The following is a 55,653-nucleotide window of genomic DNA, read 5'->3' on the forward strand; positions in this document are numbered from 1 at the left end:
GGGGCCACAGAGTCAGACACGACTGAGCGATTGAACAACTCACACCTGCAGGCAAAACCACTCCTGGGTGTCAGTGTGTTGCTGTTCAGTCCACAGGTCGTGTCTGACTCCCTTTGACTCTTACTAAATAACACCCAGCATGATAAACGTCCTTGTAAAATCATGTTTGAAAAACTACGAAGCTCTAGGACCTCCCTGGCAGTCCAGGGGGTAAGAATCCACCTTCCTTCCAATGCAGGGGACGTGGGTTCAATCCCTGGTTGGGGAACAAAGCTCCCACGTGCCTCGGGGCAACTAAACCAGTGTATCAGATAAAGATGGTGTCGGCCACAGTGAAAGACCCAACATATTGAAACAGACCAGGCATAGCCAAAGAAATGAATTTAAGACAAGTTAAAACACACACACACACACACACACACACACACACAAAACTATCAACCGCTTTCACAGATATTCACTGATGGAATCTGTGAGCCATGGACAAAGTGAGCATAAATTGCTCCATTTTAGTGTTAGAACCTGAGTTTTCCCAGAAGCTGACGGTGGTTGCATGCGTGCTAAATCACTCCAGTCGTGTCCGACTCTTTTGCGACCCCATAGACTGTAGCCCACCAGGCTCCTCTGTCCATGGGATTCTCCAGGCGAGAAGACTGGAGTGGGTTGCCATGCCCTCCTCTAGGGGGTCTTCCCGACCCAGGGATCGATCCCTGGCTGATGGACCTCAAATTGTTCATTGTGGTACAGGGTGAGAGTCAGGTCTTCCTGGCCCCAGACCAGGGGTGCTTTGGCCATGACCATCCTTCTGGAGGTCTGAGGCTCAACGCTGTGGTCTCTGGGCTAAACTCCAGGTGTAGAGTATGTAGATAGATAGATAAATAGAATAAGTAGATAGAATAAGTATTTGGATAAATAGAATAAGTAAGTAGAACAAGTAGATAGACTAAGTAGACTGAGTAAGTAGTTAGATAGATAGAATAAGTAGCTAGATAGAGTAAGTTCAGTTCAGTTAAGTTGCTCAGTCGTATCTGACTCTTTGTGACCCCGTGGACTGCAACACGCCAGACCTCCCTGTCCATCACCAACTTCTGGAGTTTACTCAAACTCATGTCCATTGAGTCAGTGATGCCATCCAGCTATCTCATCCTCTGTCATCCCCTTCTCCTCCTGCCCTCAATCTTTCCCAGCATCAGGGTCTTATCCAATGAATCAGCTCTTCGTATCAGGTGGCCAAAGCATTGGAGTTTCAGCTTCAACATCAGTCCTTCCAGTGAACATTCAGGACTGATCTCCTTTAGGATGGACTGGTTGGATCTCCTCACAGTCCAGGGGACTCTCAAGAATAAGTAGATAGAGTAAGTGGATACGTAGAATAACTAGACGAACAGACTAAGTAGACAGATGGAATAAGTAGGTAGATAAATAGAATAAGAAAAGAGCTGGAATAAGTAGATAGAGAGATGGAATAAGTAGAGAGAATAAGTAGCTAGACAGAATAAGTAGATAGAATAAATAGAATAAGTAGATGGAATAAATAGAATAAGTAGATGGAATAAATAGAATAAGTAGCTAGGTAGAATAAGTAACTAGATAGAAAAGGAGGCAGATAGAATGAGTAGATACAAAGAATAAGTAGACAAATAGACTAAGTATACAGAATACCTAAACAGATTAATAGAATAAGAAGACAGGTATTATAAGAAGATAGCTACAATAAGGAGATAGAGAGATAGCATAAGTAGATGGGTAACTACAGCGTCCTCACGTGGGTCAGGATTTCCCAGCCTCACTCTCACGGACGCCTGGATGGATGGATGGATGGATGGATGGGCAGAGAGGATAAATGTGTGATTAGACAGTGACGCCGGTTCAGGGTTTCTCAGCCTCGGCACTGCAGACGCCTGGGTCTGGACGGGTCTCTGAGGCGGGTCGTCCCCGCTCCCGGGCCCTGCGGGGTGTGGAGCAGCGTCCCTGGGGTGCCCCCCACCACACACTGGGAGCAAGCCCTCCGCCACCAGCCGTGACGCTGAAACGTGCGGGATGTCTCTGCCCATCGCCCCACGCCCCACCTCCCTCCTCCCTGCCTCATGCCTCCTGCAGAGAAGCTGGAGCTTTGAGCCCTTGTTTGTCCTTTGAGGGAACGCAAGAGGCATCAAACGAACCTCAGAGTTCACCACGTCCTCCAGCGTCTCTTGGGAAACCATGAGAGACAGCACCCTGGACATGTTAACAGCTCCGAGAAGGAGCTGGGGGACTACGCACGAACCTCTTACGTTACCCAGTCTTGCCCTTCAAGGGGACAGACACCTGGAGGAGACGGGGCCAGAAAAAAATCAAGCAAACCTCCCTACTCCCAGCCCCAAAGTTCCCCAGCTCCCTTCCAGATTCCAGCATGGAAACACTGACTCCACGTGAATTCTGAGGACCAGTGACGTCACCTCTCATGTGGATGCCATACCGCTCCTCCCGGGAACCTCCCTCCCCACGCCCCCAGGGTGCACGCAAAACCACAGACTGATTCCCCAGCGCGTGTTTCTTCCACCCCGTCAGGCGCAGGCACTGAGTCAGCAAGCCAAGAAAGGCAATGGGGCAGAGGTGGGAAGACGTGCTTGTCCCAGCGGAGCTAGAAACGTCAGCTGTTCCCTTTCGTGGGCACGGCTGCCCTCACGCACGCGTGCGAATGACTTGGGTGGGCTACGGCTGCGTCTTGTGATGCCACGACGCTTGGAGGCATCCGTGACCAGCGGCGGGTCATGTATCCTGATTGACGGCGTGGGTGCGCCTGGGAAGCTCTGCTCAGGCTCGGGTGGGGCCACTCTCAACAGGAGGCTTGAGTGCGGGGAAAGTTTGAGCACCTTTACACACACACACACGCACACACAGGGCCGCTGGGCTTGGAAAGTAACCGGACAGCTTGAGCGGTCTCTTCCCTGTCCGGGAGACTTGATTTGACGGTCAGCCTTCCCGAGGGTCTGGTCACTTCGGCTACTGTCCGCTGGCCAGAGCCAGTCATGAGCCAGCCCAGACTTGAGACACACCGAGCGTCCTTGGGAGGAGCTCTGAAGAATTCATAGCTGGGCTTCCCTTGGTGGTCCAGTGGTTAAGAATCTGCCTTCTTGGAGGAGGCAATGGCAACCCACTCCGGTATTCTTGCCTGCAGAATCCCGTGGACAGAGGAGCCTGGTGGGTCCCAAAGAGTCGGATGTGACTGAGCAACTTTCACTTTCTTTCCCCAGTGGCCCAGTGGTTAAAAAAATCTGCCTGCTGATGCAGGGGACACGGGTTCGATCCGTTCTCTGGGGGAGACTCCACCCACAGCTACTGAGCCCATGTTCCACAGTGACTGAAGCCCACACGCCCTACAGCGTGTGGAAACAAGAGAAGCTTGTGTTTGGAAACAAGAGAAGCTACCGCCATGAGAAGCCCTCTCTTGCCACAACTACAGAGTAGCCCCCCCACCCCATTCACTGCACCTAGAGAAACCCCACAAGCAGCAATAAAGGCTCAGGACAGTCAAAAAAAAAAAAAAAAAAAAAGAAGAAGAAGAGGAAGCACATTAAAAAAAAAAAGAATCCACACCCGTACGGATGTCTGTTTGATAAGACTCAGCATGCCTTCCAAAAAAAGACACTCGAGTCTTGCATAAATTCAAGATAAGACGGGCTCACGGGGACGACGCTGACGGCAAGGACAGGTCCACCGCCTTACATGTCTCAGCCTGCAGCCCGCACGTAGCTCTGTCAGAACGTGCCGCGTGACACGACCTCTTATCTCTCCTCCGGCCGGCCAGGTTGCCACGGCCAACTGTCACAGAACAGCCCCAGGCCCGCGAGCCCCCGCGCGGTTTTGCTATCAGATCCATCTGTCGGGTTTGACACCCCGTTGAGAGCTGTTACATAAGAGAAGGGTTTCCCCTCCCCAGCAGCGAGCGGAGGACCGTCTGCGGGGCAGAGACTGTGGGAAGCTCTCTGCTGTTTCACCTGTTTGGAGAGAGATTTGAAGACGGGCAGAGGTGATGATCAAGGACCTTGGAAAAGGAGGGATTGGCTTCAGGCGGCGCGAGAGAGGGGCCACAGGGGGTCTGTACCATGTAGACCCTGGTTGTTGCTTTTCAGTCACCGAGCTGTGTCTGACTCTGTGCGGCCCCGCTGACCGTAGCATGCCAGGCCTCCCTGTCCATCACCAACTCCCGGAGTTCACTCAAACTCACGTCCATCGAGTCCGTGATGCCATCCAGCCATCTCATCCTCTGTCGTCCCCTTCTCCTCCTGCCCCCAATCCCTCCCAACATCAGGGTCTTTTCAAATGAGTCAGCTCTTTGCATCACGTGGCCAGAGTATTGGAGTTTCAGCTTCAGCATCAGTCCTTCTGATGAGTATTCACAGTTGATTTCTTTTAGGACTGATGGGTAGACCATGGCGTATGTTACTCCCTCATTCGTGTCAAACTCGTTTGCGACCCCCTGGACTGTAGCCCACCAGGCTCCTCTGTTCATGGGATTCTCCAGGCAAGAATACTGGAGTGGGTAGCCTTGCCCTTCTCCAGGGGATCTTCCCAACCCAGGGTTCGAGCCTGAACCGGTGCACAATGCCTATATCTCAAGGCAGAGAAAAGACAACCTCTTGACTGTCTCGGCCAGAGAGTTGTAACGATGAGCACTGGGGCCTCCCTCCTCCGAGTACACAACCTCTTAAGTGCATGGAACCCACCCAGCTGATGCTTTGATTTTGGACTCCTGGCTCCCAGAACTACCAGATGATACATTTCTGCTGTTTTCAGCCACCCCGCCCGTGGTGCTGTGTTACGACCAAGCCCGGAAACTCACATGGGTGTCACCTTAAGTCTTCTAGGGGCAGTAAGCTTGGACTTTCTGTCTGGTGTCCAAACGGCTGCAGTGGAGAAAAAGTCCACCCGTTACCCCCAACCTGGCCTGTCCTCCGACCACACGGAAAAACCCATCTCTGTGGGAGCCCTGTTCAAATGGCTGAGGATGGCAGGTGCTACCTCGATTTCCAGGTGAAACGAGCCTCCTTCTTTGATGAGCTCCAAGACTCTTCAGTAGCCTGATATAGTGTCAGACTGAAGATGCTGAGCGACCTCCCATCGACTTCCTTCAGGCGCCCAAACAGTAATGATGGAAAGGGTTCAAATGCGTTGGTTTCAGAGATGGAAACATCCAAGAAGGGGAAGGAAGGAAAAAAGAGAAACAAACAAAAAAATAATCTTTTCTGTCTATACTCTTAGGTTCTTTCCCTGTGCCCCTGCAAATTAAATTCACAGAAGATTGGTTTGTAGGAAAGAAGAAAGCAGAGTTTACATGTTCAGCATGCATACACGGGGGAGAAACTCAGTGATGAGGAATTGCAAGGAATGCTTAGAGTTTGGGGTTTATACACCTAACTTGGGCTTCCCAGGCGGCTTGGTGGCAAACAATCCGCCTGCCAATACAGGACATGCAGGTTTGATCCGTGTGCTGGGAAGATCCCCTGGAGAAGGAAATGGCAACCCACTTCAGTATTCTTGGCTGAGAAATCCCACGGACAGAGGAGCCTGGTGGGCTGCAGTCCATCGGGGTCGCAAAAGAGTCAGACACCACTGAGCAAATCAACAGCAACATGCCTAACTCAGTAGGTGACGGGGAGGTGGATAAACACACTGAGGGGAAAACAAATGGCTTTGAGACACATACGTGGGTTTTTCAGGAGAACAAACAGGAGATGAGAGAGTGGGACAGTGTTTACACAGAAAAGAGTGACTTTTCCACCCCCTTCAGGGCTGCAAAATTGCCTTGGAGATGGAATTTGCGGGGTGGGGGTGGGGGTTTTTACTGTCTTCTCCCACCTGGGAGAACATACACCCCGGAGGAGTGGTATTTATGGAGCCCTATTTCTCAGAAATTGCTGCTTTTGATCAGATAGGGAAGCTCCAAGAAGACTTTTTTTTCTCCCCCATGCATCTGTTGCAGTTCAAAGGTCTTCAGCTTAAAATAATCTTGACACCAAAAAAATGTCATCTTTTGCTTGTGGTGTATTCAAATCCCACAGCTGAGGAGTAGTCCGTGGAGCCCCTTTTGCCTGGAGGAAGCCGAGTACTTCATGAGGCTTCGAAGAAGCAGGAGTAAGGTGAGCGATGGATACCCAGCAAGGCACAAGGACTCACACCAGCTCCTGGATGCACCAACCCGGTGAGCAGCCCTCAAGAGGGCTTGGCCGGCCAGCACTTTTCGATGAGAACACCCTGAAAGGGGATCTGTTATTTTCCGCCACCCCCCACCCCAAGAAATCTGTATACTGGAATTTCCCTGGTGGTCTGGTGGTTAAGAACCCACTTTGCAATGCAATGGAAGCAGCTCACTTTCCGTGTCCCCGGCTTCCCCTTCGTGGCAGGCGTGTCTCAGGACCGGCTGTGGGGAGCTGGGCGGGGTTGCAGCTGCGGGTGCGAGTGACTGCGTCACCCGCTTTGCAGTCAGAGTGCACGTCTCACTCCTGGCTAACTCCATCCCTGGGTGGGGAACTCGGATCCCACGTACTGGAGCAAGACAGCCTGCACACCATGACGACCGAACTCCACTCGCACGGGAGTGACGAGCGTCAGTGCCGAAACTGAGCTCCAACGCACACAAGTAAATATAAGCCCATATTTTTTTTTTTTAAGACTTATTTTTTTAATTGAAGGTTAACTGCCTTGGGCTTCCCTGGTGGCTCAGCTGGTAAAGAATCCGCCTGCAATGCTGGAGACCTGGGTTCCATCCCTGGGTTGGGAAGATTCCCCTGGAGAAGGAAACGGCCACCCACTCCAGTATTCTAGCCTGGAGAATTCCGTGGACTGTATAGAGTCAGACACGACTGAGTGAATTTCACTTCACTTTTAACTGCTTTACACAATTCTGTTGCTTTGTGTCAAACATCAACAGTAAAAAATACTAAAAAAAAAAAAAAAAAATCAAGCTGTATTAAGCATGATCTTTAGAGTCTGGGCTTCCCTGGTGGCTCAGATGGTAAAGTGTCTGCCTGCCATGTGGGAGACCCAGGTTCGATCCCCTGGAGGAGCAGATGGCAACCCACTCCAGTATTCTTGCCTGGAGAATCCCACGGACGGAGGAGCCTGCTGGGCTACAGTCCATGGGGTCACAAAGAGTGGGACACGAGTGAGCGACTTCACTCACTTTTAGAGTTCTGGGTTAGCCAACAGGAGAACTGGCAAAGAGAAAGAGGGGTTCCAGGTGTGGAGGGGTGGCTGACAAGATGCAGGATCTGTTTTTTTCTGTGATGCTATCTGGATGTGGCATCCTAAGTCACCTCACGCCACCTCGAAGTTGGGCTCCTTCAAGTGGGCTGCAAGGAGATCCAACCAGTCCATCCTAAAGGAGATCAGTCCTGGGTGTTCACTGGAAGGACTGATGCTGAAGCTGCAACTCCAATCCTTTGGCCACCTGATGGGAAGAACTGACTCATTAGAAAAGACCCTGATGCTGGGAAAGATTGAGGGCAGGAGGAGAAGGGGACAGAGGATGAGATGGCTGCATGGCATCACCGACTCGATGGACATGAGTTTGGGCGGACTCGGGAAGTTGGTGATGGACAGGGAGGCCTGGCGTGCTGCAGTCCATGGGGTCGCAGAGAGCGAGATGGGACTTGGGGACTTAACAGCAAAAACAACAAACGTTCTTCCTCTGGAAGGAACCAGGCTCGCGGTTCTGCCGTCTCCCCTCGCCCCCGCCCCGTGCGGTAACGCGGAGGAGGAACCTTTCTGTATTCTCTGGCCACACTGCAGCCGGATCCATGGTCACAAGGGGAAGGGGGTGGAGGGAACCCCCAGAGGTGGCGACTTTCTCTTCAGTGGAGACTTTATTCTTAGAGCACTTTTACGTTTGCTAGCTACCTGAGAGGGAAGTACAGGGTTTTCCCAAATGCGTCCTTTCCCCCACAGGGAGAGTTCCGCTGGTATCAACAGCTACCCTCAGCCGGGTGTGTTTTGCACAAATCATCAGCCGGTGTGGTATGTCTGTTAGATCGGTATCAATACATGGTCATTGACACGCTGACCACTATCTGTGTGTTATGAGAGCGATGCTGTGAGTACACCGGAGCATTTGAGCCTGGCATGATTAATCTTGTTTAGACTCTAAGTCGTGTCCGGCTCTGGGCAACCCCCTGGGCTGTAGCCCGCCAGGCTCCTTTGTCCGTGGGATGCTCCAGGCAAGGACACTGGACTGGGTTGCCTAGAAAAACCTCTTCCAGGGGATCTTCCCCACCCAGGAATGGACCCCACATCTCCCGCATTGGCAGGCGGGCATCTTTACTGCTGAGCCACCTGCTAAGTCCCTGTTTCAGGCAAAGGACTCAAAAGTGGAAGGGAAGGACCAACAGCAGGAAAAGCCAAGAAATCTAACATCTGCATAGTTTACAAAACGGCACAAGGGTGGCCTTACATGGCATGCTGTGGCTAAAGCTGGTGCTTTTTTTTTTTTGGCATCAAGCTTACGTGGGCTTCCCAGGAAGCTTTCATGGTAAAGAACCCACCTGCTGACACAGGAGACACAGGAGATGCGGGTTCGATCCTTGGGTTGGGAAGACCCTCTGGAGGAGGAAATGGCAACCCACTCCAGTGTCCTTGCCTGGAGCATCCCACGGACAGAGGAGCCTGTGGGCTGCAGTCCACAGGGTCACAGAGAGTCGGACACGCCTGAAGTGACTCAGCACACACATGTCCTGCATCAGCCACGGGGTCTTTCCAGCTCAGTGTCTGTGACCCCTGCTTCCCCTTTGCGGCAGATACGCCTCTGAGTACTGGCCGTGGGGCGTCAGGGGGGTGCAGCTGTGCAAATCTGTGGGTGTGTCACCTGCTCTGCAGTCATGGCCACGTGTAACTCCGTGGTCACTGACCATCCCCAGCGGTGTGTTTGGTACAAATATCCCCTGCCACCCACGGTCCTCACTCATGGGCACATGACGGGGGTCTGGGGGCAGGCCATTGCACCAGGAGCCTGAGTGAGGTTGCAGAGACAGGAGCCCAAAGCTGGTCAGTCGGGGGGAAGATACAGCAGAGTGAAACGCAGCAGCCTGTCTGTCGGAGCTTCAGACCGCGTTCCCGGGCGGTGGGATATCTGGGAGCCCGTAGGCTTTTCGAAAGGTGCCCCTGGTTGCTGCTCTGCTTCAAGCTCATGTTCACTTTTCCTGCACAACGTCCACTATTTTCCTGAAAGATATCACCTTCTTGGAAGACAGGAGAGGAAAGTGTTGGCAGTTTGGGGTTGGCAGCTGCAAACGTGGGCTTCCCTGGTGCCTCAGGCAGTAAAGAATCCACCTGCGATGCGGGCGACCTGGGTTCCATCCCTGGGTCGTGAAGATGCCCTGGAGAAGGGAACGGGTCAGAATATTATATACATATATGCCTGACCTGCCTCTTGAGAAACCTGTATGCAGGTCAGGAAGCAACAGTTAGAACTGGACATGGAACAACAGACTGGTTCCAAATAGGGAAAGGAGGACGTCAAGGCTGTACACCGTCACCCTGCTTATTTAACTTCTATGCAGAGTACATCATAAGAAACGCCGGGCTGGAGGAAGCACAAGCTGGGATCAAGATTGCCAGGAGAAATATCAATAACCTCAGATACGCAGATGACACCACCCTTATGGCAGAAAATGAAGAGGAACTAAAAAGCCTGTTGATGAAAGTGAAAGAGGAGAGTGAAAAAGTTGGCTTAAAGCTCAACATTCAGAAAATGAAGATAATGACATCCGGCCCCATCACTTCATGGGAAATAGATGGGGAAACAGTGGAAACAGTGCCAGACTTTATTTTGGGGGCTCCAAAATCACTGCAGATGGTGACTGCAGCCATGAAATTAAAAGACGCTTACTCCTTGGAAGGAAAGTTATGACCAACCTAGATAGCATATTGAAAAGCAGAGACATTACTTTGCCAACAAAGGTCCGTCTAGTCAAGGCTATGGTTTTTCCTGTGCTCATGTATGGATGTGAGAGCTGGACTGTGAAGAAGGCTGAGTGCTGAAGAATTGATGCTTTTGAACTGTGGTGTTGGAGAAGACTCTTGAGAGTCCCTTGGACTGCAAGGAGATCCAACCAGTCCAATCTGAAAGAGATCAACCCCAGGATTTCTTTGGAATGACTGATGCTAAAGCTGAAAGTCCAGTACTTTGGCCACCTCATGTGAAGAGTTGACTCCTTGGAAAAGACTCTGATGCTGGGAGGGATTGGGGGCAGGAGGAAAAGGGGACGCAGAGGATGAGATGGCTGGATGGCATCACTGACTTGATGGACGTGAGTCTGAGTGAACTCTGGGAGTTGGTGATGGACAGGGAGGCCTGGCAAGTGCTGCGATTCATGGGGTCGCAAAGAGTCAGACACAACTGAGCGACCGAACTGAACTGAACTGATATATATATATGATGGATAAAGAACAAGCTCTTACTGTAGAGCTCAGGGACCTATATTTGATATCCTGTGATAAACCACAAAGGAAAAGAATATGAACAGTATATATACGTATATACGAAGCCCTTTGTTATCCAGCAGCCATTAACACAACATTGTAGATCTACTAGGTTCTCGTTCAGCCGCTCAGTCGTGTCCGACTCTCTGCAACCCCGTGGACCGCAGCACGCCAGGCCTCCCTGTCCATCACCCACTCCCAGAGCTTGCTCAAACTCATGTCCATCGAGTCGGTGATGCCATCCAACCGTCTCATCCTCTGTCGTCCCCTTCTCCTCCTGCCCCCAATCCCTCCCAGCATCAGGGTCTTTTCCAGTGAGTCAGTTCTTCCCATCATGTGGCCAGAGGATTGGAGTTTCAGCTTCAGCATCAGTCCTTCCAATGAATATTCAGGGTTGATTTCCTTCAGCACTACATGGTCTGATCTCTTTGCAGTCCAAAGGGACTCTCGACTATAATTTAAAGAAAAAAAAATAAGACACCCGTCACCAAACTGTTGACACGAAGTCGGGCCTGCCGCCACAAGTGAAAAGTTTGATGGTCTAAACTGCCTGAAACTTTCACGCTCCTTTTCCCAGGAAGTCACCCTTTTTTTTCTTTGCTGTTGCTGTGACCGAAATGTATGTCTTTCCTTTCCCTGAGCTGGCGGCTGGACCCCCACAATATTCCTCCAACAGCAGGAAGCACGTTCCTAGCAGCTCCAGAGCCCAGTTACCCTCTGCCTTCCTGCCTGCTTCATTAGCATTATAAGCGTGGACCAAAAAAAAAACAACAACAACAAACAAACATAAGCCCTTCTTCACGAGATTTATACTGTGGAATACATTTCCATTTTCTTGTGTATCAGTGATTGAAATTCCAGCCTGCGATGCGGGAACTATAAAATAAGCACCCGCCTCCTGACCCCGAATTTTTTTTTACCCTGAAAGTGGTATTTTACTCCAGGAAATAGCCCTCCAGGGAATCGCCCCTGACTGAGGCTGACTTTTAGGGAAACCGGCTTTTGTAATCTTTAAAAGCACTCAGAGATAGGGTTTTCAGGAATTCCCTGGGCGACCCTTGGAACTTTTGCACTCCAGGCTTGAAAAAAAAATTGGGTGACTGTGTCCTTCCCTTTGCCCCAAAACTCCATCACCTGCTCCCCACACTGTGGCCCCCACCCCACCCCCAACCTACACACAGCTCTGTCTGGCTTGGCCCTGGGACCCTGCAGGGCTAGTGAGCTGACAGCCCCTTTCAAGCTCCCTGCAGAATTGGTAAGTACAAATGAAGCGCTGAATGCCTTGGTTATTCACCGGAGTGAAGTACCTAAAACAGGGGCTTCCCTGGTAACTCAGACGGTAAAGAATCTGCCTGCGATGCAAGAAACCCGGGCTTCATTCCTGGGTCAGGAAGATGCCCAGGAGGAGGGCGTGTCAACCCACTTCGGTATCCTTGCCTGGAGAATCCCATGGACAGAGGAGCCTGGCAGGGCTACCGTCCACGGGGTCACACAAGAGTTAGACACGTCTTAGCTACTAAACAGAAACAAAGGCCTTCGAAAGGGGTCCAAATTCACCTCCGGATCAAGAGATTCCATCACGCAGGCCCTCTACGACCTGTGTGTGTGTGTGTGTGTGCGCGTGTGTGTGTGGTTACTCACTCAGTCATGTCCGACTCCTTGCGACCCGTGGACGGTAGCCCAGCAGGTTCCTCTACAAACCCTGGGGGTGTTTAATGAAGCCCTGAGGTGGAGGCAGGTTGCTCAAGCAGAAGCTGAGTTGCTGACACAGACCCCCTCCCCGTGAGGAACCCTGTCTATCCTGCCTGGGACTCATCATTGAGGCTCGGGGACTGTGTCTGAAGGGTGCAAAATTTGGGGGTGATTCTGGGGTCTCTGGGTGGTTGATAGAAATCGGAGATGGTCTTTCTTCCATCTTTGGACAGAGTGGGGGAAAATCTGGGGTTATCTTAAGGGTCTTGAGTGATGAGGGATGTAAATTTGGAGTGACTGAGGGAGGGTCTCTGGGGGTGATGGATGGAAATTTAAGGCAAATGGGGAAGGGGTGAGTCTCTGCAATGAATGATGGACATTTGGAGTGAGTACAGGGTGTCGGGGTGAAGGAATGGAGAAGGGCATGGCAATCCACTCCAGTATCCTTGCCTGGAGAATCGCACGGACAGAGGAGCCTGGCGGGCTACAGTCCATGGGGTCACAGAGAGTCGGACACGACTTAGCAACTACACCACCAAAAGGAATTTGGAATGAGTGCGGTGAGTGAGATTGGTATCCATCACATACCAATGCGGGGTGAATGGGGGTTTTTAGGGTGAGTGGTGCAAAATCCCATGGATGGAGGAGCCTGGTAGGCTGCAATCCATGGGGTCGCTAAGAGTCAGACACGACTGAGCGACTTCACTTTCACTTTTCACTTTCATGCATTGGAGGAGGAAATGGCAACCCACTCCAGTGTTCTTGTCTGGAGAACGCCCAGGGACGGTGGGGCCTGGTGGGCAGCTGTCTACGGGGTTGCACAGAGTCGGACACGACTGAAGCGACTTAGCAGCGGCAGCAGGTGGAAAGCTGGGGTGAGTGGTAGGGGTGTGTGTCTGGAGTGAGCCTGGGTGTCGTCAGAAATTCCGTAACCTTAAACCTGCCAGGGCACAACAGATCTGAGCAGAAAGTGCCAGAACACTGAACACGTCTCTCTTCTCCCCATCCTTGAGAGAGAGACACACACACAGTCCAGTTGCTCAGGCGTATCCGACCCCGTGGACTCTGCGACCCCATGGACCGCAGCACGCCGGGCCTCCCTGTCCATCACCAGCTCCCGGAGCTTGCTCAGACTCGTGTCCTAATCCCTGGACAAGATGCACAAACGGGAAACACACACGAGGGGGAAAACAACAGCAAATACACATCAAAGCCTGGAGAGATAAAGCCGGGGCCACGGGGGTCACGCAGACCCCAGGCACAGCCAGGCGCTTCCAGATGCCCTCTCACCTCCTAGCGGCAGAGAGCAGTGCCCCCTCCCCCAGGCCCCCGTCCCAATCTCTCCTGCATCTAACCTCTCCGCACCAATTACCTTTTTAAAAAATTTTTTTCCAGGAACAGAAGCTCCCCTCCTAGTACAGCCCTGGGGGCTGGGAGGGGGTTTCCAAAACTGCAGCAACAATAGAGATAAGCCCGGCAGATAAGCACGCTAATCTCCTGTTTAAATTAAAAAAAAAAAGTGAGCGAGCTGGTTCTGCAACCACCTGGGGAAAAAGAAAAAAAAATGTGCATAGAAGCAGGAAGGGACATAGGTACACCTACGGTTAATTTGTGTTGATGTTTGACAGAAAACAGCAAAATTCTGTAAAGCCATTATCCTTCAATTAAAAAATAAATAAATATATATATTTTTTTAAAAGAAGGGGGCCTCCATGGGGCCAGGCGGGGCGGGGTGGGGGTGGGGGGCGGGTTGCACAGTTGGTATCCCAGGCTGCAGATCTGGGCGGGAGTTCTTTGTGATTCCCTTCGGGCTCAGGGGGAAATCCACCTACACTGCAGGAGACTCGAGTTCCATCCCTGGGTCGGGAAGATCCGCTGGAGGAGGGCATGGCAACCCACTCCAGTGTTCTTGCCTGGAGAATCCCGTGGACAGAGGAGCCTGGGGGTGGCTACAGTCCGTGGGGTCGCAGAAAGTCAGACACAATAGCCGTACTGACGCTCACTATCTGGGCCGTCAGGTGGTCTCACACCGGTCCCTGGGGGCTGGGGGTGGTCTCTGGCTGACGTTGGAAACCCTAGGACCCAACAGCCAACGGTTTGGCTCCTGTGTTTGCATCACAGTACATCCCTGGGAAGAACCATTCACTTCAGTCGCTCAGTCGTGTCCGACTATGTGCAACCCTGGGGACTGCAGCACGCCAGGCCTCCCTGTCCATCACCAACTCCTGGAGCTTTCTCAAAGCTGGGAAGAATAACTTTTGCATTTAAAGGAGAATTTGGAGTGGGCGCTTTTGAGAACCACCCCCCCCTCCATTCCAGCATGACCCCTGTGCCCAGGGATACCTCTCACACAAAGGCGGGAGGTGGTGATATTGTTTATTCATGTCTGACTCTTTGCGACCCCATGGACTGTAGCCCACCAGGCTCCTCTGTCCATGGGATTCTCCAGGCAAGAATACTGGAGTGGGTTGCCACGCCTTCCTCCAGGGGATTTTCCCAACCCAGGGATCGAACCCGCATCTCCTGCATTGACAAGCGGGTTCTTAACCGTCTGATCAGGGTGAGTGGGCTCATAGAAACCCCAGCTCTTTCCGCCCGGCCGTAACAACACTCCTGCTTGGCCAAGGATGAGTTCCTGATAATCAATGCGGATGGGAGGCCCCTTTCAAGGGCAGCGAAACTCCTTGGACGCCTGCTGGTCTGGATCCGGCTTGCAGAGACCGCTACTGACCCCTAGTGACGAAAACTCCCAAACCGCGCCAAGACCACCCCACTTCCAACCACCCCTCATCCCCCCGCTCACCCAGCAGCTTAAAGAGCCTGGGGTGGGGACAGACCCTGCCCAGCTCCACCCGGCGGGACCTGAGGGCACAGGCTTTCGGGGCAGCTCAGGGCTTGCTAAGTCAGAAGGTGGAGGGTGCTTTAGTCAGTGTGGGTAGAAATGTTTCTGTTCAGCCGCTCAGTCGTGTCCCACTCTTTGTGACCCCATGGACTGCAGCACGCCAGGCCTCCTGTCCATCAGCATCTCCCGGAGCTTGCTGAAACTCATGTCCATCGAGTCGGTGATGCCATGCAGCCATCTCACCCTCTGTTGTCCCCTTCTCCTCCTGGCCTCAATCTTGACCAGCATCAGGGTCTCTTCCAATGAGTCAGCTCTTCGCATCAGGTGGGCAGGGTACCGGACCTGCAGCTTCAGCATCACTCCTTGCAATGAAGCCTGTTGCCAGGACGGAATCTGGAAGTTTCGGCCACTAGGGGTCAGCAGCGCTCCTCGCAAACCCCGCGCAGGCGCGCATGCGTGCTCCGTCGCGTCCAGCTCTGGGACGCACGCCTCCCCGGGGGGCTGGACCCCGCCGGGCTCCTCTGGCCGTGGTGGGGGTTCCAGGCGGGCATACTGGGGCTTGGGGCCATTTCTTCCTCCAGGAGAGCTGGACTCCACAAAGAGAAACTGAAAGTGGAGCTGGGCAGCGTGGGTGCGGGGCGCTGGGGAGACAGAGGACGCAGAGATGTGAGCCTGGGCGGCGGGGACCCGGGACCGCGCACCCGGGAGACCCCGGGGTGACGAGATGATGGGCCAGGAATGTCTTCCCGGGGGGGCAGCTCAGAGGTGGCCGTGCCCACGAGGAGGCTCCCGGGCAGTGATCTTCCAGCACGAGACTAAGGCCTGGCCTCTGCGTCTGCAGGAGCTGCAGGTAAGGAGGTCGCATTGTGCATTTAATCCTTTTATTTCTGTGTGTATGTTTGGCTAAGGCTGGGTCTTCCTTGCTGCACGCTGGCTTTTCTCTAGTTGAGGCGAGCAGGGTGGGGTGGTTGGGGGGCGGTGCGGCCTCTTTGTTGAGGTGCGCGGGCTTCGTTGGGGGTCATGGAATGAGGGTTTTTTCCTTTTTGTTTCCTGAATCGGTGTCTCCTGCATCGGCAGGCGGATTCGTTACCACTGAGCCACCAGGGAAGCCCCAAGGAGGTCGCGTTTTCCACTGGCTATCATTGAAGGTGCGGGTCCCAGGGGGCTTTTGTTTGGGGATTGCTTTTTCTCTTCTTTTTTTTTTTTTTTTTTGGCCACTTTGCAGCCTGTGGGATCTTAGTTCCCCGACCACGGGTTGAACCTGTGCCCCCCACTGCGGGGGAAGCACAAGAGTCGTAACCCCTGGACCGCCCGGACCTGCCATTGTTTCGGGGTTTCTGACTATGTGTCCAGAGGGTTCTCAGCACAACCTAGGCACTGGCCGCTGTCCTGTACATCCTTCCCCGTCTTCCTTCTGCCCAGCGTTTTACTCCAGGTGATCTCTGACTCGGTTTTCTCCTGGGGGTGGCTCGCTGCGTTTTCTGTAATGTCTTTACGTCATCTTTAATGTCTGTGCAGGTTCTTCTGTTCTTCCTGCAAACTAGGGCAGAAGGTGAGGAAGCAAGAGTCTTACCTATTTTTTATTTTTGCAGTATTTGTTCATTTGGCCATGCCAAACCTTAGCTGTGGCAGGCAGGCTCTTTTCTCTTTAGTTGCCACATGTGGGGTCTAGTCCCCTGAACCAGGGATGGAACCCAGGCCCCGTTGCACTGGGAGCTCAGCGTTTAAGCCTCTGGACCAGCAGGGAAGTCCCCACTCTTCCCTTTCCAAGAATGGTTCTTACTTATGTCTACTGAGCTTCAACTTTCTATAGACAATGTATTTTTTTTCAAATTGGTTTCCATCATAGGTTATGATAAGATGTGAATGTATTTCCCTGTGTTATAAGGGTAAATCCTTCAGTCAGTAAGGAATCTGCCTGCAATGCAGGAGATCCCGTTCGATCCCTGGGTGGGGAAGATCCCCTGGAAAAGGGAGAGGCCGCCCACTCCAGTATTCTTGCCTGGAGAATCCCACGGACAGAGGAGCCTGGCGGGCTACAGTCCATGGGGTCACAGAGTCAGACACGCCTGAGAGACTAGACCACTGCCGCCACAGGAGATATTGAATAGAAGTCCCCGTGCTGTGCTTGTTGGTTATCTATTTTAGGTATGGTACTGTGCACGTGTCCATCCCAATCTCGTCATTTACCCCGTCCCCCACCCCGCACTTGCATCTGCAAATCTGTACGTCTGTGAGTCTGTTTCAGAGATAATTTTGTGTCATCGTTTAGATTTCACATCCAAGTGATATCACGTGATGGTTGTCTCTGTCTGACTCACTTCCCTTAGCGTGATCTGCTCTAGGTCCACCTCTGTAGCTACAAAGGGCATTATTTCATTCTTTTTCACGGCTGAGTAATATTCCATTGTGTGTATGGACTGCATCTTCTTTAATCCATTCCTCCGTTGATGAATGCTGAGGTTGCTTCTGAGGGTGGGTTTTTGGTTTTCTTTTTTAATTAATTAGTTTAATTTTTTGACCGCACTGGGTCTGTGTTGCTGTGTGCAGCTTCTCTGTGGGTGCAGCTCCCAGGCTCTAGAGAGCACGTTCGGTACTTGGGGCATGTGTGTTTACTTGCTCTGGGGCATGTAGGATCTTCCCTGACCAGGGATTGAACCCATGTCCCCTGCTTTGGCAGGTGGTTTCTTTACCACTGAGCCACCAGGGAAGGCCTGAGTGTTAATTTTTTAAGAGTAGGTCTTACTTATGTCTTCTGACTTTAAACATTATATATATGCACATATATATATATGTATCGGAGAAGGCAATGGCACCCCACTCCTATACTCTTGCCTGGAAAATCCCATGGACGGAGGAGGCTGGTAGGCTGCAGTCCATGGGGTTGCAAAGAGTCGGACACGACTGGGCGACTTCACTTTCACTTTTCACTTTCATGCATTGGACAAGGAAATGGCAACACACTCCAGTGTTCTTGCCTGGAGAATCCCAGGGTTGGGGAAGCCTGATGGGCTGCCGTCTATGGGGTTGCACAGAGTCAGACACGACTGAAGGGACTTAGCAGCAGCAGCAGCATATATATGTATATATAAATATTGCAGATTATTTTCCATTATAGGCTTCCTTGGTGGCTCACACAGTAAAGAGTCTGCCTGCCGGGGTCCAGCCCCGGTGGATCCAGGGAATTCGAAGCGGGGATGGCGTCGGCGACCAGGAAACAATAGATCAATTAAGCGTTAATTAAAGATATAAAGAGTGATTAAATAAGGATAGCTCAGTAGGAAAATTCAGTGAAGAAAAGAGGCTGAATAACTTGGTTTACTTGGAAAGCCAATAAAATTTCAAGACAAGAAATTTGCATCACCTACGTAGGCCGCAGGCGTCCTCCCATTCTCCCCAAGGAAAGGAGACACTAAGGCCTCCCCGGTCAGATCTTAGAAACCCAGGCATAATTAATAGGCTTGACGAGCCTCCAGGCTCCAGATGGGAATTCAGCCAGAAGGTGAGAGAAAGAACGACATGAGGAGACCAGTCTTTCCAGGAACTGATCCCATTCTTTATTTTCCAGGGTCCGCTTTTATACACAGAGATGTAGTACAGAAGTCACGCGGGGTCAGCAGTCCTGACTTTTCTCAAAATCAGGTGCTTCATACAAATGTATACAGAGGTCTCAGGGGTGTTACATAATCTTCTGGCCAGGGGGCCTGCTGACAATTTATGACCCTTGGCTTGTGACAGCGGTCAGTCAACCAGAACACTTGTTTCTCCAGGGGTGATTATTCTTAAAACAGACGCCACCTTCCGAAGACGCCAGATAAAGTTACATTCTTATAGGGTGAGGGTGTAGTGGGTTTTAATTAAGGAAAGAATTTGCTTAGCCTAAGGTCTAACGTGATTAATATCAAAGGTTAATACTTATTTCTCCTATATGTAGTTATATTCATTAACGTGTATAAGGGCAGGGGATGTGGAGACTTAGCAGCAAACATTGGCTCAACAAATGAAAAAACCCTTCACCAGTACAATTTCTAATCAGCCCACTATACTATACTAATAGTTTTCTAACTTCTCTAAAGAACCTGTTTCTAGAAGGTTTAAAGCATCTGGTGCCTCTCACGGTTGGGAGGCTGTAAGCAATCACATGTGGCGGGACAAGCCTGTCAGGCAGGCTAGAGAACCTTCCGAAGAGTTTGTAGGTTGAAACACTCCTGTCACGCCCAGGAATTATTATTAACTGAAGCTGTAAGTTAACTGTTTTTCAGAGAGAGGTGGTGGGGGACAGCCCCCCATAAAGTCAGAGGTGTAGGTGAGAGCACAAAGCAGTAAAGTTGGCAGACTCTGGTTTTGGGGGTAGATGCTCAAGAATTTCCAGGGGGACTCCTGAGCCTCGATCCTGCCTTTACGTATGTCGAGCCTCCTTCCTCATGACCTTTGCCACGGGCGGAGTTCCTGACGCTGGCTCCCGGAATCTGCCTGCAACGTAGGAGACCCAGGTTCGATCCCTGGGTCCAGAAGATCCCCTGGAAAAGGAAATGGCAACCCACTCCAGTACTCTTGCCTAGAGAATCCCATGGATAGAGGAGCCTGGTGAGCTACAGTCCATGGGGTTGCAAAGAGTCAGACACGACTGAGTGACTTCTCTTAAACGTTGTTACAAGATTTTAATATTGTTCCCTGTGCTATATAGTAAATCACTGCTTCTATATATTTTATATAAGGTATTGAGTATGGCGGAGAAGGCAATGGCACCCCACTCCAGTACTCTTGCCTGGAAAATCCCATGGACGGAGGAGCCTGGTGGGCTGCAGTCCATGGGGTCGCTAAGAGTCAGACACAACTGAGCGACTTCCCTTTGACTTTTCACTTTCATGCATTGGAGAAGGAAATGGCAACCCACTCCAGTGTTCTTGCCTGGAGAATCCAAGGGACGGGGAAGCCTGTTGGGCTACCGTCTATGGGGTCGCACAGAGTCGGACACGACTGAAGCGACTCAGCAGCAGCAGCAGCAGCAGCGTTGAGTATGGCTCCCTGTGCTGCACAGTAGGTCCTTCCGTTTTATCTATTTTGCATATAGCAGTGTGTATCTGTTAATTCCAGACTCCCAGTTTATCAACCCCTGGCCGACCGCAAGTCTGTTCCGTATGTCTGTGAGTCTGTTTCTGCTTTGGAGATAAGTCCATTTGTGTGTGTCTCTCTCTTTTTTTATTCCACATATAAGCTATATCGTACGACATTTGTCTTTTTCTGTCTGACTCAGTCCACTAGTATCCTCATCTCTGGTTACATCCATATTGCTGCCAATGCCATCGTTTCGTTCTTTTTCGTGGCTGAGTAATACTCCATTGTATATATGGACCACGTCTTCTGCATCTACCCATCAGTCGATGGACTCCAAGGTTGCTTCCGAGTGGTGGTGGTTCTTGTTTAGTAGCTCGGTCGTGTCTGACTCTGCAACCCCAAGGACTGCAGCCCTCCAGGCTCCTCCATCCATGGGATTCTCCAGGCAAGAATCCTGGAGTGGGTTGCCAGTCCCTTCTCTAGGGGGATCTTCCCAACCCAGGGATCCAACTTGGGTCTCCCGCATTGGCAGGCAGATTCTTTACCGCTGAGCCACCTGAGAATACTCCTCAGCCGTAAAAAAGAATGGAATTGTGCCATTTCCAGCAACAGGGATGGACCTAGAGGTTATCATACCGAGTGAAGTAAGTCAGACAAAGACAGATATCATATGCTATTGCTTATATGTGGCATCTAAAAAAAAATAATACAAATAAATTATTTATGAAATGGAAACAGGCTCACAGACTTAAAAAAAAAAACCTTATGCTTGCCAACTTAGGGCTTCCTTGGTGGCTCAGATGGTAAAGAATCTGCCTGCAATATGGGGGACCAGGGTTCCATCCCTGGGTCGGGAAGATCCCCTGGAGGAGTGCATGGCAACCCACTCCAGGATTCTGGCCGGGAGAATCCAATGGACAGAGGACCCTGGTGAGCTACAGTCCATGGGGTCGCAAAGGGTCAGATAAGACTGAGTGGCTAACATCTTCACTTCCTGTGGTTGTCAAAAGAGAATGAAGGGAAGGGATAGATTCAGTTCCGACTCTTTGCGACCCCATGAATGGCAGCACGCCAGGCCTCCCTGTCCATCACCAACTCCAGGAGTTCACTCAGACTCATGTCCATCGAGTCAGTGATGCCATCCATCCATCTCATCCTCTGTCGTCCCCTTCTCTTCCTGCCCCCAATCCCTCCCAGCATCAGAGTCTTTTCCAATGAGTCAGCTCTTCATATGAGGTGGCCAAAGTACTAGAGTTTCAGCTTCAGCATCATTCCTTCCAAAGAAATCCCAGGGCTGATCTCCTTCAGAATGGACTGGTTGGATCTCCTTGCAGTCCAAGGGACTCTCAAGAGTCTTCTCCAACACCACAGTTCAAAAGCATCAATTCTTTGCCTCTCAGCTTTCTTTATAGTCCAACTCTCACATCCATACATGACCACAGGAAAAACCATAGCCTTGACTAAACGGACCTTTGTTGGCAAAGTAATGTCTCTGCTTTTGAATATGCTATCTAGGTTGGTCATAACTTTCCTTCCAAGGAGTAAGCGTCTTTTAATTTCATGGCTGCAGTCACCATCTGCAGTGATAGATTAGGAGTTGGATATTCACAGATTCACACTGCTGTATATGAAATAAATAAACAATAAGGGCCTACTCTATAGCACAGGGAACTCTATTCACCATCATGTAATAACCTATAGTGGAAATGAATCTGAAAAAAATACATGTGTGTGTGTATATATATATATATATATATATATATATATATATATGTTACTGAATTACTTTACTGTACAGCTAAAAGTAATACAGTATCAGTAGTCAACTATACTTCAGTTGGGCTTCCCTGGTAGCTCAGATGGTAAATAGTCTGCCTCCAATGCGGGAGACCCGGGTTGGATCGCTGAATCGGGAAGATCCCCTGGAGAAGGCAATGGGCACCCACTCCAGTGGACAGAGGAGCCTGGTGGGCTACAGCGCGTGGGGTCGCAAAGGGTCAGACACGACTGAGTGGCTAACACCTTCACTTCCTGTGGTTGCCAAAAGAGAATGAAGGGGAAGGGATAGATTAGGAGCTGGATAGTCACACAGTCACACTGCTGCTACTGCTACTTGGACAGAGGAGCCTGGCGGGGGCTACAGTCCACGGGGTGGCAGAGAGTCGGACTCGACTGAGCGACTGATATTTTCACTGCACTTTGACACTCCAGTTAAAAAACACTAAAATGGGGACTTTCCTGGCAACCCACTGGTTAAGCCTGCAGGCTTCCACTTTAGGGGGTGGGGGGTTACAGCTTCCATTCCTGGTCGGGGGACTAAGATCTCACAGTCCTCCTGTATGGCCAATAATAATAATAGATGAAATGAAACTTAAAGAAAAGAAAAGAAAAAAAATACCAGCGCAGCCTTCCTGCTGCCTGAAGATCTTTGTCCTGGAGTCTGGGAGGAAGTGAAGCTGCTCTCGCCGCACCCCGCCCGCCCCCGCCTTGAGTGTGAGGCCCGGCTCAGCCCATCAGGAAGTTGAGAAACTGTGAGTTTGTTAGGAAATGTGTCTCCTTGTATCTGGTTTCCTTTCTGGGAAAATCGATGTTTTAACCTAGTGGGCTCCACCCTCCCCCCGAATGCTGGCTGACTGACATCCTGCCGCCCACACCTCCCTTTTTCTCTGGAAGACACGCTGATGACCCCTCTTGCCCATGACTCCTTTTCCTCTCTGACCCGGAGGAGAGTCTGGGAAGGGCGGAAACGTGGGATTCTGGCGGCTGAGGGGGTGGGGAGGAGCCGGTGTCGGCAGAAGGGGCACAGAGATGCTCTCAGCAAGTGCCTGCACCGAGCTGGTCAGCCTCAGCCGCCGGGCATCCAGGGCTGGACGAGTCTCTGATGGGGGGCGTCCTGGGCCCTGTATGGGGTGTGGAGGAGTGTCCCTGGGCTCCCCCCATCGCACGCCAGTGGGACCCCCTGACTCCATCGCTGTTATGGCCACAGTGTCTCCAGACGTTGTTATATTTCCCCTTGGAGGGTAACGTCCTCCCAGTCTGTGAACCACAGCCAGAGGTTCACGTGGATGGATGGGTGGACGGATAGATAGATGGATGGACGATGTATGGATGGATAGGTGGACGGATAGATAGATGTATCAGTGGATAGATAGATGGATGGGTGGATGGATGATAGATAGATGGATGGATAGATGGATTGATGGATAGATGGATGGATGAGTGGGTTGATGGATGGATGGATGATGGATGGATGAGTGGACAGATGGATGATGGATGGATGGATGGATGCGTGGATGGATGGGTGGATGGATGGATGGATGAATGGATGGATCAATGGATGGATGGATGGGTGGATGGATAGATAGATGTATCAGTGGATAGATAGATGGATGGGTGGATGGATGATAGATAGATGGTTGGATAGATGGATTGATGTATAGATGGATGGATGAGTGGGTTGATGGATGGATGGATGAGATAGATGATGATGGATGGATGGATGATGGATGGATGAGTGGACAGATGGATGATGGATGGATGGATGCGTGGATGAATGGATGGATGATGGGTGGATGGATGGATGGATGAATGGATGGATAGATGGATGAATGGATGGATAGATGGATGGATAGATGAGATAGATGATGGATGGATGGATGAATGGATGGATGGATGGATGGGTAGATGGATCATGGATAGAGATACATGGATGAATCGGTAGATAGATGGGTGAATGAATGGACAGATGTATAGATAGATGGATGGATAGTTGGATAGATGGATGGATGGATGAATGGATGGATAGATACATGGATGGATGGATACATGTATGTATGTATGGATGGATGGATAGATGTATCAGTGGATAGATAGATGGATGGGTGGATGGATGATAGATGGATGGAGGGATGGAGGGCTGGATGGATGGCTGGATGGATGGGTGGTTGGGTGGATGGGTGGATAGATCGGTAGATAGATGGATGAATGAATGGACAGATAGATACATGTAGGTATGTATGTATGTATGGATGGGTACATGGATGAATGGATGAGTGGATGGATGGATGGACGGATCTGTAGGTAGATGGATGGATGGATGAATGGATCAGTAAATGGATGGATGGATGAATGGATATGTACATATCCATGATGCATAATAGGTAGATGATAGCATAATTATGCTAATCTTAGAGAATGGAGACGGATAGAAAAACAGACCAAGAAATCGTTAGACGACAGACTGTCGTGCCTGCTCAGGGATCCGCAGCCTCAGCACTGCTGACGTGCGGGGCTGGATGTGTCTGATGTGGGGAGTCCTGTGCACTACGGGGTGTGGGGCAGAAGCCAAGGCCAGTTAGACAAAAGATGTATTACAATGTAAGCAAATTTAAAAATATAAATGGATTAAAATTTTATCATTTTAAAAAGTATGCAGTAACCAACAAAGATCTACTGCATAATACAGGGTACTGTACTTTCGTTCGGCTTCATATATATATATATTCTTTTTTAGATTCTTTTCCATTATAGGTCATTACAAAGTTTTGCGTGTAGTACCCTGTGCTTCCCAGGTACTTTAGTGGTAAAGAACCCACCTGCTGATACAGGAGACATAAGAGACTGGGGTTCGATCCCTGGGTAGGGAAGACCCCCTGGAGGAGGGCGTGGCAACCCACTCCAGTGTTCTTGCCTGGAGAATCCCAGGGACAGAGGAGCCTGGTGGGCTACAGTCCAGGGGGTCACAAAGAGTCAGACACGACTGAGAAAGTTAGCATGCTTGTACGCACACACACACATATGTGTAAATGAATCACTTTGCCGTACACCTTAAACTAACCCAACTCTGTATATGAATCTACTTCAATGAAAAAAAAAATTTTTTTAACATGCAGATCAGAAAAGAGAAGTAAAACCATATCCCACCTGCACATGGCTGTCATGGAAAGAAAATCTTGACGAGAATCCACTAAAAAAAAAATCTTAGAACTAATACCCAGATTTGGCCTGGCAGCAGAGTATAAGATTCAGACACAAAGACCCAAGTGTGGGGAACCGTCCAAAAAAAGAAATTCAGAAAACAAGTCTATCTGCAGTAGCATCTGAAAGATGGAAATATGTCCATTTTTGTTGTTGCTCTGTTACTAAGTCATTTATTTTTTTTAAATTGGAGGCTAATTGCTTTACAATATTGTATTGGTTTTGCCATATATGAACATGAATCCGCCACAGGTATACATGTGTTCCCCATCCTGAACCCTCTTCCCTCCTCCCTCCCCATACCATCCCTCTGGGTCGTCCCAGTGCACCAGCCCCAAGCATCCAGTATCGTGCATCGAACCTGGACTGGCGACTCGTTTCACATATGATATTATACATGTTTCAATGCCATTCTCCCAAATCATCCCATCCTCTCCCTCTCCCACAGAGCCCAAAAGACTGTTCTATACATCAGTGTCTCTTTTGCTGTCTCGTACACAGGGTTATTGTTGCCATCTTTCTAAATTCCATATATATGCATTAGTATACTGTATTGGTGTTTTTCTTTCTGGCTTACTTCACTCTGTATAATAGGCTCCAGTTTCATCCACCTCATTAGAACTGATTCAAATGTATTGTGTTTAATGTCTGGGTAATGTTCCATTGTGTATATGTTCCACAGCTTTCTTATCCATTCGTCTGCCGATGGATATCTAGGTTGCTTCCATGTCCTGGCTATTATAAACAGTGCTGCGATGAACATTGGGGTACACGTGTCTCTTTCAATTCTGGTTTCCTCGGTGTGTATGCCCAGCAGTGGGATTGCTAGGTCATATGGCAGTTCTATTTCCAGTTTTTTATGTAATCTCACAGTTAACCTTTAATAAAGGGTAAAAGGTATTCTGTGTGGTGGGGAGGGGAAGAAAAAAAAACCCAAGCCTCAAATAGACACAGTGAAAATGGGAACGCGTGTGGGCTGTGTTAAAGGGACCGTCCACTGGCCACCTGTAAGTTGGTGGTCCCTGTGGAGGACTCTGTCCCCCAGGCCCTCTGCCCCGTCTTGCAAGCTCTCTGCACACTGTCCTGAAGGGCTCTTAGTGCCACCCAGGACCAGGCACCATCTCCTTTACTCTTGTTCGCCTTGTCCGCACACCCTGCTGGGAGGTCTGAGCTGGTCTGGGAACACGCCAGGGCGATGAAGACGAGAAAAAGCACAGAAGGTGAAAACCGGACCTAGAGGGCAGGTCTCTGTGACCTTCCGTCACACAGACGAGGGAGTCAGGAAGAGAAAGACAAGCGTTGCATCTTGACAGGTTTACGAGGAATCTAGAAAAATGGCAGAGATGCCCTTACTTGCAGAGCAGAAACAGACAGACGCACGGACTCGGAGCAGGGAAGGAGGGGGTGGGACGAGTTGGGAAATCGAGATTGACACGTATACACAGTTGAGGCGTGCGTGCTAAGTTGCTGCAGCCGTATCTGACTCTTTGTGACCCCACGGACTGTAGCCCGCCAGGCTCCTCTGTCTGTGGGATTCTCCCAGGCAAGAATACTGGACTGGGTTGCCATGCCCTCCTCCAGGGGATGTTCCTGACACAGAGATGTCTCTTAACGTCTCCTGCGTTGGCAGGCACATTTTTTATGACTAGTGCCACCTGGGAAGCCCATATTGATGCTATGTAGGTAATAGATCCTTATATGTATTTACATATACGATAAATCGATAAGTATGCATATTGATACTATGTATATAGTAGATAATGAGTCAGAACCTACTTTATAGCACAGGGGACTCTCCTCAGGGCTCTGTGATGACCTAAATGGGAAGGAAATCCAATAAAGAGGGGATACACACATACGTATGCTGAAGCTCCAGTCCTTTGGCCACCTGATGTGAAGAGCTGACTCATTTGAAAAGACCCTGATGCTGGGAAAGATTGAAGGCGGGAGGAGAAGGGGACGACAGAGGATGAGATTGGCTGGATGGCATCACCAACTTGATGGACGTGCGTTTGATCAAACTCCGGGAGATGGTGATGGACAGGGAGGCCTGGCGTGCTGCAGTCCATGGGGTCGCAAACAGTTGGACACGACTGAGCGACTGAACTGAACTGAGATAAGGGGACCAACCTGGTACTGGATGTGAGTAGACTTGGGGAACCTTCTGGTCCAGTTCCTGGGAAGACCACCCTCTTGTGATGAAAATGGTTGCTGAGGTGGGTTCAGTGGTAAAGAACCCTCCCGCCAGTGCAGCAGACAGGGGTTCGATACCCGATCAGGGAAAAAAAACTCCACGTTCCATGGAGCAGCTGAGCCCATGCATCACAGCTGCTGAACCCCGGGGGCCCTGGAGCCCACGCTGCACAAGAGAAGCCGCCGCAGTGAGAACCCTGTGTCCCACAGCTACAGAAAACCACAGTTTGGTCAAAGCATCCAATTAAAAAAAAAATGGTTAGTGAGACCAGGCCCACCTGGTCCCTGACCTGAGAAGATGTGGTGAAGCGTTTGGTCCAACTCTAAGAAGACGACCTTCTCCACGCGAGTGATGGGCGGGGGGTATGGAGACCCGAGGACTCGCCTGTCCCAGTTCCTCCTCGTGGCAGGCGTGGCAAGGGGAGGGAATCGAGGAGCAGAAAACAGGAACCCAGCTGACGGCGTCTGGTCGTGCTGTCCACCGGCCATCACTCTCGGATGAGGAAGAGAGGCGTCGGGGCGCTCAGACGTGGAAGCCTGGCAGGAGAGCGATGGGGAGCGCAGGTTGGCAGACTCGAGCGTGGGGCGTGTGTGTCGGCGGGGAGGGGTGTAACCCGGTTCCCCTTGACCCCCGGGGTCCTCGAAAGTGCCACTTCCCTGCTTCTGCTGCTGCCGTTGACGGCGGGTGCACCAGGTGGGTCAGAACAAACGTGCTACTCTGTCTGCTAAGTTCCTTGAGTCGTGTCCGACTCTGCGACCGCGTGGACTGTAGCCCCCTCCCAGGCTTCTCCAGGATTCTGCAGGGGAGTCTCTGGAGTGGGTGGCCATGCCCTCCTCCAGGGCATCTTCCTGACCCAGGCGTCAGACCTGGGTCTCCTGCACGGGCAGGCGAAGTCTGTAACGTTTGCACCACCTGGGAAGCCTTTCGGATGCAGGGTGCCCAGGCAGACAGGGTGATGGATGAGGGGTGGCGTGTGGGTGCTGCGTTCTCAGGTCCGAATGTGCCCCCGGGGACTTGGCCAGGTTGGGGTGGGAGATTTCGGAGTTCCCCGGGCCAGCCCGTGCCTGTCGCGATTGGAACGAGACTTGGGTTTGCGAGCTGTGTACTCTGCAGTGATGGGGGCCCGTCGGGGTTACGGGTGCTGCCTGGGACGCTGGCATGGCGTTTTGTGTAGCTCAGTTGGTAAAGAACCCGCCTGCAATGCAGGAGACCCTGGTTCGATTCCTGGGTCGGGACGATCCGCTGGAGAAGGGATAGGCTACCCACTCCAGTATTCTGGCCTGGAGAATCCCATTGGCTGAATATGTATAGCCCACGGGGTCGCAAAGAGTCGGACATGACTGAGCGACTTTCACTCACACACTCCCTGGCGCGCCCAAAAGCACGGTGAGCTCCATGGGCAAGCTCGTGCAAGGGTCCCCCTTGGACCGGCCTCCCGGTTACCCAGCCCCCTCCCCAGGGCGTGTCCTGAATCTGAAAGACGGTGTCGGGCCCTCCTACAAGGTTGTAAAACTGAAATCTTTAAATGGGGAAAGAAAGCGAGGCCTGGTGGTTACCAAAACAAGAAGAGAAAGCGGGCATAAAAAAGCAAGGGACGACTCGATTCCATGTACAGGAAGCAAAGCCGCGCAGGCGAGTCCATGGAGGCAGAAAGTGGGTTCGTGGTCGGAGGGGCTGGGGGACGAGAGGTGGAGGCTGTCGGCTCAGGGGGCAGGTCTCCCCTGGGGAGACGGGAAGGTTGCGGATGTGCTGAGTGTCGCTGAGTCGTACAAGGGGGCTTCCCTGGTGGCTCAGTGGTAAAGAATCCTTCTGACGATGGAGGAGACGCGGGTTTCATCCCCGGTTCGGGAAGATCCCCTGGAGAAGGAAGTGGAAACCCACTCCAGTATTCTTGCCTGGAGAATCCCCATGGACTGAGGAGCCTGTCAGGCTACAGTCCACGGGCTTGCAAAGAGTTGGACACGACTTAGCGACTGAGCGCGCAGGCTTGCATCCCATGTGAATTTAGCCTGAATTTTTTTTTTTTTTTAAAAAAGGGCAAAATTAAGTGAAACAGCAATGAGATTTCTGTGGATTTCAGTCTTCTGACCACTTCTGTGAGGCTCCTGGAAGTGCCTCGAAAGATGGAAGTGACAATTAAATCAGGGATTGGCTGAATAAGATACATCATGTTGTTATTCAGTCGCTCAGTCGTGTCTGACTCTTTCCGACCCCAGGGACTGCAGCATGCCAGGCCTCTCTGTCCATCACCAACTCCCGGAGCTTGCTGAAACTCATGTCCATTGAGTTGGTGATGCCATCCAACCATCTCATCCTCTCTTGCCCGCTTCCCCCCCTGCCTTCAATCTTTCCCAGTATCAGGGTCTTTTCCAATGAGTCAGTTTTTCGCATCAGGTGGCCAAAGGATTGGAGCTCCAGCTTCAGCATCAGTCCATCCAGTGAATAGTCAAGACTGATTTCCTTTAGGATGGACTGGTTGGATCTCCTTGCAGTCCAAGGGACTCTCAAGAGCCTTTTCCAATGCTACGATACATCACGCTCATTGCAGAGTCTCCTTTGGAGATTTTCTCACAGTCCTTGACCAAGAGCCCGGGTCTGCAATGAACTGATGATTTAAAGGGAGCAGCTTTTAGGGGTGGGTTTCTGTGTCCCTTTGTGGTATACGAGAACTCTTTTTCAGTCAAGCTTACAGCAGTTTCTGGTTTTTGCTCCATCACGATGAGCAGGAAGCCGGCGGGAGTTCAGTGCACACAAAGTTAGTGGGGAAGTTGGGGTGAAGGGTGTTGATGAGTCGGGTGGGTTGGGGGGCACGTGGGTACCCCCTCTGCGTCTCAACCCCCCATCACCACCAGGAGGCCAGTACAACGCTATGCCCTGCGGAGGAGAAAGCTGGACTCAGGGAGCTTGGTAAGACAGGTGCTGGGGAGACGGGTCAGGCTGCGGTTCCTCCCCCGCCCCGCCCTGCACCCACGGCCTATCCCCCTCGTCTCCCATTAAGCAAAGCTCAGACCGCAGACATTTCGCAAATTGCAGATGTGAAAATCCAGGCAAGGCACCAAGAGCCGTGGGGGTGTGTGGATTGAGGAAGGTCCTCTCGGAGAGGTTCCGGGGTGCCGCGGGCAGGCAAGCACACCCCCTCCCCGCTGCAGGAAGCAGCCTCCCCCACAGGTGGGGATCAGACAGCAGACCCCCGAGAAAGACAAAGTCTGCGTGGGGCAGGGTCTCGGGGGGACGGTCCCTGGGACAGTGGAACAGGAGATGACAGTCAGATGGGAAAGTTGGAACCGGTCTGGTGGGTGGTTTGGTTTTGGTTCCCCTCTGTGATGGCAAGTGAGGTTCCCTGAGGGGACGAGGTTGAAGGTGGGTGGGCAGGAATCTGAGGCTGGGTGCTTGTCCCCGGGTGTGCTGACGGACAGGCGTCCCTGTCCTTGAGGGAGGATGTTTGTGGTCCTCCATGCTTGGCATCCGGCCGGGAGGACCTGGTGAAAATGAAGATGGTCTGAGTGAGTCTGAGAAGAGAAAGCGGAAGAGGATTAAATGTAGGAGGCCCAGGGGACTCGTTAGCAGAGACGCTGGGGGTGTCACGGGGTGGGGTGGGGAGCTTCTCGGCTAGCTCAGCGGTTTAAAAAAAAAAATCTGCCTGCGAAGCAGAAGGTGCAGGAAACGCCGTAGGTTCGATCCCTGGGTCGGGAAGATGCCCTGGAGGAGGGCATGAAACCCACTCTAGTGTTCTGGCCTGGAGAATCCCACGGACAGAGGAGCCTGGCGGGCTGCAGTCCACGGGTTCACAGAGTCAGATATGACTGAGCGACTAAGTAGGAGGTGCTGGTCTGGAGTGTGTGCAGGGTCAGCAGAGCGCAACCGACATGAATGGGTCTCTGAGACATGACCCAGGGAGAGTGGGTATGCGAGGGTAGCTGGGGTGTGGGGACGTGGGGGGTCTTTGCTGGTGGAGACGCCCACGGGAGCCAGGAGCTTCTCCCCTGTGTAGACACCTGTGTCGCCAGAGGGGAGATGTGGGCCAAGAATGGGATGCCGTGGAGAACGCAGGCCGGCAGTCTGCGGGTTGGTGGGTCCCACAAGGGGGTCCGAGAGCCTCAGGGGAGGGTGGACGAAGCCCCCTGGGTGGGGACTGGAGCCTGAAGGCACTGAACTAGATGTGCATCTGAGATGCAAGGTCCTCGGAGCAGAGCTGCTGCTGAGTGGAGGGACGGTGTGTGAGGACCAGAGGGAGGAAGGGAAGATGGAAGGAGACAGGAACGATGCAGGGATGCAGGAAGGGGAGAAAGAAGGGAGGGATGGAGGGAAACAGGCAAGGAGGAAAAACAAAAAACCTTGTCATTTGTCACGGCAACTGCCAGGAAAGAAGCTCCCCAAGAGACAGAAGCCAGCTTGAGACCGGTAGACTCCATAAACCCAAGGACGTGATGGAAAATACGACCGTGCCCGGTAAAATGGAGACTGAGAGGGGGAGCCCTTGGGGAAAAGATACAGAGATCAAAGGATGGGATTCCTGGGAGCACAAAAAGGTGAGGAGGAGGTCTGTAAGAACTCAGCTCGAGACAAATGGAGATTTGCAAAGGATGGGATTCCTGGGAGTACAGAAGTGAGGAGAGGGTCTGCAAGAACTCGGCTCGAGACAAATGGACATTTGCGCTGTAGACGAATGGAAAGGCACATCGCAAGTGATAGCAATACCGGAAAGGAATCACCACGACCCAAAGCAGCCGGGTCTGATTCCTGGTGGCCCCGTGGACGGGAGCCCCGCCGGGCTCCTCTGTCTGTGGGTGGGATTCTCCAGGCGGGAACGCTGGGGCGGGTTGCCGCGCCCTCCTCCAGGGGGATCTTCGCGGCCCAGGAATCGAAACCGAGTCTTCTGTGTTGGCAGGCGGGCTCTTCACTGCCTGAGCCACCAGCAAAGCACAACCTAAAAACCACTGTGGGCACGTCCACACCTGCCACCCCAAACCCAGCTGGGCGATGAGGTGTTTTCCATAGAGTGTGGCTTTGTGGGGGATAGAGGACAGTACCTTGGTAGGTTTTTTTTTTTTAAGTTTAATTTTTTAATTTTTATATTTTTACCCGAGATGTGTGACATGTGAGATCTTAGTTCCCCAACCAGCGACGGAACCCAAGCCCCCTGCGTGGGAAGCTCGCTGTCTTAACCCCTGGACTACCAGGGAAGTCCCTAAATTTTTTTGTTTAATGTTAGTCAAGTTTATTTGCTTAGGGCGAGTGTAGGTTTGCAGAAACATGAGGTTCGGAAAGTGTTGGGAATTCCTGCATACCCACTTCCTCCTACAGTTAGTTCCCCAATGATGGACACCAAGCATCAGTCTGGACCGTCTCTTACAATTGATGGAGCAACTTTGATGCAATATTCTTGACTCAAAGTCATAATTTGCATTAGGGGTCAGTCTTGCTGTTGTCCAATAGTTTGGCCACCAGATGCGAAGACCTGACTCATTGGAAAAGACCCTGATGCTGGGAAAGATTGAGGGCAGGAGGAGAAGGGGACGACAGAGGGTGAGATGGTTGGATGGCATCACCGACTCGATGGACATGGGTTTTTGTGGACTCTGGGAGTTGGTGATGGACAGGGAGGCCTGGCGTGCTGCAGTCCATGGGGTCGCAAAGAGTCGGACATGACTGATCGACTGAACTGAATTGGACTTGCTGTTGGATCGTCTATGGGTTTGGACAAATGTGTGATGGCAGGTATCAATCATTAGAGCAGAATGTTTCCAGTGCCCTAAAATCTCCTGTCCTCCACCCACCTGTTCATCCCTGTTGTTCTCATAACCCCTGACAACCACTGATGCTTTCTCTCTCTCCATTGCTGTTGTTCAGTCGCTCAGTCGTGTCCGACTCTTTGAGACCCCATGGGCTGCAGCACCCCAGGCCTGCCTGTCCAGCACCAACTCCCGGAGTTCACCCAAACCCATGTCCATGGAGTCGGTGATGCCATCCAACCATCTCATCCTCTGTCGTCCCCTTCTCCTCCCGCCTTCAATCTTTTCCAGCATCAGGGTATTTCCCAATGAGTCAGTTCTTCAGATCTTCCAATAAATATTCAGGATTGATTTCCTTCAGGATGGACTGGTTGGGTCTCCTTGCAGCGCATCGGACTCTCAAGAGTCTCGTCTAGCACCACAGTCTGAAAGCATCATCAGTCCTTTTGCACTCCACTATAGTTTTACCTTTTCCAGAAAGTCATAGGACTGGAATCATGCACTCTGTGCGTGCTAAGTCGCTCAGTCGTGTCCGACTCTTTGGGACCCCGAGGGCTGTAGCCCGCCAGACTCCTCCGTCCATGGGATTCTCCGGGCAAGAATACTGGAGCGGGTGGCCATTCCCTCCTCCAGGGGATCTTCCCAACCCAGGGATCAAACCAGAATCTCTTGCGTCTCCTGTGTTGGCAGCAGGTTCTTTACCACTAGCACCACCTGGGAAGCCCATGCACTTTGAACTCTTTTTCAAATTGTCTTTTTAGTTAATTTATTTTTTAGCTGCACCGTGTACCATGGGGGATCTTAGTACGCCGACCAGGGATGGAAACCGTGGCCCCCTGCGTCGGGAGGACAGAGGCTGAACCAGTATAAGCAAGTGACCCAAGCTGCTGGCCGGGCCAGCATGCCCATGCTGACCGTCACCTTGGAGAGAGTCCTGTGTTGTTGGTCTTTTTTCCCCATCTCCCTGGGGAAACAGTACTGGCGTCCACATCAAGACTCCCATGCAGGCTGGTTTTCCTCTCCCCGCAGCGCTTCTGCGTCGTCTGGGCAGCCCCGGAAGTCTCCTGGCGACGGTGGTCCTCCTCTCTATGGTGCTTGACTCCGCATGGCTCCTCACCCAGGAGCAGCAGGGTGAGTATCTGAATGTGCCTGACCTCTTTCTGCTTCCCCCCATTCCCCTGACCCCAGCTTCTGGGATGCATGCCTATCACTTCACTTCAGTCGCTCAGTCACGTCCGATTCTTTGTGACCCCATGGACTGCAGGACGCCAGGCCTCCCTGTCCATCACCAACTCCCGGAGCTTGCTCAGACTCATGTCCGTCGAGTCGGTGATGCCTTCCAACCATCTCATCCTCCGTCGTCCCCTTCTCCTCACGCCTTCAATCTTTCCCACATCAGGGTCCTTTCCAATGAGTCTATTCTGTGCATCAGGTGGCCAAAGGATTGGAGCTTTGGCTTCAACATCAGTCCTTCCAATGAATGTTCAGGACTGATTTCCTTTAGGATGGACTGGTTGGCTCTCCTTGCAGTCCAAGGGACTCTCAACAGTCTTCTGCAACACCTCAGTTCAAAAGCGTCAGTTCCTCGGTGCTCAGCTTTCTTTATACTCCAGCTCTCACATCCATACATGACTCCTGGAAAAACCATAGCTTTAACTAGACAGACCTTTGTTGGCAAGCCTATAGGCATAGCCACGCCTGTTGGTGCCTGACTCTCTGCCCGTCACGAGATGGGATTAACTAGCCTCTGCTCCTCGCTCGGTTGATCTTCATTTATTTTCACAGTAGACGTCTCTACTTGGCCTGCCCTGGTGGCTCAGTGGTAAAGAATCCACCTGCAGTGCAGGAGACATGGGTTCCATCCTTGGGTCAGGAAGGAGGGCATGGCAACCCACTCCAGTCTTCTTGCCTGGAGAATCCCACAGACAGAGGAGCCTGGCGGGCTACAGTCCAGAGGGTCACAAAGACTCAGACGTGGCTTAGTGACTATACAGGAGAGGCGTCTCCACTTGGAGAAAGGGGCAGGAGGGAGAGACGGGACAGAGGGTAGGGGACACAGAGGATTTGACAGGGGTGGTTGGCAGTGATCCCCAACGCCGATCTTTGCTTGCAAGACCTGAGGCGAATTGCTTGAGTGGGCATGGAGTTGGGAAAAGGGGCGTTTCTTGATTCCTGAGGTCACGTCTTGCAGATCTTCCAACCGTGAAGCCAAACGCCAGTCTAAATGTGAAGTTTGACCCACAGACGACGAAGCTGACCTGGGACTGCAAGGAAAACTCTAGCTCTGGGGAATGTGTGCTGATTCACAAGGAGAAGGGGGTGATTAAGAAAAAGGTAAGGTGGTTTGGGCACGAGTTTGAGCAAACTCCGGGAGATGGTGCAGGACAAGGGAAGCCCGGCGTAGCTGCAGTCCACGGGGTCACAGTCGGGCACGACTGAGCCACTGAGCAGCAACAACGAGGTAGATTGGACAGGCCCCGTTGCGATCCTTTGTCGAGCTCTCATCAAGCATGAGACACAAAAGCACGAGAGTGACCTGGGGATACATCTAGGAAGTCATGGTTCCTGGTGCACCAGGGACATGACCCTCGTGTCCAGGATGTATTCAGTACGCTGACTCCCTGGGGGGCCACGTTCTTTTCGCTCAGTTGGCCCACGAGCTAGACTTGATCCTGAGAAAGAAAGAAACATTCGCTCCGCCTGTTACATGGAGACAGACTAAACCTACTGACTTGGATACAGTCTAACCATGAGACTCCTGAGAGAATGATGCCTGTGATATAAGAAAAGTCAATCCCATAAAAGAGGGTGTGGGGACTTCCCTGCTGGTTAAGACTTTGAGCTTCTGGCAGACGGGGGTTGTGGGTTCAGTCCCTGGTCAGGGAACTAAGATTCCCACGGGCTGCATGGCGTGGCCAAAAACACAAGGTTGGGGGGAGTGTGAGGTTCCAAAAAATGTAAAGCGATGAGGGTGTAAAGAACAGTCCAAGCTGCATCCCTCGGGAGTTTGTGAGAACTAGAGGCTCCCAGACTTCAACTGGGAATCGTGTAACCAGACTGTACATTTTCACAAGATCCCCGGTGAGCTCTAGGCGGGTTCGGAGGGAGGTTCAAGAGGCAGGGGACATATGTATACTTCCAGCCGATTCACATTGTTGCAGCAGAAACTAACAGACCATTGTAAAGCAATTATGTGCACACCCCTTCAGTCATGTCTGACTCTCTGCAATCCTATGGACTGCAGCCCACCAGGCTCCTCTGTCCATGGGATTCTCCAGGCAAGAATACTGAAGTGGGTTCCATGCCCTCCTGCAGAGGAGCTGTCTGACCCAGGGATGGAACCCATGTCTCTGGTATCACCTGCATTGCAGGTAAATTCTTTACCCACTGAGCCACCTGGGAAGCCCAAAGCGATTATACTCCAATTAAAAAAATATATATATATACTTTTTTTTAAAAAGGTGAGCTCTGAACACTGACTTTCTGAACCTTGCTAGCGGGCCTCTTCTCCAAGAAGGTACCTGGGTGAGATTTCACATAGGGAGGTGGATGTCGTGACCCGTGTAGGAGCAAACGGCATGAGGATGAGAGGAAAGAAGACAGGGTCTTAACCCACGGGCCGGTTGCGTCTCTTCAGGTCGAAGACAATGAATGTCAGTGCACGTTTCAGGACTGTTCTCTCCACGGGGGAGTCACGCTGACCGTTGAAGTTCATATCAACCAGAGACGGCTTTCAGAAACGCTGGTCTACACTAACCCAGGTAGGGAAGACACGGCGGGTGACCCTTCTGCTCCCCACGAGCGTTCAGAGTCCCTCGTCCCACCTTGTTCAGGAGATATACTCGACACACAGGAATTGTGTAGATTTGAGGATTTGTTGGCTCTGTTTTGTCACTTGGGTGCTTTTGTCTTTGGCTGTTCCTTTGCGGTTTGTGGAATCGGACTTCCCTGACCGGGGAGGGAACGCGGGCCCACACCAGTGAAAGCATGGAGCCCTAACCGGTGGCCCGCCAGGGACTTCCCACATTTGCTGTTTCAATGCACGCCTTCCGAAACGATGACCACAGTTGAGCTGTTCACGTCTCTATTCTGCTGTGTCTGTTTTTTTTGTGGTGAGAACCCTTCGGGGATCTTCTCTCTTCAGTTCAGTTCATTCACTTAGTCGTGTCCGACTCTTTGTGACCCCATGGACTGCAGCACGCCAAGCTTCCCTGTCCTTTACCAACTCCCGGAGCTTGCTCAAACTCATGTCCATCGACTCAGTGATGCCATCCACCCATCTCATCCTCTGCTGTCCCCTTCTCTGCCCGCCTTCAATCTTTCCCAGCATCAGAGTCTTTTGCAGTGAGTCAGCTCTTTGCATCAGGTGGCCAAAGGGTTGGAGTTTCAGCTTCCGCATCAGTCCTTCCATTGAATATTTAGGACGGATTTCCTTTAGGATGGACTGGTTGGATCTCCTTGCAGTCCAAGGGACTCTCAAGAGTCTTCTCCAACACCACAGTTCATAAAGCATCAATTCTTTGGCACTCAGCTTTCTTTATAGTCCAGCTCTCACATCCATACATGAGTACTGGGAAAACCATAGCTTTGACTAGACGGACCTTTGTTGCAAAACTAAAGTCTCTGCCTTTTAATATGCTTTCTAGGTTGGTCATAGCTTTTCTTCCAGGGACCAAGTGTCTTTTCATTTCATTTCTTTTCTCTTAGGGAATTTCAAGTGGACAATACAGTATTGTCAACTGTATCCACCACGGTGTGTGTTAAGTCCCTGGAACGTATTCTTCTGTTTTTTGGGAAGAGTCTGAGAAGGACTGATATTGATTCTTCTTGGAACCACGAAGCCATCGGGTCCATCCCTCTTTAAACATCATTGTTTTTTCCCATCCCTTCCCAGGTGGGGAGGGCACAGCTGCCCAAAACTTCTCCTGTGTTATCTACGATGCGGATTTCATGAACTGCAGCTGGGCCAAGGGCCGAGCGGCTCCCGACGACGTCCAGTACTTTTTGTACATCCGATCGCAGTAAGTGTTGACCTCACGTAGACAGCCCTGAGGAATGCTGCGAAGAAGCGAAAACTGCCCTGACGGTTCTCTGAACGTTTGGGGATCCGACAGGAAACGAATCGAGAGGGAATGTCCTTGTTACCTGAAGGACTCGGGGACCCACGTGGGATGTCACCTCCGAGACCTCTCGGGATTAACATCGTACAATTACTTCCTGGTTAACGGTACCAGCCAAGAAACCGGAATCCAGTTCTTCGACTCGGTTTTGCTGTTAAAGGAAATAGGTGAGAACGACCACCCGGACTTTAAAACCACTGCTTAGTCAGATGGGGCAGAATTTGTGTAGGCGTCTGCATTGAGATCCCCGGAGATGCCGTAACACATGACCGCAGACTGGGAGGCTTAAAACAGTGGAAATGTATTGTCTCAGCGTTCTGGAGGCCACAAATCTTGGTCCCTTTTGGAGCGTCTGAAAGAACCCCGGCTCCCACATCTGTCTGTCAGCTCCTGGGGACAGCCAGCAGCCCTTGGCTTATAGATGAATGATTCCAATCTCTGAACCTGCTCCCTCCTTGGTGAAGTCGGGAGCTCCTGTTTCTGTCGGGATGGCAGAAAGGGGTCTCCCCTCCGTGGACCAGCGGAGGCATTCCGCATCACAGGTGTCTCCGGGGGTCTCGTTACAGAGCAGTACAACCCACCCGACAACATCACCGTCCACTGCAACGAGTCCCACTGCCTCATCAAGTGGGAAAAGCCCAGGACCCGAAAGCCACTGCCCAACAGGGAGTTCCAGTACCAGCTGGATATCCAGAGACGGGTAAGTGGGCTTGGCTCCAAGCAGGGCAGTGAGGCTCAGGGAGCCTGGCAGCCAGCCCCGCATGGAGACTGGACGACCTGGGGCACGAGAGCCGGGCGCAGAATGGGCAGGCATCAGGGGAAATCCAGGGTGCGCCAAGGCCCCTGGACACGGCGTAGACAGGGTGAGCCATCCAAAACCTGTCTGCCTAGACCCAGTGTAGACAAGACTCCTCGGCTTCAGCCCAACATGGGGACCCGTTTTAGACGACAGCCTGCTACTCAGAGTCCAGCTGGACCCAGTGTAGGCAAGAAGGCTCATGTTCTCCAACCCCACAGGGGCCCTGTGGAGACAGCCAGGACCCTCTCCCCAAGTCCTCCTGGACCCAGTGTAGACAAGAAGGCTCCTCGGCTCCAACCCTACATGGGGACCCGTTTTAGACGAGAGCCCTCTACTCAGAGTCCAGCTGGACCCCGTGTAGACTGGGGGAGCCGTCTGAAACCCGTCTGCCTAGACCCAGTGCAGACAAGGCTCCTCGGCTCCAACCCCACATGGGGACCTGTTTTAGATGACAGCCCACTACTCCAAGGCCACCAGGACCCACTGCAGATGGGGTGAGCCGTGGAAACCCGTCTGCCTAGACCCAGTGTAGACAAGGCTCCACGGCTCCAAACCCACATGGGGACCCATTTTAGACGAGAGTCCTCTACTCCAAGTCCAACTGGACACACCCTCTCCTCAATCCCCCCGGACCCAGTGTAGACACAGAGATGCCCTGTGCTCAAGTCCCCCTGGATTCAGTGTAGACGTGAGAGACCCTCTCTTCACGTCCCCTGGACCCAGTGTAGGCACCAGAGACCCTCTCCTCACGTCCCCCTGCACCTGGTGTAGACACGGACACCCTTTCCTGACGTCCCCCTGGACCCAGGGTAGACACGAGAAACCCTCTCCTCACGTCCCCCTGGACCTGGTGTAGACACGGACACCCTCTCCTGATGTCCCCCTGGACCCAGGGTAGACACGAGAAACCCTCTCCTCATGTCCCCCTGGACCTGGTGTAAATACGGACACCCTCTCCTCACGTCCCGCTGAACCCAGAGTAGACAAGACACACCCTCTCCTCTCTTCCCCCTGGACCCAGTATAGACACGGACACACCCTCTCCTCATGTCCCCCTTGACCCAGTGTAGACACGAGGGACTCTCTCCTCACGTCCCCCTGGACCCAGTGTAGACACGAGAGACCCTCTCCTCACATCCACCTGGACCCGCTTTAGACAAGGAGAGACCCTGTCCTCACGTCCCCCTGGACCCAGTGTAGACACGGACACACCCTCTCCTCACGTCCCCCTGGACCCAGCGTAGACAGGAGACACACTCTCCTCACGTCCCCCTGGACCCAGTGTAGACAGGAGACACCCTCTCCTCACGTCCTCCTGGACCCACTTTAGACAAGGAGAGACCCTCTCCTCACGTCCCCCTGGACCCAGCATAGACAGGAGACACACTCTCCTTACGTCACCCTGGACCCAGCGTAGACAGGAGACACTTTCTCCTCACATCACCCTGGACGCAGTGTAGACAGGGTGGACCCTCTCCTCACGTCCCCCTGGACCCAGCATAGACAGGAGACACACTCTCCTTACGTCACCCTGGACGCAGTGTAGACAGGGTGGACCCTCTCCTCACGTCCTCCTGGACCCAGCATAGACAGGAGACACCCTCTCCTCACGTCACCCTGGACGCAGTGTAGACAGGGTGGACCCTCTCCTCAAGCCCGTGTGCATTCTTAATAGACCCACCCCTACCTGAGTTTCTGGAAGGAGCCACGCACCAGTGGCACTCTCTGTCGTGTGCATAGGTTTCCTCCTCCATGTGGGGCCAACTCCAGCTTAGGAGGAATGTAAGGAGCTCAGCCATTTGTTGGGCACTGACTGTTTTCCTTTCTCTTGACTTCATGGAAAGGGGAGATGGGATGAGATCTATTAAAAATTTCAAAATGGAGAAAAGTAAATATTCTCTTTTCGTTTGTTTGTTTTTTCTAGCGAGATACCAGCAGCAGCAGAAGTCAACTGGTGAGTGCCAACCCTGAGCCTAAATATCACCCTCGTAGTTCAGTCCTACATGTGTGTGGGCATGCCCAGTCGCTTCAGTCGTGTCCGACTCTTTGTGACCCGTGGACTGTAGCCCACCAGGCTCCTCTGTCCCTGGGATTCTCCAGGCAAGAACACTGGAGTTGGTTGCCCTGCCCTCCTCCAGCGGAATCTTCCGACCTGGGCATCGAACTTGTAACTGCCTGTGTCTCCCACGCTGCAGGTGGATTCTTTACTCACACAGCCACCAGGGAAGCCCCAGTTTAATCATACAATATCCGTCAATGGACACACACCAATTGGAATTGTTCCAGCGGTGGCCAATATGGGAATGAGATAAAAGTCAGATGATGGGCTTTCCGTAGAGCAGTGGTCTCCAACGGTTTTGGTACCAAGGATCAGTTGTGTGGGAAACAAATTTTGCATGGACAGAGAGGGATGGTTTAAGATGATTTAATAATAAGAAGAAGATGGTTTAAGGGTGATTTAAGAGTGTTGCATTTGCTGTGCACTCTATTTCTATTGTTCTACCTCAGGCCATCAGGCCTTAGGTCCCAGAGGTTGAGGACCCCTGCCTTCGCACATCATCTGGGCAGGGATCCAGCGGCACCCCTAGTCACCGCAGGGGTGGGGTCTCCCTCTCCTATCCATGTTGGTCCCGGAGATGCTCCTTGAAGTGTCACAGAGATGATTGTGTCCCTGAAAACTCCTCGAGCTTGATCATCAAAGTACTTTTCATTGATTTTTTCCAAGCTTCACCACCACTGTGAGCTCGGTATCGTCCTCTATCCGATGAGGAACTTGAACCTGGTCCTCTGAACATCCTTCGCGGGGCCGTGATCCGTCTATGGGTCTGTCCACATCCTCTGCAGTTCCTGAACCCTTGCTGCATCTGTCCTGAATGGTCCCGGAAGCCCCAGGACTAGTCACTCAGAAAATGCAGGACAGTCACCCATGCTCTTTGTTTATCTAAGCATCTCTCTGGAGTATTCAGGACGCAAATTACAACATTCACGCCCAGGTTGGGAGGGTGTGGGCTTAAATTCTTCACTTCGGTTGGGCAGCTGCAAAGACAAACACACACACACCCCAACTCTTTTTCTCAACACAGGTGACTGGTCTAACTCTGCTTTCTCCAAAGATTGTAGTATTCGGTGACTCCGGGAATAGATACAACTTTCCGAAACCGGGATCCAAAGCGAAACATACTGTGAAGATAAGGACAGCGGACGCCCGGAAAGCCCACTGGGGTGCCTGGAGCCAGCCCGTTGAGTTCGGTAGGTGTCCTGAGACCATCCCCGCACAGGTCCTGGCATTCTGAGGCCTTCTCTGAGCCATTCTGGGAAGAGTTCCCGTCCACGAGCCCCTGGTGACGCTGTCTCCCTGGCGTCAGCAACGCCTGGTGAGTGAACGTGAGTTACCCAGGCGCGTCCGACTCTCTGCGACCCCACGGACTGTAGCCCACCAGGCTCCTCTGTCCATGGGGTTCCCCAGGCAAGAGTACTGGAGTGGGTTGCCATGCCCACCTCCAGGGGATCTTCCTGACCTAGGGATGGAACCCGGGTCTCCTGCATTGCAGGCAGATTCTTTACTGTCTGAGCCACCAGGGAAAGATTAATTTAAACTATGGGCGAAAAAAAAAAAGACTTTTCCCAGAATATGACTTTTCCCAGAATACAGTTCTAAACAGACTTGGCTCACCTCCACATGGCTTTTTTTTTTTTTTTTTTGGTTTCGCCTGCCATCCGGAACATGCAGTTTCGACAATTGACGTATCACTTAAAAGATAACCGCTGTGCTTAACAGGTCACATTTTATCTGTGTATACTGAGAAATGTTGCAACCGTGAACGCGTCCCATCGGGGTATAATCACTCTGATAGACAGAGTTTCTCATTGTATTTTTGACTATTCACAGATGGAAAATGTGCCCTCGTTAGGAAAAAATAATTTTGCAGAAGGAAATGGCAACCCACTCCAGTATTCTTGCCTGTGAAATCCCATGGACAGAGGAACCTGGCGGGCTACAGTCCATGGGGTCGCAAAGAGTCAGATGCAACTGAGCGACTAAAACAGACAAAGGAAGATAGTTTATTGTAAAGAGCACTTACTCTAAATGACTCTTGAAATTAAAGCTTAAGGATAGATGAGAGGGGACTTCTCTGGTGGTCCAGCAGTTAAAATCTGCCTTCCAATGCAGGGGATGTGTATTTGATCCCTGGTCGGGGAGCTAAGACCTCACATGCCTTCAGGTGAAAAGCCCAAAGCATAAAACAGAAGCCATAGGGAATTCCCTGGCGGTCCAGTGGCCAAGAGGCTTCGCTCCCAATGTTCAATCCCTGGTCATGGAACCAGATCCCTCGTGCCGCAGCTAAGCCCCAGCTATACTCAAATAAAGGAGTAAACATTAAAAAAAATTACTATTGTAATAAATTCACCAAATGGGAGGGAATGAAGTTTACAACTGTTTGCCTGGCACTGTTCATCCTATTCAGCTATTGATCCTTTTTTCTGTCCATTTTTAAATCGAATGGTCTTTAGGTTGCTATGTTCTAAGAGTGCTTTAGGGGTTTTGAACATGGTCTTGGGCTCATCTCTAGTCTCTTGTTCAGTCGGTCAGTCGTGTCTGACTCTTTGCGACCCCATGGACCGCAGTACGCCAGGCCTCCCTGTCCATCACTGTCTGCTGGAGTTTGCTTAAACTCATGTCCATCGAGTCGGTGATACCATCCCACCATCTCATCCTCTGTCGTCCCCTTCTCCTCCCGCCTTCAATAGCATTAGGGTCTTTTCCAATGAGTCAGCTCTTTTCATCAGAAGGCCAAAGTATTGGAGTTTCAGCTTCAGCATCAGTCCTTCCAATGAATGTTCAGGACTGACTTCCTTTAGGATGGACTGGTTGGATCTCCTTGCAGTCCGAGGGACTCTCAAGAATACTCTCCAGCCTCACTGTTCGAAAGCATCAGTTCTTCGGCACTCAGCCTTCTTTATGGTCCAACTCACATCCGTACATGACTACTGGAAAAAACTGTAGCTTTGACTAGACAGACCTTTGTTGGCAAAGTGCAATCTATTGTCTCACAAACATTTTCTGTGAAAGCTACGGGTTAGGGTACTCTCGTAGATTTCCCTTCTTATGAGGCTTCTCTGGTGGCTCAGATGGTAAAGAATCCACCTCCAGTTCAGGAGACACAGGTTTGGTCCCTGCTTGGGGAAAATCCTCTGAAGGAGGAAACGGCAACCCACTCCAGTATTCTTGCCTGGAGAATCCCATGGACAGAGGAGCCTGGTGGGCTACAGTCCGTGGGGTCGCAAAGGGTGAGACGTGGCAGAGAGACTAACACTTTCAGTTTCACTGGCCGTGTTTCCTCGCCCGTGAGCCCGTGAGCTGGCTGCGTGAGAACGGCTGCTGCCCCTCGCCTTCGGGGTCCCTGGCATGTCCCCCGCCCTGTCTTCCCCAGGCTCCGAAGAAGCAGAGTCCGGCCTGGTGCATACCTACGTTCTGGTGGTCCTGGGGACTCTCGTCTGTGGCCTGACCCTCGGCTGCCTTTTCAAAAGGTAACCCCGGGGAGTCCCGGGTCAGCTAACCCCCGTGGCCAGTGTTTGTTCTAAAGTCACCCCGCCCCGATCGGCTTACAAAGATGAGAAGGCAGCCTGCAAACACCCCAGGTGGTCCAAGCCGCCGTGTAGATTTTCCATAGGAAAATTTGTCTGGGGAAAACAGTATTGACTTAAAAAAAAATTGCGCAATGTGAATGTCGCAAGTTTATGTTTTATTTGGTCAAAATTAGGACCACACGCTTCCCTGGGGGCTCAGATGGTAAAGAATCCATCTGCAATGCGGGAGACCTGAGTTCAACCCCTGGGTTGGGAAGATCCCCTGGAGGAGAGCACGGCAACCCACTCCAGTATTCTTGCCTGGAGAGTCACATGCACAGAGCAGCCTGGAGGGCTACAGGCCACGGGGTCGCAGAGAGTCGGCCGCGACTGAGCGACTGAATAAACAGCGGAATGAATGAAGGATCGCAGCCCAGGACACAGCGCCTCGGATAGCTCTGAGGAGCTGCTGCAAAAAGGCACGGAAGGCAGGTTGGGGTATATGTGATTTCGCTGAAGGGGGAGTTCACGCAATCAAGCATATATATATTTTTTTGCAGAAGGTCTCTGCTAGTCACGGGGAGCAGACATGACCAGGAAGCGTTTCATTGCTTGTCTAGCTATGAGGAGATGCAAGAGTTGGGCTCATAAAATGGGTTCCTGAGAATATCTATTTGAAGACCTTTCCTGCCAGGTTTTTTTTTGTTTTGTTTTGTTTTTTTGTCCAGAGCACAGAGTGTCTCATGTCTGCTCTCCACCCTGAACTTCTTTCAGGAGATGACTGAAGGTCAGCAGCTGCAGAAGCAGTTGGTTTAATCCTTGTAGAGGTAGATGAAGTTTTGAAAGAGTGAGTCGCTCAGTCGTGCCCGACTGTTTGCAACCCCGTGGACCGTAGCCTGCCAGGCTCCTCCGTCCGTGGGGTTCTCCAGGCAGGAATCCTGAAGTGGGTTGCCATGCCCTCCTCCAGGGGATCTTCCCGAACCGAGGGTCAAACCCAGCTGTCCTGTACTGCAGGCGGGTTCTTCAGCATGTGAATCAGCAGGAAAGCCCCCTTACAGCTCAGCTGTGCTCCAAGTCCCGCCTTCCGCGTTTTTCGGAGCATCGGAAATCCTTGGAATGTCCCTCCTCGACAGACTTCTGTTTTCCCGCAGCGTGTTACTCAGCCCCGGCTCCCAGGCCACTACAGGCGGCGATCCCCCCACACACAGGGACCCCTGCTAGCGTCTTTCCTGTCACATAAGCTCAGCAATCATGCAGGCTCTCTCAGTACACCCCAGAAGGAAGCCCGGCACGTGCAGAATAAAGCTTGCGAGCTCTGCAAAGCCACGGGGAGATTTGGCTCACGGAGAGACCCTCCTGCAGGGCTGTGGGTCCCATGGGTGTCCACCCGGGTCCTCTTTGTCACCAGGCACCCCCCGCCCCCGCCCTGGTTGGGCGGCCTGTGTCTCCCCGGAGACAAGGGGAGACCCTGAGTGCCTGCTGCAAGAAGCTGCAAAGCATCCCGGTTTTGGGGACACGGGGAAGACCGTGGGCAGCCCGACCACGGACGGTGTGGACAGGAACACATATCGTGTTTTAACACCGAAGACTCATCTTAATCAAAAGCTATGTGACTTCCTGTGGTTGCCGGAACCAGTGACCACAAGCTGGGGGGCTTAAAACCACAGACATCCATCCTGCCCCAGTCCCAGGGACCAGACGTCTGAGGTCAGGGTGTCCCAGGGCTGAGTTCCCTTCAGAGGCTCCAAGAGAGGGTCCTCTCGGCCTCTTCCAGCTTCTGCGGGCTCCAGGCGTCTGCCCCTGGGCTGGTGGCTGCCTCCCTCCCGTCTCCACCTCCGTCTCCATGTGGCTTCTCCTCTGTGTCCGTGTCTCTCCTCTTCTGTGTTTTATAAGGACTCTGTCCCTGGGTTTAGGGCCACCCCCCTCCAGGAGGACCTCATCTCAGACCCTTCACTCCATCACAGCTGCAGAGACCCTATTTCAAAACAAGCTCCCTTTCCCAGGCTTCGCGACTCGAGTGGATCTTTGGGGCCAACGTTCAGCTCAGCACAGCATCTTATGAGGTCACACAGTTGCCTCCTTATCGTGAGACCGAAAATAAGTGCCCATGTGTTCGTTCAGCACCACTGGGATGCTGGGGCACCGTGGAATAGCCCTAAAAATATGTGCCATCCACAGCAAACTGGTCAGTCTGGAACCGTGGTCTTCAAGGCTGGATATCTCTCCTGGCCTTTTAACACCAGAGAGTGTGGATTCCTCCAAACTGCTCAAGACTGGGCACACACCACCACTACCGTCTATGCACCAAGACAGTGAATGTTCAGTTCAGTCGCTCAGTCGTGTCTGACTCTTTGCGACCCCATGGACTGCAGCACGCAAGGCTTCCCTGTCCTTCACCAACTCCTGGAGTTTACTCAGACTCATGTGCATCGTGTCGGTGATGCCATCCAACCATCTCATCCTCTGTCGTCCACTTCTCCCTTTCTCAATACTCTGGTTTTGCGTACTCAATACTTCAATACTTCAAATTGAATACTCAATACTTCAAAGACAGTGAATGAAGGTTCTGGAAAGACCTTCCCACGCATTTCTTAAGTACATCCGCACAGTCTATTATATTCTCCAGAGTGTAAGATTGGAGGCCGTCCGTCTGTGATTTTTTTTTTAAGATTTTTTTTTTTTGGTGGATCATTATTTTTTCTTTTAAATGTCTCTCCTTTTCTTTTCTTTTTTTTTTTCGGACTTTGAAGTTTTTATTTTGTAAATTGAAAAAAGTAGGGAAAACCACTAGGCCATTCAGGTATGACCTAAATCAAATTCCTCACGATTATACAGTGGAAGTGAGAAATAGATTTAAGGGACTAGATCTGATAGATAGAGTGCCTGATGAACTATGGATGGAGGTTCGTGACATTGTACAGGAGACAGGGATCAAGACCATCACCGTGGTAAAGAAATGCAAAAAGATATAAACATCTGAATGCAGAGTTCCAAAGAATAGCAAGGAGAGATAAGAAAGCCTTCCTCAGAGATCAGTGCAAAGAAATAGAGGAAAACAACAGAACGGGAAAGACTAGAGATCTCTTCAAGAAAATTAGAGATACCAAGGGAACATTTTATGCAAAGATGGGCTCGATAAAGCACAGAAACGGTAGGGACGTAACAGAAGCAGAAGATATTAAGAAGAGGTGGCAAGAATACACAGAAGAACTGTACAAAAAAGATCTTCACGACCCAGATAATCACGATGGTGTGATCACTCACCTAGAGCCAGACATCCTGGAATGTGAAGTCAAGTGGGCCTTAGAAAGCATCACTACGAACAAAGCTAGTGGAGGTGATGAAATTGCAGTTCAGCTATTTCAACTCCTGAAAGATGACGCTGTGAAAGTGCTGCACTCAATATGCCAGCACATTTGGAAAACTCAGCAGTGGCCACAGGACTGGAAAAGGTCAGTTTTCATTCCAATCCCAAAGAAAGGCAATGCCAAAGAATGCTCAAACTACCGCACAATTGCACTCATCTCACACGCTAGTAAAGTACTGCTCAAAATTCTCCAAACCAGACTTCAGCAATATGTGAACCGTGAACTTCCAGATGTTCAAGCTGGTTTTAGAAAAGGCAGAGGAACCAGAGATCAAATTGCCAACATCTGGTGTATCATGGAAAAAGCAAGAGAGTTCCAGAAAAACATCTATTTCTGCTTTATTGACTATGTCAAAGCCTTTGACTGTGTGGATCACAATAAACTGTGGAAAATTCTGAAAGAAATGGGAATACCAGACCACCTGACCTGCCTCCTGAGAAACATGTATGCAGGTCAGGAAGCAACAGTTAGAACTGGACATGGAACCACAGACTGGTTCCAAATAGGAAAAGGAGTATGTCAAGGCTGTATATTGTCACCGTGTTTATTTAACTCATATGCAGAGTACATCATGAGAAACACTGGGCTGGAGGAAGCAGAAGCTGGAATCAAGATTGCCGGGAGAAATATCAATCACCTCCAATATGCAGATGACACCACCCTTATGTCAGAAAGTGAAGAGGAACTAAAAAGCCTCTTGATGAAAGTGAAAGAGGAGAGTGAAAAAGTTGGCTTAAAGCTCAACGTTCAGAAAATGAAGATCATGGCATCCGGTCCCATCACTTCATGGGAAATAGATGGGGAAACAGTGGAAACCGTGTCAGACTTTATTTTTTTGGGCTCCAAAATCACTGCAGATGGTGATTGCAGCCAGGAAACTAAAAGACGCTTACTCCTTGGAAGGAAAAGCAGAGACGTTACTTTGCCAACAAAGGTCCATCTAGTCAAGGCTATGGTTTTTCCAGTGGTCATGTATGGATGTGAGAGTTGGACTATAAAGAAAGCTGAGCACCGAAGAATGGATGCTTTTGAACTGTGGTGTTGGAGAAGACTCTTGAGAGTCCCTTGGACTGCAAGGAGATCCAACCAGTCCATTCTGAAGGAGATCAGCCCTGGGATTTCTTTGGAAGGAATGATACTAAAGCTGAAACTCCAGGACTTTGGCCAACTCATGCAAAGAGTTAACTCATTGGGAAAGACTCTGATGCTGGGAGGGATTGGGGGCAGGAAGAGAAGAGGATGACAGAGGATGAGATGGCTGGATGGCATCACCAACTCGATGGACTTGAGTTTTGGTGAACTCCTGGAGTTGGTGATGTACAGGGAGGCCTGGCGTGCTGTGATTCATGGGGTCGCAAAGAGTCAGACACAACTGAGCAACTGAACTGAACGGAACTGATAGCCCATAAACAATGTTGCGATAGTTTCCGGTGGATAGCAAAGGGACTCAGCCATACATACACTGTATCCCTTCTCCCCCAGCTCCCCTCCCATCCAGGCTACCATGTGACATGGAGCAGAGTTCCCTGTGCTGTCCAGCAGGTCCTTGTTGGTTCTCCATGTTAAATACAGCAGTGTGTCCATGTCCATCCCAGACTCCCTGACTATCCCTTCTCCCCATCTTCCCACTCCCTCGTAACGATAAGCTGGTTTTCTAAGTCTGTGAATCTCTTTCTGTTTTGTAAGTAAGTTTGCATCATTTCTTTTTAGATTCCGCATGTAAGGGAAGCCACACGCTATTCCTCCTCTGTCTGCCTGACTTCACTCGGTACGACAATCTCTAGGTCCATCCATGGTGCTGCAGATGACATTGGTTCATTCTTTTTAACGTTGCATAATATTCCATTGTGTGTATGTACCATGATGTCAATCATTTTTAAACTTTTTACTGAATTGGTTACAATAGTGCTTCTGTTTTATGGTTTTGTTTCGTTTTGTTTTTGTCTGCGAGGCATGTGGGATAGTACTTCCTGACCAGGGATCGAACTGGCACCCCAGGGCCCGAACTCACACCCCCTGCCTTGGAAGGTGACGTCTTACCTCCTGGACCTCCAGGGGAAGTCTCCCCTTCTATGATTCTTAAAGGAAAGTGTTCTGAAGACGTGAATCCAGAGGGCGTGTTTGCACTTAACATGGGAGTGCCTCTCCTCTGGGAGCCGGGACAAAAATGTGGGCCTGTCCGTCTCCTCTTCATCTCGTTTTTTATCTCCCCAGGTTCCTCAAGAGCCACAGGTTATTCCCTCCGGTTCCACAGATCAAAGATAAATTGAATGATAACCATCAAGTCGACCACGAGGTATTTCTGGGATGAGTGAGGGGGGAGCCAGGATGGGCAGGTGGGGAACGGTGAGCCCAGAAGCTCGTCTGTGCTCAGCCAAAGCTGAGGTCCACAGGAGGAGGCTGGAATCCCGTGTCCAGCTCGCTGGCTTTCTCCGGGGTGGAGTGGGGAGGGGGTTGGGGGTTTTGTCTGCAAGCTGTGTCCAGGGAAATTAGCCAGGTCGTGGAGAAGGAGGAGGAGAGAAGGGGGAAGATAGGGATGGCAGAGAGAGACAGAGACAGACTGAATGGGGTCCAGCCAGATCTCTAGCACACAGGATGAAAAACGATAAGGAACAGGAGACAAGAGAGACAGAACGAGGTCCAGCCAGATCTCCAGGGGGGCAGCACACAGGATGAAAAAGGACACAGGGCAAGACAAACACCCCCGCCCCCGATATGTAGGGCTTCCCTGGTGGCTCAGGTAGTGAAGAACCTTCCTGCAATGTGGGACACGCTGGTTCGGTCCCTGAGTTGGGAAGATCCCCTGGAGAAGGGGAATGGCAACCCACTCCAGTATTCTTGGGCTTCCCTTGTGGCTCAGATGGTAAAAAAATAAAAATAAAAAATCCACATGCTATGAGGGAGACCTGGGTTCGATTCCCTGGGTTGGGAAGATCCCCTGGAGGAGGGAATGGCAACCCACTTCAGTATTCTTGCCCGGAGAATCCTCATGGGCAGAGGAGAGCCTGGTGGCTTATATACTCCATGGGGTCACGAACAGTTGGACACAGCTGAGCGAATAACAGTTTCACTTTGAAATGTGGGAAACCCTCCCCTGCACACGGGTTCACCTGTCAAGCCCGTCTTCCCGAGGCGGGGACTGTGTCCTCCTCTTCCATGTTCTGCCATCATGCCTTCGTGGGTTCCCCCGGGAGGTCTAGGGCCCCGCGACACTCTCCTTCCAAGCTGTGAGCTCCGTGCAGTCCCAGTGAGTGTGGTACCCGAGTCTCAGATGTCCCTGCCCCGGCTCATCTGCTGCCGACGAGCTCCCACTCGGACACCAGGCTCCCGTTTCTGTCTCTAAACCCTCCACCTGTGTGGCTCCTCCGGGGGCTCCTGGGGAGTTGACATCCCTGCCTTTCTCCCCCATCAGATGCTATGGGAGAAGTTTACACACGAAACAGGAAAACATGAGAAGGAAGAAGTCTTAACCGTGGAGACAGTCTCAGAAGCCCCAGCCAAACTGTGACTTCCAGGCATCTCCATACCCGGGACTTTCTAGAAGCTGTTGACTTTTTTTTTTTTTTTTTAATATTTTTTTAACATTTCTTAAATGTTTTATTTACTGTTTTCGAATGAAGCTTTTTTAAATTGTTGTGAGTGTTTGTATAGCTTTCTTTTTGTTCTTTTAACGAGGCTTCCCAGGGAGTCAGTGGTAAAGCACTCGCCTGCGAATCTAAGAGACTCGGGTTTGATTCCTTGGTCGGAAAGAACCCCTGGAGAAGGAAACGTCAACTCACTCCAGTATTCTTGCCTGGAGAATCCCATGGACAGAGGATCCTGGGATCCTCTATGGGGTCATGAAGAGCTGAACATGAATGAACAACTAAACAGCAATTTTTTTTTTACTCTAAAAGATAATGTAATTTTCCCAAAGGTGCTTTTGTAGCTGGAGGGATGTTTGGATGCCTTTCAAATCTGAACAACTGAATGCACCTCTCAGCGCCTCCTGGAACCCCATCCCTTCATCACACACAGGTGTCCAGACTGCCAGCGGCTGCTGGGGCGGGAACGCCGTCTCCCCTGCCTCTGCTTCTACTGGCGGACAGAATACGTCCTCCTGTTTTGGTTTTTTTTTTTTTCCTGTATCAGCTACAGTTTAGAAAGAAATGAGTTTCCAGAGGCTACTGTAACGGGACCTCCACGATGGACTTGGCGTGGCAGCAATCTATCCGTTAACAGTTCATACGGTCTCCTGTGTAATTCTTTTAATGGTCTCTGTGATGACCTGCCCCCGGGCGGGCGGTCCACGACCCAGTCTCCATCTCTGGATCCTGGCATTCATCACCGCTGTTAACTCCCTTGTGTCAGAAGGCAACCTGTTTGTGGGTTCCAGGATTTAGGATATCGTTGGGGATGTTATTCTGTCCACCACACGGGGAGGGGACGCAGACATCCTTGGGGACATTTTTCTGTCCACTGCACGGGGTCCCAAAGAGGGGAGATTCGCTGAGCGGCCGTGATGGCTGAGCCGGGAGCCATCCCCAGACCTGCAGATTCAAACGTCACCCTCTGGGCGTGGAGGCCCCTTTCCCCCCACCCTCCCACCCCCTCATAACATGTGCTGTGCATCCCTCCCGTTCCCCTGGAATCCTCCACCAAAACCAGCTGAGTTGTATATTTTTGCACAAACCGGCAAAGCCTTTTTTTTTTTTTTTTTTTTTTTAAGTCCGGTCTTTTTGTGAGCTTTGTGAGGCATTTTAGCCAATTACCCAGCCCCACGGAGGGGGGTCTTGGGAAGCCTGACTTATAAGCTGGTTGGTCAGAAGTCTGGGCTGCCTGGGACCCCCCTCCCCAGGAGGGGTCAGAAGAGACTGGGATCAGAAGCCTTGAAGAGCCGATTTTTCATGCTGGAAAATGACCTGGAAGCTGAGACACAGCCAGGTGAAAACGCATCGGGGCTAGAGATGATCTGGACACAACAGATGTGCCAGTTTAACACGTGGATGTTACAGAACTCAGGAAACATGAGCTATTTGCGTCTGTTGGTCTGCTTCTGTACACAAATGCCTTGTATTTTATTGTTATAGATTCCAAAAGGATGGTTGCCAATGGGGAAAGGGAGGTAGGGTTCGTGGAGGGGAGGGGCGGGGTAATTTAGATGTTTGGGGTTAAAAGTGTGACATGTAAATTGATTAATGGATATAAGGTGTTAGACGTAAAATAGATAAGCAACAGAGATTTATGGTATACCTCAGGGAATCAGATAATCATATTTGATATCATGTCAGACGCTATAATGAAAAGGCGTCTGAAAAAATATATGTCTCCATAAGGGAATCAGTGTTGTAAGTCAGCCATGTGCTCAGTCGCTCAGTCGTGTCCAAGTCTCTGCGACCCCATGGGCCGTAGCCCGCCAGGCTGCTCTGTCCATGGGAAGAATACTGGAGTGGGCTGCCATGCCCTCCACCAGGGGATCTTCCCAAGCATCAAACCTCTGTCTCCTGCATTGGCAGGCGGATTCTTTACCACTGAGCTACCAGAGAAACTATACTTTAAAATTTAAAAGAAATTTAAAGTAAAGTCACTCTAGAGGCTTCCCAGGTGACTCCCTGGCAAAGAATGTGCCTGCCAATGCAGGAGACATGGGTTCGATCCCTGGGTCAGGAAGATTCCCTGGAGGAAGGATAGGCTATCCACTCTAGTATTCTTGCCTGGAGAATCCCATGGACAGAGGAGCCTGGGGGGCTACAGTCCGTGGGGTCTCAGAGAGTCAGACACGAGTGAAGGACTGAACGACAGCAGGAAGGTTATTCTAGTGAGAAAAAGAAAACAGTTCTTCAACTGGACGCCCCTGGCACAGAGGATCTGATGCCCCCAACTCCCCTCCCCATCCTGTCTCCCTGAAAGACCTCCTCCCAGGCTCCCGCTTGGCAGTGAGGCTGCCAGCCCAGCTGTTCCGTCTCTGCCACCCAGGAGGCAGCTGTATACCCTCGCAGCTGTATACCCTCCCAGACCTGTGGTTTGCACCACGACGCCCCTGCAGGAACCAGCGACCGTGGAGTTGAGAGTGTCGGGAACTGGTGTCTGCAGTGGTGCCCGGGAGGATGAGGAAGCTGGCGCAGCTGGGCTGGTGGGGTCGGTCCTGGAGACCCCAGCCGCCTCCTGGGTCCTCTCCGTGTGGGAGGGCGCAGAGCGAGCATGTGCTTCCTGGGGGCCCCTCTCGGGGAGGCTCTGCAGCTGGCTGAGTTGTGTCCTTAAATAGACAGCTGATGCGCTCATTTAGGACCAAGTTACCTGGCATGGATGCATGGAGCAGGGTCCGTTTCAGCATCATGGGATCCCCGGGGGCTGGGGGGGAGTGGGTGCTGGGAGGGGTGTGTGTGTGCATTAGTCCCTCAGTCGCGTCAGACTCTCTGCGACCCCATGGACTGTGGCCCACCAGACTCCTCTGTCCATGGGATTCTCCAGGCAGGAACGCTGCAGTGGGTTGCCGTTCCAGTATTCTTGTCTGGGAAATCTCATGGACGGAGGAGCCTGGTGGGCTGTTACAGTCCAGGAGAGGGAAGGAGGCAGAGAATAGTTCCCACCCCGAGGGAGCCACCTCCCAGGGAAGAAGCTGAGACCATGTCACGTGGAGAAGGAGGAGGAAGTGGATTGCGTGTGAGTGACATTGGTCTTTGAATTTGAACTTCCCTCCAACTTGCAGCTTCTTCCTTGTTGTTATGCAGTTGCTGAGTCCTGTTTGACTCTTCGCGAGCCCATGGACCACAGCACGCCAGGCCTCCCTGTCCATCACCAACTCCCGGAATTTACTCAAACTCATGTCCATAGAGTCGGTGATGCCATCCAGCCATCTCATCTTCTGCCGTCCTCTTCTGTTCAATCTTTCCCAGCAAAAGGGTCTTTTCAAATGACTCAGCTCTTCGCATCAGGTGGCCAAAGTATTGGAGTTTCAGCTTCAGCATCAGTCCTACCAATGAACATTCAGGACTGATCTCCCACCTGCAGACCACTGAAGGCTCAGCCACACCCTTGCTGGTGGGTCAGCTCCGCTCAGTGGCGGGGAAACTGTAGCAGTCAGAGTTTGCCAGAGAAATAAGATGACCAGGATGGAGATTTGTGATACATGGGTGGACAGATGGGATAGACAGAGAGATCGGTAGGGAGATGGGTAGAGAGAGATGGTAGAGAGAGAGAGATGATAGACATAACAGAGAGGTAGGTAGAGATGGTAGATAAGGAGGTAGACAGATAGATAGGCAAATAGAGAGGGTAAATAAATATGTAGAAAGTGAAAGTGAAATCGCTCAGTCGTGTCCGACTCTTTGCGACCCTGTGGACTGTACCCTATCCGGCTCCTGCATCCATGGGATTTTCCAGGCAGGAGTGCTGGAGTGGATTGCCATTTCCTTAGATGATAAATAAATAGGTAGACAGATAGGTAGGTAGAGATGATAGACAGATAGGCAAATAGGTAATAGAGATGATAGATAGATAGATAGACAGGCAAATAGACGTGATAAGCACAAAGGTAGATGTAGATGATGGATACAGATGGTAGATGCACAGACAAACAGGTACACAGACAGATAATCGGGAGGTAGACCCAGATGATAGATGGACCAACGGGGAGACAGACAGATGGACAGGTAGACAGAGACGATAGACGGGTAAGTAGACAATAGGTAAATAGGTAGATGGTAGGTATAGAAGGCAATGGCATCCCACTCCAGTACTCTTGCCTGGAAAATCCCATGGACGGAGGAGCCTGGTGGGCTGCAGTCCATGGGGTCGCAAAGAGTCAGACACGACTGAGCGACTTCACTTGCACTTTTCACTTTCGTGCATTGGAGAAGGAAATGG

The 55,653-nt window shown here is 51.4% G+C and overlaps 1 protein-coding gene across 13 annotated transcripts; it reads left to right on the forward strand.

Moving 5' to 3' along the window:
• The first annotated feature begins 15,459 nt into the window (after nucleotides 1-15,459).
• CSF2RA (colony stimulating factor 2 receptor subunit alpha) lies at nucleotides 15,460-52,033 on the forward strand. 13 transcript variants are annotated; one of them, XM_044936686.2, is made up of 13 exons: nucleotides 15,460-15,842; nucleotides 16,070-16,140; nucleotides 33,983-34,084; nucleotides 35,145-35,287; nucleotides 36,591-36,714; nucleotides 37,848-37,974; nucleotides 38,059-38,240; nucleotides 38,640-38,773; nucleotides 40,797-40,826; nucleotides 41,956-42,121; nucleotides 44,305-44,401; nucleotides 50,023-50,104; nucleotides 51,221-52,033. In XM_044936686.2, exons 3-13 carry the CDS (start codon nucleotides 34,042-34,044, stop codon nucleotides 51,314-51,316), a joined length of 1,224 nt encoding a protein of 407 aa, XP_044792621.1. In that variant the 5' UTR covers nucleotides 15,460-15,842; nucleotides 16,070-16,140; nucleotides 33,983-34,041; the 3' UTR covers nucleotides 51,317-52,033. The 13 variants fall into 13 exon arrangements, 12 of the variants coding, with proteins under 12 accessions (XP_044792621.1, XP_044792620.1, XP_044792617.1 ...); XM_044936683.2 differs by lacking the exons at nucleotides 15,460-15,842; nucleotides 16,070-16,140 and adding exons at nucleotides 27,464-27,784; nucleotides 31,583-31,750; XM_044936685.2 differs by lacking the exon at nucleotides 16,070-16,140.
• The last annotated feature ends 3,620 nt before the right edge of the window (nucleotides 52,034-55,653 follow it).

This window comes from Bubalus bubalis, chromosome X, assembly GCF_019923935.1.
Source record: "Bubalus bubalis isolate 160015118507 breed Murrah chromosome X, NDDB_SH_1, whole genome shotgun sequence".
Classification (NCBI taxonomy): domain Eukaryota; kingdom Metazoa; phylum Chordata; class Mammalia; order Artiodactyla; family Bovidae; genus Bubalus; species Bubalus bubalis.

Excerpts from the sequence above, each read along its gene's own strand:
- CSF2RA (XM_044936678.2), top strand. The coding sequence starts at position 27,586 with ATGGAGACCCGAGGACTCGCCTGTCCCAGTTCCTCCTCGTGGCAGGCG. Across the intron at positions 34,085-35,144 it reads CCTCACCCAGGAGCAGCAGG|ATCTTCCAACCGTGAAGCCA; the intron begins GTGAGTATCTGA and ends CACGTCTTGCAG. Across the intron at positions 42,122-44,304 it reads GAGCCAGCCCGTTGAGTTCG|GCTCCGAAGAAGCAGAGTCC; the intron begins GTAGGTGTCCTG and ends TGTCTTCCCCAG.